The following is a 72,089-nucleotide window of genomic DNA, read 5'->3' on the forward strand; positions in this document are numbered from 1 at the left end:
CAGTTTACTACGTCTCATACATCTTGGCCACACATTAATTGCAGTATTAGTTGATCAATGGGGGCACTAGACGCACACCTTTTATTTACGTGTTGGTCAGATGACACCCAAACTTCAAAATGTGGCCTTATTGACCAGTCTTTTGATGGATGGAACCCCTGTGATAGGCTATGGAGGGTCTATTAATAGAGATACTTTATGTCATCGTCTATTAGGACAAGTGCCTTCATTTAGTGCTTACAAGGCATAATTGTATCAAGTTGGCATGGTTGGACATTAATTTTAAGACTCTTCTAACATATGTAATAACAAACCAATTGATTATGTATGTTTGGGCATACATATGAAATAACAAACCAATTTTATGGCTTGTCTTGTTAGATGGTGTGGGGCTAGACATTTCACAGTAAATACCACTTATGTCCATGATTTTTATTCGGATGAGTTGGATACACAACTGCCACATCAAGTATGTATTACAAATATGTTTTAAAAATTTGTTATTTAAACTTTAGTTATTTAGTTTCAATTTATTATCTGAAATAAGTATTTTATATGTTTTTATAGGTTATATGGATGTTATATACAAAGGACTTGACACTTTTAGCTTCACTTATATGTCGTGAGGGATCTGGCATTTTGTTAACATATGTCTCATTACACTGCTTTAACATTGTTAAGATGCATTGTTTAGATCGGGTAATACGATAGTTTGAACTATCTCAGCATATACTAAATTATGTTGATACCAGAGATTAGTTCTACAATATTGATCGTCATGGTAAGCACATGGAGAATTGGTTGGTAATTTGTACATCTTACCTAGATCTCTGGGATGCTAGGAGATATCATGTTTTTTGAGGATTGACATTTGACGATGATATAAATATGTACATGAGATGGTATATGTGTATTACACAACATTTCATTACACCTACATAGTCACGTTTCCTAAGACATCCACATAATTTGATGCATTATGCCCCTCGATATCTAAGATATAATCGATTGGTATGCAATATTGTTTTACATTCAATATTTATTAAATATCAGATTAATTTTAATGTATGTATATAGATTAATTACTTGGTACGGGAAACTCAGAAAGCAACAACGACTATTTGTGAGTTCAAGTTCTCCCAATTCAAACTTGTATCCAAAAGGGAAGCCAGGAGGTGTCGATGAGATGAGATGTATTGTGGCCAACACTATACTTAATTTATATTGTGGTGAACTTCAATAAGCTGGGGAGGTTAAGCGTCTTGAAGTTGCATTAACGCCAAATGAGATGTGTATCATGGAAGTGTTAGGGATGTTGGTCCATCCACAAGTGTTACAGGCCCGTCCACGAGCGATTCAAGTCCATTCATGAGTTGAGATGATATTCATTCTCCTCACATCTATATAGATATTATAGATTCGTTCTTGAGTTGGATGAGTTAGGATGATGTTTTAAACCCATACACAAGTGCTCCAAGTCCGTCCTCGAGTGCTCCAAGCACTTCTACGAGCTGGAGCGATTATTAGATATAGTTACATGTTATTATTTGTTATGAAAATTATAAATAGATGTATAGTTAGTTTAATTTTAATAAAATATTATGTTACGTTAAAGGAGTCGCAAATCGTATCTACAACATATGAGTTGCAATTGACATCTGTGATATGCATGTTGTAGATCCCAATTACAAGTCTCTCAACTATGCTAGATTCTTAAATAATTTTTCACTTATGTCATTTTATTAAAAAAAAAACTTTTTTTAACCATGTTAAGTTACAAAACACTCTAATAAATATCTTTTTGAGAGCTAATTTGCTTGCTTGAAAAGACAAAGAAAATTTTCATCCTTTTTAAGTTTAGTAACCATGTGAGTTATCTTACCTGCTAAAAAAAACAAGGAAACATACACACTCAATAACAAACCCTAAAAGATAGTTTTGATAGTGAGATTTGCTTTCTTCATTAATTTTCTAATCTCAAATCTTGAAATCGGTATTCAAGAAAAGTTCTTAATCTATATTGATACCCAACTTTATAATACATAATTTTTTATGAAATTCTTTTTTTTTAATTGGTTGAAATTTTGGCCCAAAACTCCAACCCATAAGCATTGTTGACCCGACCTGTCCAATCTTGTCTGCTACGTTCTTTTATGTATTTTTCAAGTTTTCAAGAGCAGCACACATAAATTTTTCAAGCATAATTTTTTTGTTCACACAACTTTTTTTATATGCAACATGTATCATTTTCTATGCTAATAGCGCACATTACACAACAACTATAACATGACACATCGACCAACAAGCAATTATAACTAGCCAATGGTGTTTTTCTATACAAAAAACATAGATGACACTTCCAAAGCACCTAATTTCTCTTCTAATAATATGATATCCTTCTTCATTAAGAAATATAAGGCATATGTGTATAAATAAATTCAGCCACTAGGTTTATAAGCCAAATTGATTCTAGCCATACAAGGCATTCATGGTTATAAAAAGCTACCCTCAACACATTGGAATCTAGACCAAACTAGGCTAGGTTATATGATTCCTAGGACAACACACGCAAATACACGTTTTCTAATCTTTATTTTTTTTTCTCTTCCAATACATATTTTTTCTTTTTCATACTTTTATTTACTTAAGCATCAAAGAATTTCATGTTCCTAAAAGGATTTAATTTTTTTAAATGAATCGTACATCCATTAGTAAAGTCTATCAACTAGTAATCAACTCAGTCACACCATCAATCAACCTAATCATATAAAGTCCAATTTTTGTATGAAGTTTTTCACGACTTCATCAAAACTTAATTCAAGGATGCTTCCAGACTTTGAGCATATAAAACACAATAAACAATAGCATAGTTATTAACTTGACATAACCTGGTTTAAACTTAGCGAGTTGATATGGTAAACCAACGATCTAGAACATAACTCAAATTGAGTTTCAATTTGAATAAAAAAAAGACATTGACCCAACGTAATCTAGTTGACCTAACTGGTTGATTTATGACCCGATTAACTTAACCAAACCTAATCTAAAGCTAGCCAAATAAACAACAAATAACTTCTTTTAAAATAAAAATAACTTGATAACAAATGATTGACTGGGGTTGACTGAAAGATCCAATGATCGGGCCGAGATCAACAACTATATACCAAGAAGATGTTCTATATTAAAAAAAAAGATTTGGTGAGAAAAATGGAAATATTTGAAAAAGGTAGATTATTTCACATTTCTTTAACAGAATATTACATCCTCCTCACACCACTTATATATATATTTAGAAGGCTACCACTGCATTTGTATTAAGAATAAAACTTATGAGCTTTTTGAAGATAATTATAATCATATGTGAGGAGATACATATAATACCAATTATAGGCCACTACATTTGTATTAAGAATGAAATTTATGAGCTTTTTGAAGATAATTATAATCATATACCTACATATAATATTAATTACAGGTTATGATAGATAGTTAAGATTTAAACTTATAATCTAACTGAGTGTTATATGACAAGTTATTTTTTGTTAACTATAAATGGTTTATATTATATATAGTTAAGGGTAAAATATGGCCAATAGTGTTAAGAATATCATGAAAAAAGGATTGAGACAATATGTAACACCCCATCTCTTTATAATTTAAATTCTTCTTTTAAGATAATCATATACATGATAAATGAGATCATTTCCTTTTATATATATACAAATAAAATCTCCCCTATACAAAGGATGTCCCAATTGTCATATCAAACATACGTTTTACTCTACGCAAAAACATAAGGCATGCTAAAAGTTTTCTATTTAAATTACGGATTTATATATTTTAATAAAATTTTGGTAAAATCTCTCCTATATAGAGCTCTATCTAAAATCTTGTCTCGCAATTTATACCTATATAAAAACATAATTGCAATCAATTTGTATTTAGTCACCCAACCAATGCATGTAGGTAGCCTTAGACTTGCCACCAACATAACAACTCATCAATTACAATCATTCACCACTTTGATACACTAATAGAGTTTATTTTATTTTATGAAATAAATACAACTTATAAACATATGCATGTGAAATGAAACCAAAAGGACTAATAGCCCATCATGTTACTTGTTTATAATTTTAAAATAAAGGATTTACATACACATTAGTTTAGATACATATTATAAGATAATAAGTTACATGCATAACTATAATAATTAACTTCATATGAATTACTTTTCTTTTACTTCTTTTCACTACACTATCAATTTGACCAATTCCACATTACATAGTTATTTTCCTACCATCACAACTGGCTTAATTCCTACAACCATTAGTTTCCACTATTACGGCCAAACTTAGAAACATATATTCATACTAGATATTCATCTATGTGATCGACTTTTATATATTATAATATGATTAGTCTTTGTCCAAATAGCCAAATTTTATATATCTATAGTTATTGTCCATCCAAATGGTTGACTTTAATATATAAAATTTAATCTTTGTCCAAACAACTGACTTTAACCTTTAATAAATAGTCTCCATCCAAACAACTGACTTTAACATCCTATAAATAGTTTTATCAAATTCTTTTTTTTTTTTTGTAATCCTATCCAAAAACATTTCACAAGTATATATATAATCCTAACAAAGGTATATTGTTTTTAATTAAATAGATGAGGTGTTATACATCTACTTGACATTTCAGTTGCGCATATTATGTCAACTATGAGTCCAACCTCGAATGCCCCTCCTGATTTCAAGGAAAACATCCCAAGTAGTACCCCGAACTATTTTAAGTCATTGTTCAAACCTAATCAAATGTACCATTATTTTTTTCTCAAATCATTTATTGTATCTCAATTACAAAACCACCTTGTTCCATATTTGAACTTTTTTTTTAAGCATAACCCAATATTCTAAACCATATGTTTTCATATGAATCACATCCATGTAGACACCATTATATCATCTCACCAATTAATTTTAAGCATAAGAATATCATTTAAAACATGACATTTACTCAATTCTTTTACTACTTTTATATTTTCATTTTTCTCCATTCAATTTGTACAACAAAAAAATCAACCAAATTATTTCACATTGTACCATTCCAATACATCTTAAACATTTACAATATCATTAAACATTAACAATAAACACAATTCAATACAATTTCCCTAATTGTTTTTTATTTCCATACATAACAACAACAATCACTCATTAGTAATTCACATTACAGTGTTCACAAGTCTCAAACCTTCCCAAATATCAATAAAATATCATCAATTAACCAATTTAATTCAAATTCCCAAAAGAAAATTCTCAATCATAGCCGGCTGTAAAGTCTCATTTTTCCTTAATATGGTTTTTTATTTCTTTAATTAATTCCTTAATGTCATTTAACCTAACATAACTAAAAATTGACACAATTTCACAATCACATTCCCATAATGCATAAACCTAATTTTCATAATTTGATGAAGAAAAACCTCTTACCACAACTAGCTAATCCAACTAGAAAGCCTTTCGAAATCAATTCCAAAGATTCCTCCATTTTCTTTTGAATTTGATCAACTTCTCTCTTTAATCACTCAACTCCCAAATCTCCCTCTTTCACTCTCTGATTCTTTACTTGTTTGAGTTTTCTTACAAGATTTCATGTAACTGCAAATTATGAAGGTGATGTAATGGATTAAGCCGAGTTAACCTATCAAATTTGTTATCTGAATTATGAGACCTTGATAACCCTATAGAATCAAATTGAAATAAATTATGAAGGTATTTTCCTAATCAATGCTAAAGGATGAAATTGAACAAAAATATTAAATTTTTTTAAAAAAAGACAAAAACAACTAACTGAATAAAATCAGGGTAGTCTACCAAACTCGCAACTTAGGTTATAAGATCATGAAAACCTAATAGAAAGAAAATAAAAAAAATTATAAAGTTCAATTTCCAGCCAACTCAATATTGAAAGATGAAATAGAAAAAAAAACAAAACAAAAAAACAACTTAGGTCAACTCATGTTAATCTGTTAAACTCGTGGCCTGAGTCATAAGACCATGATGATTTTATAAAAAGCAAATAAAAAAATTACAAGGCTTCATTTCCAACATATCTGATGTTGAAAGTTGAAATAGAAAAATGAAAAAATAAATAAATCCATGAGATTGGAATAACTTCATATAAAGCAAATTGAAAAAGTTTTGGACCTTAACTACTAAACAATCTAATATTGAAGGATGAAATTGAAATTGAAAAACTAAATAAAAAAAACAAGAAAATTGAGTTGTTGAAGAGTGAATTTAAAGATAAACTTTTCAAGTAAAAAAGAACTAAAAAAATTAATCAAGTCAACTCAGGTGAACCTACCAAACCTTCATCTTGGGTCATAAAAATTGGGATAACCCCATAAAAAACAAATCCTGAAAAATCACAAAGCACAATAAAAAAATATTCAATAAAAAAAGGACAAAAAAATAAACAGAGTTAACATGAGTCAAACTATTAAACATGCAACCCAGGTTATAAGATAAAAAAATAACATTATAGAAATCAAATCAAAAGAATTTATGAATAAATACTATTGGAGTATAGCTACAATGATGTAGCCATACCATTTATTGCTTTGTTACTTAATCTGTAAATGTTTTCAATTTTAAAAAAAATCAAATTAAATCATCAGAGGGGAATAGATTGGCTAAAATATTAAATGACTAAAATATTATGTTTTTATTAATTTCTTAGAATCCCAATTAAGTAACCTCTAACCCATGCTATGGCCCCCCCAGCTGCATACAAGTACAAGTACTCCTCATACTTAATTTCCACGAATACCTAACCCCAACCTAAATCACACGCCCACGCATGCATCTATATATATATATATATATATATATATATATATATATATATATATATATATATATAAAAAAAAAAGGATTTCTTTAATTTTTTTCTAATGATGAACCGCTTTGAAAATTCAAACCTAATAGAACGATTGATGTAATGGACAACACGAAAAGAAGTGATGAATTGAAGAAAGCTTGTTAGGAAACATTTAGACAGGTGGGGAAAAGATGAAATGACAACTTTAAATTCACACCACGCAAATATTACTTTTTATATATATATATATAATAAAATAAAAAACTCCCAGTGATACTTTATCCTTATTTGTTTGAATTAAGATCTTCAGGTTGGAAATTCCACCTTTGATAGTGTAGCTTTAGAATGAGTTTCGGAGAAGTTGTTTTTTTTAAAAAAAAAGACATTTATGATTTTAAAAATATATATTTGATTAAAATTACTGTAAGATAAAGTATTATATATAAAATAAATAAAAATATATCTCTAAGAAAAGACTATTTAATTAAAAATTAAAAATTATTACAATCAATCCCGAACAGTCTATTAAACCCAGTTGTTTTTAGAGAGATAGATACCATCTATATTTCAAGTAACAATTGGAAGTTATCTTAAGTGGAAAAAAACACTTGAATCTTAACCTTACACAATTCATAGCAATCTTATGCTAACTACTTTTATTAGAAAAAGAATATATTAAATTTAAACATGCTTACTTTAATACCATACTAAGAAGGCACTCAATCCAAAAGTTTAATTTATTAAATAAATATTAAAAAAGTTCTTGAATATTAATTACTAAAAATGTCTGTTGGTCCATTTTGTACAAGTGATCGAGACTAGCAGTGATCTTCTATTTTGAGGCATATTGTGCGCGACTTGTTTTGCAGGAAGGACTTCCTAGACACATATACATGATAGTTAGTTGCATATACAGAGGGCCCGGACTAGACAAATTTGATGTCAAATGCTAAAGTCATATTAATTAATTAGGTTGATGGGTAAAACATTGAATATTTTACATGTAAAACATTTTAACAGAAAATATTTTACAAGTTACATTGTAAATCCCTGATGGAAAAATTTTTCCGGTGCTTGTAAAACTTGATGAAAAATCTCATCGTGTTAGTTGAATGATAAAAAAATAAAATAAAAATAGGAATAAATAGTCGGGATGAGATTTTTAATTTTTAATTATTTACTTTTGACATTAAAAACAAAAAAGATAAAGATAAAGCTTTCGGGTCATAAGGCCTTGATTAAAAGTTTATGATTTTAGTGAAATATTAAAAAATTTACCCAGTAATGAAGTCTGTTATTTTGAAAATAAAATTTTATGAATTTAAACTATCGTGTATAATAACTATAATGGAAGAGGTAATGAGACCTCGAAGAGTAATAGATAATTAGTATGAAAAGAAATGAATAAATAATGAAAATAGTAATAATAAATGTGATGGGTAAGGGATAGAATGATCTTCAAAAATAAATTTAAAGATATTGTTGAAATTGAAATGAGAATTATAAATTTTAGATTAAAATTCATAATGTCGGCGAAACTAGTGATGAGGGTCAATTGATAAAAGAAGAAGAAAAAAAATAAGAAGATAATCCCAAGGAATTAATTGGTAATAAGTAATAATCTATAAGAAAATCAGATAAAAAGTAAATCAAAGAAAACCACAAAGCTCGTTTAAAAAAACAAATATCAAATGATGAAGTCGAAAAAAAAAATAAGTAAAAAAAAAAAAGATGTCACGATTTAACTTTTCAAACATGTGACCCGTGTCATTAGACTGTAAGCACTATAGAAGAAGAAAAAAGTGAAGCCTAATCTCTAATCAATCAAATATTGATAGATAAAATCAGAAAAAAAATCAATTACACAAAAGGATTAAAAAATAGCAATTAAAAAAATAAAAATCAAAATTGAAATAAAAAAGAAATTACAAGGAAAATATCAATTTCAAGGAGATAAGAGAGAGAAAAAAAAAACAAATAAAGTCCCATTAGTGACAACTCGTCCTACTAACATCGCCACATGCCTCTCCAACAAGAAAAAGATGCCACAATGATTCCAATAACACAGTGGAAGAGCATTTTTTGCCATCAAAAGATATTGCATGCACTGCTAGAAGGTTGCAAATGCCTCCCATATAATGGAGCATGCATTGCACGTTCGAACATATTTTCCATTTTAATAGTATTTTATATTTATTAAAAAAACCAAATTACCATCAAGCAACTTAACAATAACAAAAAAAAGTAGGAGAAATCCTAACCAAATCAATGTTAAAGGAAATTGAAAAGGAAGTTTAATTTAAAAAAATGACTCGAGTCAACTCTTGTCAACCTTCCAAAACTTCAACCCATGTCATGAGACCGAGATGACTCTATAGAAAGCTAATTAAAAAAAAATATTATGAAGCTCAATTCCTAAACAACCTAACATTGAAAGATGAAATTAAAAAATAAATTTTAAAAAAATGACAAATAAAGACCCGAATTAACTTAGGTTAACCCACCAAACCCGTGGTTTAGGTTATAAGATTGGGATAACCCAATAGAAAACAAATCAAAAAAGCTTTCAAAGCCCAATTCTAAAAAAACTCAATGTTGAAGGATGAAATTGATATAAAAAATTCAGTTTAAGAAAAAATGCCCAAAAAAAGCTACATGTATCAATATGGGTTAACCTGTCATACACAAACCCAATATGGAAGGACAAAATTGAAAAGAAAATCAATTAACAAAATGGGCAAAAAAAATGACTGGAGAAAACTTCAGCAAACTAGTTAGACCCGTGACCTAAATCATAAGACCGAGATAGCCCTATGGAAAGCAAATCGAAACAAAGTATAGAGTCTAATTCTCAATCAACCTAATAATAAAGGATAAAATTGAAAAAACAAATGTTGCTAAAAATAGCGATAAAGAAAATGCATCACTGGAGCCGAACTAGAGAGCCTTGATCAACATATGCCGCTGGTAAAGAAAGGTGGTCACTCTTGAAATCACCAAAATTAATTCTAACTTTTCTCTTTTTATAAGGAACTGATTTTTGTAGCACGACAGTGAAAGCCAAGTCAAACCCAAGGGAAGTTATTCTAATTCTTCTTACAAGAAACTGAAATAAAGATTAGGGGATAACAAGAAAAGTAAAGAAAATTAAATTTCTAAAAAGAAAACGTAAAAGATAATTCAACGTTTATATGTTTAGTTCAAAGATATCATCTGAGGCAACAGTAGCAACTGCAATGAAGGTAGCTAAAAGGCTAGAAAATGTTGGAAACTCATTGTTATATGTTCTATTGCGTGCTGCAATTGGTATTCAAGCTCATGATTGATTTTACAATATACATATTAACACATTCTTAGCTTTTCTTCCTTAAGTATAACCGGTCAAGTCAGGTGCACACCAACAACTTAAAACAGTAGTTGAGTGCTTATTTTGTGTCCAACTCAATTAATTATATCATTTTTTTTGCTTGCCATGCAGGTTGTATTACCTAGTTTCAGAGAACGTTATTTGTCTACCAAGCTTTTTTATTCCATTAGGCAAGAGGTTGAAAACATGACTTTTATTGAAATGTGTCCAATTTCTGAAACTGAAACTTCAACATTTCTTGTATTTTAGTGTGTATGACCTTGAAATAGAGCTAATAATAGTTTGTATGACCAATTAATAGCTGATGACACCTGAGAGTTGTTATAGTCATCAAGCATTCAGAAGGGCTGGCAATGGTTTCAACTCAAGGGGCTTATCCTTCCACTATGTAATCATTTAATAAAGTGATGTTTGGTTTTTCAAATTTTGAATGCCTGCTCTCGTCTCCTACTGGAAAGTTTATGTGTTAGTGGCCAAGGATTTTATAATATCCTCTAGAAACATACTTACACTTGATGATTTTTAAGGAGAAAATGTTGATTTGTTGTGGATATAAGGCTAAAAAGGTTGCTTGTTTGAGGGCTAGATATGTTTTAGGTTTGGGTGGTCTTTCCACCCAAGGTTGTACTAATTGGAAAATGGGTCATATCTCCTTTGTTGGCTATTAAATCCACTCATAGCATTAACTTGAGGCATGTCATCATCTTACAATTGAGGGCATCTATTAGTAGGATGGTCTATGAAAGAATAGATGTCGCAGATTTTGGTTTGTCTAACCTGTCTCAAAACAACTTGTATAACAATAGATGCTAGTTATGAAAGTTTTCTCAATATTAGAATGTATTACCTCATCAAAATGGAATTCCTTGAAGTGTTTATATAGATCCTCACCTACAAGACCATGAAAAATAGGTAATAAGTGAATCAAACATGACTTTAATTCAAAAGCTATATTAATATTTGGAAATTCAATGCATAAAGGTTGTTAGTTCATGTTGGGAATTGCTAACTCTCTAATGTCCTTTGTTTGGCCATGTCCTCAGTTTTTAGCACTATCACTTCTGGGTTTTTTTATTTTTGGAATATACATTTATATTTAATGAGCTTAGTGAGTTATCTTCTTGTCTTTTAGTTTTTCTATTTGCCTTAATTGTTCTTGCAATCTTAAGATCGAATACTAGTGCACCTGTACAGGAAGATCTTGGCATATATTAGTTAGTTTGTATAAAAAATTAGGAAGAAATATATTTCCCTGGCAACGATGCCAAAATATGGTTGTTGTCGAAACCACCAAAATTAATTTTGACTTTTCTTTCTTTCAAGGAATTGATTTTTGTAGCATGGTACTGAAAGCCAGGTCAAACCCAAGAGAAATTATTATTATTCTTCTTATAAGAAACTAAAATAAACATTGGGGATTAATAAGAAAACTAAAGAAAATTAAAATTATGAAAATAAAATGTAAAGGATAATTTAGTATTTATATGCTTGATTCAAAGAGATTGTCCATTCAACAAATTAGATTGATCATTAAAGTAAAATAAATATTCTTTTAATTCAAACAAATACTAAAATTCCTTTAAGCAAGGAAGATAAAAAAAATATTAAATTAATTAGAAAAATCTCCCAATTAATTCGTTAACATCAATTGAATTAAATATTGCAAAGCAATTTTTATATTTGGTGACGAAAGCTTTCAGAGCGAAACGATCAAGTATTCCAAGCTAACCTTATGAAGCTTAACGATTTTTACTTGTCTTATTCTTTTAACCTGAAATTTAAATCAACCAAATTCATTTATTTTGCTTCCTTCTTGATCCAAATCAACAATTATGGATTGAAAAAATCATAAAAAGAAAAGCATGTTTACTACAGAAACCATTCAAAAAGCTTGGATGAAAACAGTAATTTACGTACCACATTTACGTAAGTACTTGAATGTCCAGAAATAGTGTTAGAAATATCTCTTCCTATAATTTAAAATAGTAATGGAACAAAATCCTTTGAACCGAAAGCCAAATTTTAGTTCATAGTTACTTGAAAAAAAATTTAAAAAAAGAGGAAAAGAACGCTGCTCTCTTTGAACCCTCGTGTCTCTATCATAAATTGCTTCCTTTATTCTCTCTCTTTGAACCCTCGTGTCCTTAATTTCACTTAGTTCTTTTACTTTTTATCTGATCATTAAGATTGGCTAGATCCCTCAGAATTTGTGTTGAAAACTAACTCTATTGCTGTCACAACTCTATTGCAACTTAGACTTTGTTTCTGACTTAGTTTCTTGCATTACCTGACTATCCAAACTTTATTATTTAATTTATAACATGTTAGAAACTTGATCTACATTTTTTTTAATCTTAAAGCCCATTATTTCAATGTCAGACTCTCAGCTTTAGTGGAATGCTCGACATCTATCATAAAAAGAAAAAACATTTGCGTCAATAGCAAATATTTTTAAAGTCTTTAATCTTTTTTTATTCTTCTAAAATAATCCTAAATGCTTAAAACATAGTAGAAAATACATATCATAACAGGAATTAAAATGTCTTGATTTCAACAACACCAAGGAAGGGCACCTTTAGAGGTTTAAAGCCACTTTATACGCAACTATAGTGTTGTGGCTCCCTCACACACACTGGCAAGCATTTGACACGCACCAAGAGCTCATCACTCTTTTTGTTCAAATAAGTCCATGAATTGGTAAGTTTTGAATTTGTGCCGAAAGTTTTTATTATTTCAAATCAATGAAACTAATTTTGTTTTTGCTAAACTGAGCATTAACGAAGCACCGTATGTTTTTTTTACATTTAGAGAATCACATGTAAAGCCAACCAAAGTTAATCAGCAGGTTTGATCTCAAATCAACTCAAAATAAAAGGGATGAAAGTGAAGAAAAAAATTAAGTCACCAAAAAAACACCATAGGTTCATGATAATACAAAAAAAAAGGTTGGGTGAGGTCCAATCGAGTCCTACAACACTTGGTTGGGTCATGACCCAACCGAGTCCAGCACACGTAGCAGGGATGTGGCCCAACCGAGCTCCAGTCTCTCTCTTGAATAGGAGAGAGAAAAGGTGATGAGACTATTCATTTATCTCTCTCTTTCCTCTTTGTTCCCTCACTTTTTTTTCTCTCTCTCTCTTACCTTAACTATTCATGAAAAGTGTTTACTATGTAAAGTTCATTCATACTTTGCAAAGCTCACCTTTTTCAAAATGAGTCTCTAGTATTATTCATCAGTAATATTTTTCAACCCAACTGAGCTTTAAGGCTCAGTTAGAACGGGTTATAAAATAGTGTTCTTTTTCTCTCTCTCTCCTCCCTTACCTTAACTCGGCCTAACTAAGGCTTATTTACTATTTATGAATAATATTTACCATACAAAGTTTATTCATACCCTGCATAGCTCACCTCGTTCAAAACGAGTCTCCAATACTATTCACTTTTCAACCTAACTAAGCTTTGAGACTCAATTAAGACGAGCTACTAGGTAGCTCCCTCTCCTCTCTCTCTCTCTCTCCCCCCTTCCTTTTCTCTCTCCTCTCTCACCTCGATCCAACCAAGCTCATCTCACCTTAGTTTAATATTCATAAATAGTAATATTGATTACTATTCATGAATAGTATTTTTCCTATATTTCTCTAGATGTTTTCAAGATATTTCTCAAACTATATATTCTTTGGTTTTAAGAGAGAGAGAGAGAGAGGATGATATATCCAGAAATCCTACACTTACCATTTCTTCACTACACAAAGAACACACTAAACAAGATAGACAACACATATCTCTTTTCTATATGTAAAAAATAAATATCTCATTGTCTTTCATTCTTACCTACTTGTCACTTGATAAAATAAAATTAAATATTGACTTAAGCATTAGAGTGTTCCTTGTTCCATGAAAAACATGTTTTACAGGTACATCTCAGTTCTAGATCTCATCAACCAGGGGAAGTCAATATTTTTCTATGAAGTTTTTCCACGACTTCATCAATGACACTGTCTATAGAAACCTAAACAAAAAGTCAATTCATTTCGTTTCACTTTTTTTTCAAAAACTTTTCATGGCCGACAAGACTCATTAATAAGAAAGAGTGATTGATCTCCCCATAGGGACTTCAGCTCCCCCAGGACTCCAACAGTTTTGCAATCAAATTCATTTACTCAATGATGTTGTTATAGTGATATAACTACATCTTCACACTCTTTTTCCTACACAAAAACAAGCCTCTATACATGCACCAAATATGCATATACAACTATAGTTTCCTTAAGGAACATGGCAGAATGACATGTAGATAAATAACATTCACACTCCTGCACTCAAAAGGAGCTACACACCTTATTCTTACACGAGACACTCCAAACAATCCAGACACCATCAATCTTCATCACCTCACTCCACTAGAAAAAAAAACTAGGAGTGAGACAATCTCTATGACTCTACAAGTTTGTGAGCCACAACAGAGTGCTCACTAAAAGTCTTTATTTTGTTACGAAGTGTTCTACACTTAACTCTTTAAAGACTGTCTCTATAAAAACCAATTTAAATAACTATGAAAGACTCATATACCCTCGGGAGCACATACAAAATATAAGAAACCTTTTAGAACTTATCACACAAGACATTGATGTTATGTGCAAAGTTTTTCTAATAACACTTTATGAATCTGTATATGTTTGGTATCATAGTCTAGAACCTAGCTTTATTCTTTAGTTTAATGATCTCAGCTCCAATTTAATCTCTCACTTCAACACAAGTATTCCTGTAAAAAACAAAAAACCACCACAAAACTCTTCACAGTCACACAGTGAAAAGATAAAAGTACTAAAGCCTATCTTCAACATTTCAACGAATAGATGCTTAATGCGCAAAGACTCTTTGAACTCGTAGTTATAGAAACTCTAATTAATGGAGTGTACAATACTCCCTTTGGGAAAAGTTATACACCATCCTTGATAAAATCTTTTCAGTGTGAAACACACAATAGAAAACTGATCAGGGTGGAAGAAGCTAGCATGATCAGACAAGGTCACCCACGTTTCCATGTATCCTCAGCATGCTATTAGTCTCTAATAAGAGCATCTAAAAGAAACACCAAGAAGCACATCCATGATCATCTAACATTTCTCGAGCTCACGAGCACGCCTCTAACCATCACATGGATAGAGGTGCTAACTATTATTCAAGGAAAAGACTTCCTACAACATCCACCTCCAATGAAAGGTGGTTCAAACACACACAAGAAAACCTAACTATTTTTTTCACCATGACAACATGTATGACACTAAGGAGTGTTACACACCAAAAACATAGATATAATGATTACTCACTAGAGGTTATTTTCACTAGTTTGTGAAAAAACAAAACAGTTAAGGCTAAGAAGAAAAGTTTTCACTTTTACATAACTACTTGAGATCGAATAATCCACTATGGATTAAACTTATAGATTCAAACCTCCATCTTTTATGTTTTTCAAACAAAATGGTATTTTGTTTTAACTAAGCTAGTACTATGCATAACTCAGTTTTACTGCTCATGAATAGCATCACTATTTTATGCATAACTTGATTTTAATATTCATGAATAGTATATTACTATTCATGAATAGTATTCGTTATTTTTTAAGGCTCATTCTGACCGAGCTTTACATTCAATTTACTATTCCATGAATATTACTAATGGCTAATGGCTTGTAAATGGCAAGGAATGTAAGTGATGACAACTAGTCAATCTCCTAATCATATGTACATCCATTTTTTCCAGGTCTCTATGACCATTTGTCTTCAGGTCTCTCTGATCAATTTCTCTAGGTTTTTGTAACCATGTCTCCAGGTTCTTATGACCATATTTCTCTATTTCTCCATATCTTTATAACCATTGTTTTTAGGTCTTCGTGACCATGTCTTTAGGTCTGTGTGACCACTGTCTCTAAGTCTTTATGACCATTATCTCTAAGTCCTCATGGCCAACTATCTCTAGATCATTGAAACTAATGTATCTAGAAAGATCAATGGGTATTTATCCATAAAATATCGATAAAAATATCTCAACAAATATACATATAAAGGCATGCCTATATAAGTGACACTTTTGTACAAGCATAGCCACAAAGGTTAACTTTTACACTATAAGTATTTTATCCCCTTTCTTTAGCTATTTAAAGTCTTCCAAACATGTATGTTTACAAGACTTTAAAAGGGCAAATAATAATACAACAATAAAAAAAACTTAGGTGGGCTAGGTCAATTGAGTCCCACAACAGTCGGTTCGGTCATGACCCAACCAAGTCTAACACAGTTGGTTGGGCCATGACCTAATCGAGATTTAGTATCTCTCTTGAGTAGGAGAGAGAAAAGGTGATGATACTGTTCATCTCTCTCCCTCTCTTTTTTTTTCCTTTTTTTTCCTTTACTTCTCTCTTTTACCTTGACTTGGTCTAATCAAGGCTCGTTTGCTATTAATGAATAGTAAATACTATTCAGTAATAATATTTACTATTGGAAGTTCATTCATACTCTGCAAAGCTTACCTCGTTCAAAACAAGTCTTCGGTACTATTCATCAATAGTACTTTTCAAACTAGCCGAGCTTTGAGGTTTGGTTAGGATGAGCTACTAGGTACCTCTCTCTCTCTCTCTCTCTCTCTCTCTCTCTCTCTCTCTTTCTATTTCCTATCCTTCCTCCCTTACCTTAACTCGGTCTAACCGAGGCTCATTTACCATTCATGAATAATGTTTACTATGCAAAGTTTATTTATACCCTACAAAACTCACCTTGTTCAGAATGAGTCTCCAATACTATTCACTTTTCAACCTAGTTGAGCTTTGAGGATCGATTAGGATGGGCTAGCAGGTAGCTCTCTCTCCTTTTTCTTTCTCTTTCTCTTCCCTTACCTCGGTCTAACCGAGCTCATCTCGCTTAGTTTACTATTCATGAATAGTACTATTTGCATGGTACTATTACTATTCATCAATATTGTTTTTCCTATTTTTCTCCAGATATTTTTCCATTTTTCCAGATATTTTTATAGATATTTCTCAAGCTATTCTTTGGTTTTGAGAGAGAGGGAGAGAGAGAGAGAGGAGGAGAAGGAGGAGGATAAATCTAGAGATCCTACACGTATCATCTCTTCACTACACAAAAAACACATTAAATAAGAGATGAGAGAGACAACACATATCTCTTCTTTATATAAAAAAAATATATTTTATTTTCTTTTATTTTTACCTGTTTATCACTTGATAAAACAAAATTAAATATTAATTTAAGTATCAGAATGTTCCTTATTTCACGAGAAACTTGTTTTACATATATAATTTAGGTCCAAATCTCATCAACCAAGAAAAATCAATATTTTTGTGAAATTTTTCCGTGATTTCATCATATCACTATTAAATGTTTTGTGTCTATGGAACAATGATTTGTGATTTTTGCTACAATACATTTTTCGTTAGATGTTTTAGTTTCTTTTAATTAATTAATTTAATGTTTAGATAGTACCATTATTTACCACCTAATCATCGGAAAATGGAGATCAACCAATTGATTATTAACTAATCAATTACAGGGATGCCAAACTAACTTTTTGAAGATTTCTTTTTTATGAAGGGGCTCCACACTTGATCATTATAATATTATCTTCTTAAAAAAAAATATTGAAAATTAAATCAAGTTTCGAATTACAAATGCTTTTAAAACAAACACAATACAAAATACAGAAAAATACAAAACTAACTTTATTTTTTATTGGATTATTTTCATGATAAAATGGTTGCGGTCTTAATATTTATTTAGAAATGTGGTAAAAATTAATTTTCAAAATATTTTTTTAAATACATCAAAATAATAATCTTTTATTTTTTAAAATTTATTTTTGATATTATATTAGCATATCAAAATTATTTAAAAACATAAAAAATAATTTAAAACTAAAAAAAATAAAAACAAAAAACAAAAAACAATGTTGTACCAAATACCAAACATGACATTATTTTATGTATGGAATGGTTACGTCTTCAGAATATCTTGTTGTTTGAGCACAAGATCATGTAATGTTCTAATCACAGAATTGGAATATTGGGTGCGAGCCTTCCAAGTTTCATATTATAGGTGAAAAATACACATTTGTTTTTCTTACAAGAGAATGTTTATTTTGTAAAAAGTTTCTAGATATTCAATTTTTAATATTTTATAGAAGTTATTTTATTGAAGTTTTTAAAATTATTTTAATAAAGAATATCCCATAACATTAGTTGAGGAATGCTTAGAGGATATTTAAGAGCGTAGCAGTGGTTACTTTTCAAAATATTTTTTACTTGTAAAAAATATTAAAAATTTAAATAAAAAAAATTAAATTTTAACCAAAAAAAAAAGGGGGTTAAAACTCATATTAAAATGGTGACTTAATCTTGTATTAATGCTTTGCCTACTAGATAGTAAAATGCTTTTTGTTTAATGTATTGTTAATTATTCATTTAATGCGGTAAGTTTCAAATGTTTTTCAATTTAAGAATTGCCACTTAATTATTCTTCTCTGGAATGACTATTTTAGGAAAAAGGAATAATTATTATAATAATTAGCCATATATTAATTTTTAAAATAAAATAAAATATTATTTTAATATATTTTTAAATAAAAATTATTTTAAAAAACATCAACTATCTCACTGCCTATCATTTCATCGCATTAATGTAATGATCGAAATAAATGGGAGAGGGAGACCTCATTGTAGGACCCAGCCCACGTTTTCCGAATTGATGAATTGTTGTTGGAATTTTATTTTAAGGTACAATACAATCCTCATATCAAATCCTTGTATTTATGTGACCAGCAAGCCATAAACGTGCTGTGCTGTACTGTACTGTACATGCATTTTGGCAATAATTGTGCGTTCAAGTGTCTTTGTATTTGTATTTAAAAAGTATTTTTTAAAATTTTTTATTTTAAATAATTTTTTATGATTTTGTATTATTTTAATGAACTAATATTAAAAATAATTTTTTTAAAAAAATATTATTTTAATATATTTCCAAACAAAAAACACTTTAAAAAGCAGCCAACTAGTATTATGATGTAAAATGTTTTTTTTAAAGGTGATTTTTTACTTAAAAATATATTAAAATATATTTTTTTAAAATATATTTTTTTTATTTTTAACACTTACATGTCAGAATGATAAAAAAACACTAAAAAATGGTATCAATTTAATACTTAAATTATTTTTTAAGGTAAGTATATTTTTAAAAAACTCTTAAAAGCAAAAGCCGTCATCCTCTTGAACAATATTTAAGTTTAGAACACAAGCTTATTATTTGTCTTCCTCAATCTTGATTTTTAAGGATCTTGTCCATCTAACCACAAATTAAAAAATTTTATTATGATAGTTTTTATGATTGAAGTTTAAAAAAATAGATTTAGAAAAAATAATAAATTGTAGTATTTTTTTAATTAAAATTTCTATAAAATTATGATATGTATTATTGAAGAAACCGTTTAGGAACACGGTGTAAATCGCATTCTTAAAAAATTCAATTTTTTTTACCTAAAAGTTAATATGATTTGTATGTTTTGGATCGTTTTGATATGCTGATGTTAAAAATAATTTTTAAAAAATAAAAAAAAATCATTGACATGCATTTCGACACGAAAAGTTATTTGAAAAGCAACCGCTACCACACTACCAAACACCTTAGATTTAAAATGCCTCAGGATATACAACAACTCGACATATACATATGAATTAGATTTTAGCATGTATATAATCTAATACACACATATATTATATTATATGATGCATTTGTTCTCGAATTAGCTTATATGATAATTAGATTTAAATTAATATTTTTTTTTTTCATAAATCCTTTGACCAGCTAATCTTCTAAAAAAAACATGTAGCCAAGGGAAGCTTCCTCCTAAATTTATGGCTCATTACATGGGTCCATTTGTCAAGCAGTAGCATTATCTAACTCAAAGACCTTAGTATGATTTTCAGCAGAGGAGAGAGAAAAAGAAAAGAGGGAAGAAAAAGAAAAGGAAAGGAGGAGGAGGGAGAGATGGGTGTTTCTTTCTTCGTGGACTAAACCCCTGTTCGTCTCTCTAGTCCTTTTGTTTCCTTTTCTCTCCCCTCGTTAATTGAAACAACAGATTTTCTCTCTCTAAAACAAGCTTTCTTTTGTTTCTCTTGGCCTTTAGCACTTTCTTCCCCTTTGTTTCTTGATCTGCAACTATTTAGCTTCAGGTTTGCTCATGCACCTGCTCAAATGGGTCATTGCTATTTTTGCTAAAGACGGGCCTGCCTCCTGATTTCAGGTTGCCCTCTTCTCTTTTGGGTTCTTTATTTTCTTGTTTCTTGGTTGATGGCTTTTGTCTTGCTGTAACGTTCTTGCAAATCATTGACTTTTCTTTTTCTTTTTCGTTTCTTGTGGAGTTTTAAGGTTCTTGCTATTTTAAAGATTTTTTTTGTTGTTTTAGCCGGACAAACCATTCAATTTTCAGGATCTTTTGTAAATTTTGTAGCTTTAAATGAATGTAGATTTGTTCCCATGTGCGTCCTTCTGTTTGTTTAAATATTTATTCATTTCCTTATGAGGTTTCAAGTTTGCATAATCCGGGGATGAAAGATTTGAAAAATCCAATTTTGAATACGAATGCCTTTTATGGGATGTGGTGTTCTTGAATTCCAATGAATGAAGTATGATTCTTTCTTTTATTTGTGCTGAGTTACAACAATGATGTGATGTACTGTTGCAAGTTGACAAATGCATCCTGTATTTTGTTTGTTAAATTAGGCCTTAGAAGAAAGAATTGCCTATAAGCAGGACCAGTTGGTTTCTGCATTTAAAGCAAGATTTGGGGGTTGTTCTTTTCTAGGTATATTGAATCAGCTGCAAAAGTGCTTTCGAGATCAAATTTTGAGAGATGACACGGGGAAGGATAAGAGCAAGGCTCCGGCGGAGCCATCTCCACCCGTTCTCTTGCTTAAGGCCAAATGCCAACAACAGTGAGGGGCCGCATCCTTTACTAGGGCCTGGGTTCTCCAGAATTGTTCATTGCAACCAACCTCATAAGCACCAGAAAAAACCCTTGAAATACTGCTCAAATTATATATCTACCACCAAGTACAATATAGTTACATTCTTGCCCAAGGCACTGTATGAACAGTTCCATCGGCTTGCTAATCTCTATTTCCTAGTTGCTGCAGTTCTTTCACTTACAGCTGTTGCCCCATTCTCGCCTCTGAGCATGATTTTACCGTTGGCTTTTGTTGTTGGCCTTAGCATGGCAAAAGAAGCTCTAGAAGATTGGCGCAGGTTTACGCAGGATATGAAGGTTAATAGTCGGAAAGCTAGTGTTCATAAAGGCGGGGGTGTTTTTGGTTATAAGCCATGGCAGAAGATTCAGGTTGGTGATGTGGTGAAAGTGGAAAAAGACCAGTTTTTCCCTGCTGATTTGCTCCTGTTGTCAACTAGTTACGATGATGGGATTTGCTATGTGGAGACTATGAACTTAGATGGTGAGACTAACTTGAAGGTTAAGAGATCATTGGAGGTAACCTTGCCTTTGGAGGATGATGAGTCTTTCAAGAACTTTACAGGAATAATAAAGTGCGAAGATCCAAACCCCAATCTTTACACCTTTGTTGGTAATTTTGAGTACGAACGTCAGGATTATCCTCTTGACCCTACTCAGATTCTTCTTAGAGATTCAAAGCTCAGAAATACATCTTATGTATATGGAGTTGTGATATTCACTGGTTTTGATAGCAAAGTCATGCAGAACTCAACAAAGTCTCCTTCAAAAAGGAGCAAAATAGAGAAAAAAATGGACAAAATTATATACATCCTTCTCAGCCTTCTTGTACTGATTTCATCCATTAGTTCAATTGGCTTTGCTGTGAAGATAAAGTTTCAAATGCCAGACTGGACGTACATGCAACCCCGGAATGAAAATAATTTGTACGACCCTGACAATGCTGGCAAGTCTGGGGTAGCACATTTGATCACTGCTCTCATCCTTTATGGGTATTTAATACCCATTTCTCTCTATGTCTCAATTGAGATTGTGAAGGTGTTTCAAGCAAGGTTCATTAACCAAGACATACATATGTATGATGAAGAAACTGGCAATACTGCTCAAGCACGAACATCAAACTTAAATGAGGAGTTGGGTCAGGTCGACACTATCCTCTCTGATAAAACTGGCACCTTGACCTGTAATCAGATGGATTTTCTGAAGTGCTCCATTGCTGGTACTGCATATGGTGTGTCTTCTAGTGAAATTGAGGTTGCTGCAGCAAAACAGATGGCTATGGATCTTGAGGAGCAGGATACACAAAATACTAATGTTTTGAGGTATGGAAAAAGTGCACATAAGGAGGATAGCAGAGGAGGTCCAGAAATTGAACTCGAGAGTGTCATCACTTCTAAATGTGAAAATGATCAGAAGCCAGCAATAAAGGGATTTAATTTTGAGGATAGCCGGCTCATGGATGGAAATTGGTTGAATGAACGAAATCAAGAGGTCCTTTTGCTATTTTTCAGGATACTAGCAATATGTCAGACTGCTGTTCCTGAGCTGAATGAAGAGACTGGTATGTTTACATATGAAGCAGAATCACCTGACGAAGCAGCCTTTCTTGCTGCAGCAAGAGAATTTGGTTTTGAATTTTACAAAAGAACTCAATCAAGCGTGTTTATTCTTGAAAAATATGCACACCCAGGACGATTGATTGAAAGGTGAGGTTGCAAATTGACAATTCCATGTTTATTTAGCCCTTTTGTCCATCACTCCCTTTGATTAAAGGTATCTTAACATCTTAAATGTATCATGGTAATCTTGCAGAGAATTCAAAATTCTCAATTTATTGGAATTTACAAGCAAAAGGAAGCGAATGTCTGTAATTGTGCGGGATGAGGATGGTCAAATTTTACTCCTGTGCAAAGGTGCTGATAGGTTAGGCTCACAACTGTCTCTTACATGGTCTTTTGTAATCTTTAGCAATCGATGCATAAAGCATCTAGAATCTTCTACCATGGTCTTTAATAGGAAATTTAGGGGAAAAATATAGATAACTTTATTTTTATCTTTGCAATCCATTTGAATTATGCAGTGTAATATTTGATCGACTATCAAAGAATGGAAGAATATATGAGGAAACTACTGTTAAGCATTTGAATGAATATGGAGAAGCTGGGTTGCGTACACTGGCACTTGCTTATAAAAAGCTTGATGAGTCCGAGTATTCTGCATGGAACAATGAGTTTGTCAAAGTCAAAACTTCTATTAGCACTGATAGAGAAGCAATGCTTGAGCGGGTTGCAGATATGATGGAAAAGGATCTGATTCTTGTTGGTGCTACTGCCGTGGAGGACAAATTGCAAAAAGGGGTACATGATATAATTGTCTTGGAGACATGATTAAGATATTTCTTTTTGATACATTTCTGCTTATTTCCATTTTATTCACTCACCAGGTGCCCCAGTGCATAGACAAACTTGCACAAGCTGGTCTCAAGATTTGGGTTTTGACAGGGGATAAGATGGAAACTGCAATCAACATAGGGTTTGTCTCTTAGAGTCTACCTTCAAGGTTCCTTGTAATCTATGTCAATTTTATTTCAGAAGCTATAATTCCCCATTTTGTGCATGATGCAGATTTTCATGTAGTTTACTCCGCCAGGGCATGAAGCGGATCTGTATAACTGTAATGAACTCAGATGTGGTAGCTCAAGACTCAAAGCAGGTGATATACTTGGCCAAAGGGTACAGCAGTTTCCTTTCAGGGACTTGATTTCCTTTGATGCCTGAGTTTTTTGCCTTTCATCACCACACAGGCTGTGAAAGAGAATATTTTGATGCAAATCACCAATTCCTCTCAAATGGTCAAGCTGCAAAAGGATCCACATGCTGCATTTGCGTTAATTATTGATGGAAAATCTTTATCCTATGCTCTAGAGGATGATATGAAGCATCATTTCTTAGCGTTGGCTGTTGGCTGTGCATCTGTCATATGCTGTCGTGTCTCTCCCAAGCAGAAGGCACTGGTATGAAACTTTTTCCCCTTAATTAGTGGACTTTCTTCCAGAATGTATTTTCTTGTCTTGAATCATCAAATTGACAGTGCCCTTATAGAGAGATATGCATTCTTTTGTTGGGTTTTAATTTGTTCAATTTGTTGATACAGGTAACAAGATTAGTAAAGGAAGGAACTAAAAAAACCACATTAGCGATAGGTGATGGTGCAAATGATGTTGGGATGATTCAAGAAGCTGACATTGGAGTTGGCATCAGTGGGGTGGAAGGTATGCAGGTTGGTAACATGTCTAACTAATTCTACTGGCATGCAGCCTCTTAAAAATGATATTGCCTTTTCCTCCGAGGAGAAATCTTTGTACCTTCTATGCTCACCTGCTGTTATTTCCAGCTGTTTCTAGGCAGTATCTGTCACTTAAAATTTCATGTCCTGCTGATATTTAAATTGGGTTGGACACGTAACATCATGCTTGTCTGCCATCTTTGGTCTCAAATTGGAACTAAGATCAAAATATTATGCTGAACCTTTGCTTTCTTTATCCATTCCAACTTCACCATTTTCTCATAACTTCTTGTGGTTGTTGAGTGAAGAAACAGAGCATCAAGCTTTGCTTATGTGCAAGCTTCTAATTTTCCACTGAAGCTTACGTATTTTCAAATGGATTTACAGGCTGTGATGGCGAGTGATTTTTCTATTTCCCAGTTTCGGTTTCTTGAAAGACTTTTGGTAGTCCATGGACACTGGTGCTACAAGAGAATTGCACAGATGGTAATAATCAAGAGACTATATCATGCTTCCTTTTATGCATTTGATATGTTTGCATCCACTGCACTGACGTGTACACCACATGCTTAGCTATTCTCTTTTTGTTGTTTCATTGAATGGGTTCTTTTGCTTTCAGATTTGCTATTTCTTCTACAAAAATATAGCATTCGGCCTTACGCTTTTCTACTTTGAGGCATTCACGGCCTTTTCTGGGCAGTCAGTTTACAATGACTGGTACATGCTATTGTTCAATGTCATTCTTACCTCATTGCCTGTCATTTCACTTGGAGTTTTTGAACAAGATGTGTCTTCTGAGGTCTGCTTGCAGGTTAGTCCCATTAATTACTTAGCTAATTCCAATGCAAATTTTGTACCAGTTATCTCTCTGCTACAAAAATAATGTTATTTCCCCATTATGCAGTTCCCAGCATTGTATCAGCAAGGGACCAAAAACTTGTTTTTTGATTGGTATCGAATACTTGGGTGGATGGGTAATGGTTTGTATTCCTCTCTTGTCATTTTCATCCTAAATATCGTGATCTTTTATAACCAAGCATTCCGTGCTGGAGGCCAAACTGCTGATATGGCTGCTGTGGGTGCTACAATGTTCTCCTGCATCATCTGTGCTGTGAACTGCCAGATTGCGCTCACGATGAGCCACTTTACATGGATACAACATCTCTTTGTCTGGGGAAGCGTTGCCACTTGGTACTTGTTTCTGTTACTTTACGGTCTGATGCCTCCATCTTATTCGGGGGACGTCTACAGACTTTTAGTTGAAGTTCTTGGTCCGGCACCCATTTACTGGAGTACCATCCTCTTGGTAACAGTCGCATGTATTGTGCCTTACCTGGTTCACATATCATTCCAAAGATGTTTCAATCCAATGGATCATCATATCATCCAAGAAATCAAGTACTATAAGAAGGATGTTGAGGACCAACACATGTGGAGAAGGGAACGATCCAAGGCAAGACAAGAAACGAAGATTGGGTTCACAGCAAGGGTAGATGCAAAGATCAGACAATTCAAAGGGAAGCTGCAGAAGAAGTCTTTTTCGCAAAATTGTATGCCTTCCCCATCTTAATATAAAATCAAGTCTATTTTTTTTTCCGGTTGTTCTTGGAAAGTTTTTAGTGTTTTTGGCCTTAGGCTTTTTGATTCGTTTCTTAGCAATTCTTTGTCCGGTTGTAGTGGGTTCGTGCTCCCCAGTTCATTTCACAGAAAGCAATCCAGTATTGTATGTACACTAACTTATGGTTTGAAAAGTTAACAGCTTGTGAAAATAGTTGAAATTTTGTTGTCTTTGCTTCCTTGTCTTCTCCCTGTGCCCTTCTTCCTGTATAAAAATACAATATGAGCTGATTGACATCTCTGAATCTGCTATTAACTTTCTATATTTTCTTACACTCATAAAATGTCTCCTCGCCATGACAAATAAGGGAAGGAAAAACATAAAAGGGCCATTTAGGTGTAATGCAATTATTACAATTACAAGGTATGCTTAAAAATGGTTTGGTAAATCGATGTTTCAATCCACAATATTGAATTGTTCTCATACTTTTTTTTTTCAATTGTATTTGCCATTCTTGATTTCATGATTATTTTGTCAAAATTTATGAATGAAAAAAAAATCATTAATAAAGAACAAAAGTATAAAACATGAAGAAACTCTATAGCTAATATCAAATTTGGTACAAAGAGTTCTTTTGGTATTAGACTGACCGAGTTTAGTTTAGACAAGTTTATTGGCTGTGCTTCGCAGTGGGTCAATATTAATTCTTTTTTAAATGTAAAAAAATATTAAGAATATAGAGAATGACCTAAGTTACTTGGATCTAGCAACCATGCTTCCACAAACTACCATTTCCACTATGGACCAAGCAAGGGCTGAGCTTGGCAGCCGGCATGGTGGGGAAGCCTTTATCCTGTGATGAGCAAACAAACAACTGCATAAGGCTAGAATATGCAAGAGTATGTGTGGAGATTACAGCTGCTCTCCCTCTCATTCACATGTATGATATTGTAAGCCTTCTCTCTAATGAACCCATCACAGTTGAGGGTAAAATATGAGTGGAAGCCACCAAGATGCAACCAGTGCAAAGTGTTTGGTTATTCTTGCCCTACTCTGCAGGTGCCCCCAAGGTTGTCAATTCCGTTTCGGTAGGTGTTTCGTTTTTTTAATTGGAACGGAATGTTTCAGTTTCGGAGTGTTTCGGCGTGCCGTTTCGGGGTTGTACTGTTCACACACACACACACATATATATATATATATATATATATATATATATATATATATATATATATTCAACAAACATAATTTAAATTCAAGATAAATTAATTATAAATTATGCAATACAAACACAATGCCAAACAAATATAATTTCAAAATTTAAAATATTTCTAAATAGTCAAGATTAAATAGATCTTTAACTTAAAGTAATTCAACTTAAACAAAATATCAAAATATTATGAAAGTAAAATGTTTTAACACAAATATTTTAAATATAAAGTTAGGTCAATGTCATTAAGGCTAATGAAATCTAAACCATCCCTTATTTTGCTCAAATTCCTACAAAGTATAAACATGAAAAAAACAACATAAATATAAACCATATATATTAGTGATAAATCTAATTTTAAAAAATTAATATCATTGTTAATGAAAATAGTAATAATAATTTTCAATGTTATTATTAATATCATTGTTATAGAAAATAGTAATAAAAAAGAGCTTTTTATAATTTGGTGGTTTAATTAATTAAATTGAATAAGGTTCAATTTGATTCAATGGCTTTTCAAGAGCGGAACGGAACATGTGGAATGGAACCGGAACGTTTCGGGCGGAATTTAGCCGAAAAATCCGGAACGGACCGAGATTTAAAATGAGATGAAATTTGTTCCGTTTTGTTCTGTTTTTTGAATTGGTATGGAATGTTTCGGCCATTCCGGGCGGAACGGAACGGAATTGACAACCTTGGGTGCCCCCCACCCCTCGGCGCGGACTTAGGCCAAACCAAATTAGAAACAAGTTTGCCCTATGAACAACCAAAACCATAAAAGTCCCCACCCATCCCCATCCCTAATAGCTCCCTCTACCTTGACAAAAACCACTCAACCTCCCTTAACTAGTCTAAACACAAACCATTCACCAAACACACCTCCCACCTACAGACACTTCCACCCCCCTCAGACACTAACAAGGCTAAAAGACTTGGGATCAAGTCATGAATAATGTAATGACATTCTTGCTATTGAAAAAATTCACCTACCCATTGCTGGTTTTGAGGATTTTATAGTAAGCAGAATGGACATCTTTAGAACTTAAAAAGAGGCCTCAACTTTAACCAAAGATCTAACCACACACACCTTGGAACAATTAAGCCATCACAAAGAATAGCAAGATGAGTTTCCCCCTCCTCCCTCAGTCACAAAGAAAAAAGGAGGTAAGAAACATAAAGAGGCTAAGGGCCTCTAACTTTTGTTACACTCAACCCCCCAACCAATAAATGTTCAGTATATAAAATTGGAACATTAAGGGCCTTAATGGCCTAAAAAAATAGAAAGGCCTTAATGGCCTAAAAAATAGAAAATGGTTTAAGAGTGGATCAACAAAAACATGATATCATAGGTTTATTGAAAACCAAAATAGCCTCCAACTACATGGATACAGTAGAAGTCGGATTAGGATTACATAATTGGAAATTCATATCCAATGTTAGTCCTACTAACCATTGTCGCATATTAGTTGGTTGGAACCCTCAAAAACTCCATTTAGAATGCACACATAAAACTTAACAATGGATTACTTATGACACAACCTTTTCAAACAACAACAACTTCCTTAGAATAAGCTTCATATATGGACATAATACCCTAGCTGAAAGAGAAGTCATGTGGAATCATATCAGCCTTTAAAGCCCCTAGAATTCCATTTTTCCCTGGATCTTAATGGGGGATTTTAATGCTACCATGAGACCACGTGATCGAGTAAAGGAGAGTACTGGATGACACAACCACCACAATGATTTCATCAATTGTACTCAACAGGCCAAACTCACGCAAGTTCCCTACTCGGGCATGAGATACACTTGGCATAATGGCTAAACAGGGGACAATATCATATAGAAGATGCTTGATTGGATATTTAGGAATCCCTCATTTCATAGCCAATAACCAGCTGCTCATTCTCACTTTATGCTAAAGGACCTATTAGATAACAGTGTCATGATACTCAAGCTTGATCCTCTAAACCATAGATTGTGCTCCCCATTCAAATTCCTGAATCTATGGGCTGATCATGAAGACTTTCTTCCTGCAGTTAACTCTGTCTGGCATACACCAATTCAAGGAAATCTAATGTATCAACTCACTTCCAAGCTTTGACTACTGAAGAACCATCTAAAAACTTTTCATAAACACCACTCTAGCCACATCTCTAGTAGAGTGGCCAAAGCCAAAGAAGAATGAGATATAACTCAACTACAGTTGGATCAGAATCCAACAGGAAATGAGCCGAGGATAAATGAAAGGAGACTGGCTAGGAAATACAAACAACTTTGTAATGATGAGAAAGCCTATTTCAAGCAAAAATCTAGAGTCCAATGGCTTCATCTTAGGGATAAAAATACCAATTTCTTCCAAAAATCCCTGATTTATTGGCAAAGCCGAAACAAGATCCACCTCATTAATGATCAGTAGAGGATGGGCAAAATGGCAATTGATTACTATAAGGATCTCTTTTCAGCACCTATCCCACCATCAGGACATAATACATCCCAGTACTTCCCTCCACCCTAAAATGGAGTAGAACTAGATAAGCAAATTACTAATAAGGAGATCAAAGAAGCTCTGAACTCTATCTTAGATGATAAGGCTCCAGGGTCGAATGGCTACACTGCATTGTTCTTCAAATGCAACTAGGCCATAACAGGAGAAGATTTCAAAGTAGCTATTAGGTACTTCTTCAATCATCCCTTTATATCCTGGTGTGTTAATGCCACAAGCATAGTGCTAATTCTAAAAACTAAGACTCTCTCCTACATGAATGATTATCGACCAATAGCATGCTACAATGTCATATATAAATGCATCTCTAAAATCATAGTGACTAGATTGAAGACAACCCTATTAGACATCATAGGTCCCTTTAGTCAGCTTTCATTCCAGGAAGATAAATTTTAGATGCTTTACTACTGTCATAAGAGCTGCTTCATAACTACCATATGCCAAAAGGCTTTGCTAGATGTGCATTAAAGGTAGATATTAATAAGGCATTTGATACAGTAAGCTGACAATTCATCATAGAAGGGCTGAAGGCTATTGGCATCCCATCAACTATGGTAAACTGGATTGAAGTATGCATTACCATGCATCACTTCTCCATTAACCTAAATAGGGAATTACATGGATTCTTCAAATCAAATAGAGGAATTCAACAAGGAGGACCCTTTGTTACCCTATCTTTTTATTCTAGCAATGGAAGGGTTGGGTGACATATTGAGGAAAGACACATAACATCCCGACTTATCCATCACTAGATATGTAAGGAGAATACTATCATACACCTCAACTTCATGGATGACTTGATGATGTTCTATCATGCTGATCAAAACTCAGTATGAATCCTTAAACACTGACTTGAAAAAATTTGCTATGCTTTCAGGACTTTCAATTAATCATACCAAAAGTTCCCTATACTTGTCAAAGGTGGATGGGCAGCTTCAGGAATCAATCCAGCAACAACTGGGATTCCAGCAGAAAGCACTTCCTATGAAATATCTAGGAGTCCCTTTCATCACAACCCTCTTAACATAAAGAAATTACCTGTCATTGATGGAGAGAATCACTTCTAGAATCAAGTCATGGACCTCCTCAGTGCTCAACTATGCAAGAAGGCTCCAACTCATTAAATTAGTCTTTTTCTTAATTCAGGTATACTGTACTACAATTTTCATTCTTCCTCGAGCTACAATCAAAAAGTGGGAAAGCAGCCACATTAAAACATATATCCTTTGGAAAGACACCTCCTTCAATGCATTAGGAGCTAAGGTAGCATGGACATCAATATGCTTCTCTAAAAAAGAAAGAGGTATGAGAATAAAACGACTGCACACATGGAATAAAGCAGCCACATTAAAACATATATGGCATCTCCTGACAGATCAGCAGTTAATATGATCTACCTGGATTCAAACCAATCTTCTTAGAATATGCTTCTTTTGGACCATCAAAATGCCTTTTAACCCTTCATGGTCTTGGAGAAAGATCTTGCAAAGTAAAGAATGGTGCAGAGGGTAGATGATCGCATGCATTGGAAATGGGGAAGCAACATTCTTGTGGTATGACTATTGGCTACCAGAAGGAAGAAGAATCTGTGACTTCCTTCCTTATAGGATATTCTCCTCCATAAGACTACCATGGAATGCCAAGGTGGTTAATATCATCAACAAGGAAAGATAAAAATTTTGAAGAAGCCATCAAGACCTTTAGTCTATCTAGAATGCTATAACAATCAATCTAGCTTCAAATAAAAATGATCACTTAGTTTGGAAAGAGAATAATAAAGGAAAATTCATCATAGACTCGGCTTGGGACATGATTAGGGAATCTAGACCCCCTAACACCATCCACCATCTCCTATGGTACCTTGGACATATTCCATGACAAGCTTTTATCTTATAGCTAGCCCTCCAGAATAGGTTGTAGACCATGAACAACCTTTAAGGATAACAAATAACCAAATATGCATGTTATGTTGTAGACAAAATGAAACGCATGATCACTTGTTCTTTCAATGCCACTACACCAGATCAATTTAGGAAGCCATCTCAAGATAGCCTAGAATCTAGTGGCCTAATATGCAGTGGAACAACCTTCTACAATGGACAACTACAAACTTCATGAAGAGGAAGAATATAACACACATCATAGCTCAGCTAATCCTCTCTACCACAGTATATTACATTTGGTTTGAAAGGAATAACAGGATTTTTAGCAGCAATCTCCACTCTCCTGAAAATATCAGCACTGAGATCCTCCAACTTATTAGGATTCATTTGGCAAACATAGGCACCAAATGGCTAATCTCAGACGTCATCTGAGAGACAGGGAACATGCAGAACCCATAATGCATTCCATCAGACTCTAAGATCAAACTACATGTGTCCATTTCCTTTTTGTGTAATGTTAGGCCTGTGAGGTGGAAATGACATATAGGCTTTTTAGGGCAAATATGCCTTTATTTTCCCTGTTGTATGTATTTCCTCCGTTACATGTATTTTTTTCTTAGACATAGAAGATTTCAGTAGTGGCAAGGTTTTTTTTTCTCCTGTTTTATTAGTCTGAGGCATGCTCCTTGGATTTTGTAAATATGTTTTATTCAATACATCTTAACTTTCCAAAACCCAAGTCTACTTGAACAACAACAACCATGTCAGGCTCAAATGTCTTGGGTCTAACAAACATGCTAGACCCACGTTGCTTGGGTCTGGCAAACATGCATGACCTTAATAATAATAATAATAGTTAATAGTAATTGTGATTATGATATAAATAACAACAACCATGCCAAGCCTAAGTGTTTTGGGCCTGACAAACCATGCCACAACCAAGGTGCTTAGGTCTGACAACCATGCCTAATCCAAGTTTAGTTGGGTCTGGCAACATGTCAGGCTCATGTTTACTTGAATAATCATAACAACAATAACAACAATAATTAATAGTAATTTGTGATTGTGATAATAACAACAACAACTATGCTAGACCCAAGCGCCTTGGGTCTGGAAAACCATGCCATACCCAAGGTGCTTGGTTCTGACAACCATACCTAATTCAAGTTTAGTTGGGTCTGGCAACATGCCAGACTTACGCTACTTGGGTCTGACAAACATGTCTGACCAAAGTTTACTTGTGTTTGATAACATAACATACTCATAATATTTGGGTTTGGAAAACATGTCAAACCCATATTACTTATGTCTGACAACCTTGTCAGATCTAAGTGTTTTAGTTCTAACATTAAACATAGTTACCAGACCCAAGTAAACAACAAAGAGAGGATAATTGTGCACTTTAGTTGTCAAGAGAGAGAAAAAAGAAAAAAACGCAAACAATCAATCCCTTACGGCAATCCTACCATGCGCCACTCCATGTTGAAGAAGGCACAACTGCACATTTAGTTATATGATACATGGGCAGATTTGGCCATTGGGAAGCATCTCAAGCGCCTCCTTAATGGCGGGGACTTCGCCCACTCGTTGGGCGTGTGAAACACGTGCCAGCAGCTTTTTGATTAAAAAATAAAAAATATATTGTGAAAAATACTAAAACACCCCCATGGTCCTCTTAATTAACCAAAATACCCCTGAAGGCAAAGCTTCATTTTTGTCTTTTCTAAGGCTAAAAACGTTATTTGCTTGTACTTGAAAATTAGAAAAACCTAGATACTCTTGTGGAAGAAAGTCAAAGAAACGTTTATCCATTCACAAAAAGATGAGAAATTAAAAGTGAAACTGCTATTATAATCCACATTGAAATGTTTTTTGATTTATAGTGATTTCCCCAAACCATTTAGCTTTTGTTATAATATATTTATTTTTATTTGGTTGGTTTTTGTTTTTTTAAGTTATTTTGGAGTGTTTAGGGTTGATAAGTTGTTTATGAAGGTTTTTATAATGTGTGTTTAGGTGAAAATGACTTGAAAAATAGGTTTTTAGGTCAACTCCCTCTGATTTTCTAGCCATTGTCGCCAGTAGAGAACAACTTGCCTACTTAAAAACAAAAACCCAGAAGTGGATGACACCTGTTATTAAGGAAAAAAAATGTTTTTTTTTAAAAACCTAAGTGCATGACACACCTTGGGTTTTTTTAGGCCAGACACTTATCTTTTTTTTTTCCTTTTTTATTGATTTTTTCTCAATGTCTTCCTTAAAAAATGGGTTTTAGTTTATTTTTTATTGACTCTTTTTTTTCAATTTTATCCTCTAACATTTTGTTATTTTGAATTGGGTTTTATAATTTATTTTGATTTGCTTTTTGTAGATCATCATAGTCTTAAATAAACGTTCTAAAATCCCATTGAAAGTAAAAAAAAAATGGCATCAAATGGCATTTTTATACTTTCACAATGATTTTTTTGTTATTAGAATGTCAGCTAAGGAAAAATTTGGTATTTGACCAAATACAGAAAATAATAAATAATTAAAAAGCATATTGAAATGACCAAAATGCCCTTAAAAGAAAAAAAAATGGAGTCATGGGGCTTTTTTGTCCTTTCATGATAATTTTTTTGTTATTATCAAGTCAGCTTATGGGCAATTTGGTATTTGAATAAATATAAAAAAATTATAGCTTAACCCTATTTATTGTTGATATTTCAACTCTAGTCTTTATTCTATTGATTTTTAATTTTTATTCTTGACTCTTTTGTAAAAGTTTTATTGGTTTTTAATTTCATCATTCAATCCAAATGATGATATTATGTTTTATAATTTGGTCCTCATTATTTTGATTTCTAATTTGTTTTAATCTTTATGTAAATGTTATTATTCTTTTCAATTTCACCATTCAATCAAAAAATTATTTTTATTTTTATTTTTTTATGTCAATTTTCATCCTCATTCTTTTGATTGTTTTTGGTCATTTTGATAAATTGATGTTTTCAATCTCACTATTCAATCAAATATAAAATTTATTTGTATTTTAATTTTCATCCTCATTTTTTTATTTGCTATTTTAAAAAATTCTTTTGTATAATTAATTTTTTTTATCCTTAAATATTTGATTGATTGAAAATAGATATGGTGTTTCGAGTCTAATGACTCAGGTCACAAGTTTGGAAAGTTAAAATGTGTTTTTACTGTTTTTTAAAAAGGGCTTTATAATTGTCATTATTTTTTATTGGCTTATTCCAATCAAAAAGGGTTTCGGGGGATATCACATGTTGTCATTTCCTCTTTTTTTTCTATTTAATTGAAATAAAACCAGCCTGAGTCGCACATTTTCTTTTCTTTTTTAAAACATGCTTGTGACATCTAAATATAACTTTTTATGGAAAAAAGACACAAAAGCTAGTCTATATCAAATTTCTATTAATAAAGCTACTCTAAGTCTCCGATTAAATTTGCATATGCTTTTGTTAGAGTAACAAGTTTTGGAGTGAAAATCACTTTCTTTTTGTTATTTTATTTTTCTACAAAGAAATAACACCACCCCCACTCCACTTAATGACCAAGCTCATAAATAGTGTTTGGTTATTATCTTGTAACAAAAAAAATAAAATAAAGATAATGAAGATAAAATAGATAAGTATGAAATAAAGACAAAACAAAATTGTGGTGTATAAAACAGAGTGACTGTTACTGATCATGCTTGCTTATAATGGATAAGACAATATAAAATATTTTTTTTATTTTACCTTTAATATGTAGTAGTTTCAAACTTAGATATTTAAAAAATATTTAGATATTATTTTTTTACTTTAATATAATTTTATATCGAGAGTTGAAATTAATAATATTATTATAATCCTAGTTATAAGACCTAGACTAGCTTGATGGGTTGACCCAAAACCTAACTAACTCAAGGCTTGGATCGGTCCACTTTAAAAAAAAAATAGAGGAAGAATTGACATCACCTAACCCGATCAAAAACTCAGAATAAAACACTAATAAAAAAACCCGTTGATTTTTCTTGAATTGTTTTTGGCAAAACAAGGTTGTTTTGATTTTTAAAAAAAAACTTTTTTGGATCAACCCTCTCGTCTTGTGACCCGGTCAACCCCTAAGTTGATTTTAAAACTACAATAACAACCATTTTTATTCTTAGATTGACCCGAGTTGACCCTATTTACCTATGACCCAGGTCTTGCCCCGAGTTGACTCTTGAATTGAGTTTTAAAATTATAATAATAACCACTTTTATCATTATGTTAACTCGAGTCAACAATCAACCCGACCCATGATCTGGGGTTTGCTTCAAGTCAGCTCTCAAGTCAGCTTTCAAAACTATAATAACAAACCACTTTTAATATTATATTGATTCAGGTCAATATAACTCGTAACCTGAGCCTCGCTCCATGACTTAGATCTTACTTGGATCGATCCTCGAATTTTGTTTTAAAAATATAATAATAACTACTTTTATCATTTCTTAACCTGGATCAACCCAACATGAGACTCAGACCTTGACCCAGGTTTACCCCCCGAGTTGACTTTTAAAACTATAATAATAATTATTTTTATCTTTACATATCTTAATTTGACAATTTTGAAATTGAAAGTTTTTTACAATGATATTTTAGGAATAAAAAATAAAAAATATTGTCTTTCGAGATATGTCCTCTTTGTATCTCATATTTTGAAAATATAGAAATTCATTCCAAAATTATCTTAGAGACATATTTATTTTTATATCTTTATCTTTTCAACTAAATATATTTTTATTTTTATCATTTTTGTATTTTTTATTCCGAGACAATAACAAAATACTATGCTAAAGACTCTTTGAAATTATTAGAATAAAAGAGAAGACACAATTAATTGGTTTAAATGTAGTAACACCTTTTATCTTTTTAAGACTTGAAATTATACTTCGAAATAACAAGGCTCTTAAATAAATAAAAGTTTTGTTTCTTAAACATTCCGAATAACTGCCAACGTTATTTAACTTAAATGTATTTAATTAATTAATTTCTGCAAAGAAATTTTAAAACAAAACTAGTAGGAAATAATTGTATTAGCAACTTTTAGCTTTAATTATAAAGTGTAAATCTTTAATATTTAATAAATAAAACCCATAAGAGAATATCCACCAAAATGGTAAAAGAGAAAATGGTGACAGGAGGATGAAGATGAGGAAGCAAGTATACAAAGGGATCTTTTGAAATAGGAAACGTTGGAATATCTTGAAAACATCCAACAAAAAAAAACATCTTGCTCTGAGATTTATGTCAGCGTTACCTACACAGTACACCTTGTCCCCTGTATCAAAGTTTAGGTAGCCCATTAGTAATAGTTTGGATTAAAAAAATTATTTTTTTTATAATTTTAGGTTCGAGTCGTATAATTACTTATATAATAATTACTGGAGGTTTACATGGTTGTTAACTTCAGGGTTTATGGGATTAGTCGAGCTGTGCGCAAGCTGGCTCGGACAATCAAGTTAAACTAAAAAAAAAGCTTAGAAATTTAGTAACAATTTGAATAAAATATTATAACTTCCTTTTATTAATTGATGTTCGGGTTAGTTTACGCGTATCTCGACTAATCTTACAGGTTTTAAAGTTAACGATCATGTAAGCCTTCAATAGCCCCGAGACTTGTAGGACTCGAACTGGTGATCTCTAAAAAAATAAATTCAGGACCTGATCAGTTGAAATACACCCCTTAAAATCAATATTATAATTTTAATATATATAGAGAGAGAGGATTAGATGCATTTTTAATTCAAATTAAATAAGATAATACACATCTAATTTAATCGAATTTAAATTGAATCAATAGTTATCAATTTTAATCTTCCACACAAATGATTTTGAATTGAAAGCATTGAAAAAATCATGCAAAAACTAACAAATTTAGCTTAGATTATTAAACTCCTATGATCATAACTTCTCAATTAAAAAAAGAAAAAAACTCCTTGATAATAACCAACAACGTATGGTGTATGATCTTGTTATTGTCGTATATGTTTTTAGCTATCGTCACCAATTCTGTCAAACATGTCATTATATATATTAAAAGGAAATGTTTTTTTACTATAAAAAATAGTACAATTAATTTTTTCTCTAAATTTTTTATTGTAATGGTGGCAAATCTGTAATTTTTTAATTTTAAAAATAATTTATCTTATATTTTTTTTTATACTGATATTTTTATCTTTTTATACTTGGTCTATTTATCACCGTTTTTTTCTTATCTTTATTTTTTTTAATATTTTTTTAGTTTTTTCATTTTTGTTTTTTAATTTTTTTCTTGAAAAAATATTATTTTTTATTCTTTACATTTTGAATAGTTATCACTTTATATTTGACCTATTTATACCATTCTTTTGTTATTATCTTTATTTTTTTTGTAATTTTTTTATTTATATTTTTTTAAATTATTATACAAAGAATAAGTAAATGTTATTTCAATATAGCAATTGTAACATTGTTCTATTTTTCTACTATGTTAAAAATAAGTATGAGATCTTACATGTTTTCATTAATGCATATGATCTTTATTATATATCAGTATCAATTTTTTTATTTACAGTTATATTTTTTACTCATTGTCAAAAAACACATTAATAACACCTACATATTAATTCATTTAAGTTAGAAAAGAAATTATTTGTCCTACAGCTAGGTAAGTCGAATGGACATATAACACTTTTTTTTGTATTTATTGGCACAAATAGTTCTTGATTGATTTAATTAAATGCATGTATATAATTTTTTTATTTATAATTAAGATTTTTATTGCAAAATAAAACACATTTAAAAAACTTATATTTTTTTTATCAAAAAATTATCTAAGCTGCAATAAAATACAAGTCAAATAACTAGTTTTAGCTAAGTTGCTAGCTAGCTCCTTGTAGACCAAAATTGCAACTATTTATTTATTTAGATCATATTTTTAAGGTCTCAAAGAAAAAAAAAAGTCTTTTAAATTAATGCACAACGAAAGTAATAAAAATAGACAAATTATAGAATTAGTCCTTGATGTATTCACCCAATTCCCAATTAAGACCCAAACAATTATTTTATCAATTAGGTCCCTTGATTAGATCCTTTAGTCCCCGTCTCTGAACTCCCCCCATCGCCTGAATGATGCCCTTTTAATGCGTGCATCAAACAAATTGGGTGAAAAATTGAAGTAAATTATTATTTAATTTGACACTGTTATCAATATTTTTAATCTTAAAAACCATTATCTTGATTAAAGCTAGCCGTCAATACTTTCTCAAACTATCCAAAATATCTTACTAAAATACCATTTCGTTGTGTACATTATTAGTGAGCAAAATTGAAAAAATTGTCTATAAATGAAGAATATATATATATATATATATATATATATATATTCAATAAAACTAATAATGTCCTATAAATGAAGAATATATTGCACTAAAAACACAAAATAACTAAACATATATAAGCAAAACATTGATTTTTGTTTTTTAAAAAACTATCCTAGTAAATTAAAAATATTAATGGAATAGTATAATTAAAAAAAATTAGTAAAACAACACAGCTTAAACTTGTCACAATTCAAAAATATAATATTTACCGACCCTCCCACTCTCTCTCTCTCTCTAAAAAACTGCCAGCCCCTCCCTCTTTAAAATATCTATAAAATAACTGGTTTTCACCATAAAATACCTATAAATCACATCTCCTTCATCTCCAAGCCTCAAAGCATATTTTTCTCATCGAAATCCTAAAACAATACTAGTTTTTGCTATAATTTTTTTTTTTTCAAACACATTATTTTAATATATTTCAGCACGAAAAATATTTTAAAAAGCAATCACAACTATACTCCCAAACATATCATAGTTATACTTCAGTTTTCATTAGCATGCTTGTTAATAAATTATTTAAAATAATTATATGAAATTATAGTCTAAATATAACTTAAAAAAATGCTAATAAGCTTATGATTTGTAATATTAGATGATGCGTTTATAATTTTTAATAAAAATTTTAAATATATATTATTATTTTATTAGAATGAGCTCGATAAACAACAACCTTTTCAAGTATTTGTTGAACAGTTTATTTTGGAGTTTAACCTAACATTTACGTATTATTGTCGTATAATATTGTTAAGACGTGGATTATAGATAAATGGGGCTATGTACTAGATGATAAAGTAGCAGTGGTGAATGGGTATGGATATATTTTTCTAAAACTTTTTGAGGTCACCATAACTTTTAATTTTAATTTTTTTTGCGTTAATAGCCAAAAACACTAACAAATTATTTGGTCTAGGAACTCAATTTAAGAATAGCTGTATAATTAACGAACTGAATCGATATTACTCCTAAAATTAAAAAGCAGCGCCCACTCCCCCTCTTTCTCTTTCTCTCTCTCTCTGAATTTGTCTAAATTTAACTTTGATGAAAATCAAACCGTCGGAGGAGGAGGAGGTTTAGGTTTAGGGTTTCGGTAATTATTATTATTATTATTATTATTAGTGATAGAATTTGAGCATGGAGCCGCGTGTCGGCAACAAGTTTCGTCTTGGTCGCAAGATCGGTAGCGGATCCTTTGGAGAGATCTATCTAGGTTTGCTTTAAAATTACTGTTTCTGTTTATCATTTTCCTTGATAATCGGTTATTATTTTTTTAATTTTCTTTTATTTTATAGGTACAAATATTCAAACCAACGAGGAGGTTGCCATTAAGCTTGTGAGTTTAGTGTTTTTTTTTTTCAAAAAATAAATTCTTTTAATTGATTAAATCCTGGAAAATCGGAGATTATCATTGATGTATTTTGATGCCTAGGAAAATGTGAAGACAAGGCATCCTCAATTGCTGTATGAATCCAAGCTGTACAAGATGCTGCAGGGAGGGAGTAAGTAGTAGTGACCTATATGGCCTATTCTTCTATTCTTCTTATGCTTGGGATTAAGTAGAGGCTTTGTTGATGTTTTTGTGGTATTTGTTTGTTAAAGTATTTGATTAGTTATTGTGAAATTGGCAGCGGGGATTCCGAATGTTAAATGGTTTGGTGTTGAAGGGGACTATAATGTACTTGTGATGGATTTACTGGGACCTAGTCTTGAGGATTTGTTCAACTTTTGCAATAGGAAGCTGTCTTTGAAGACTGTGCTCATGCTTGCTGATCACATGGTAGTAGGAGTTTATTAATAAATTGGTATCCTGTGTTTTGTTTGGTTCGTTTATGATGTTGTTGTGTTTGTAATTTTACTGTCAGATTAATCGAGTTGAGTTTGTTCATTCCAAATCCTTTCTTCACCGAGACATCAAGCCAGACAACTTCCTCATGGGATTAGGGAGGCGTGCAAATCAGGTCTTGGGTTTGCACTTTTTCTTATTTGGATTTATTTATTTATTTGATTGTTGTATGTTTTTTGGTCCATCCTGTTGCTTAATGTTTAATTCTGTTCAGGTCTATGCCATTGACTTTGGGCTGGCAAAGAAGTATAGAGACACTTCAACACATCAACACATTCCTTACAGGTTAATCACTTGCAACTTCAAATAGGTCATTTCATTACATATCGCAAATTTATAGGATACTGCCAAAGGTATAGGTTATTGTTCTTCAGCTGTTTGACCTTGCCTCTATGGTTTTATATACTAGATGGTTTAGAGGGCAGTTTTTGATGTACAGTAGTGGAAATCAATTTTTACATGAATGGGAGTTAATTTATATTTGTCGTTTATGTCAATTGCAGAGAGAATAAAAATTTGACTGGAACTGCAAGATATGCTAGCATGAACACTCACCTTGGCATTGGTAAAGATTATGGCTACTTCTTTTCAGCCCCCCCTCGTTCCTCCCTTTTTGTTTAGAATATTAACTTGATTGCTGCCAGCTGTAAAACTAATGTTTCTTGATTTCTTTACTTCTGTATTTTGTAGAGCAAAGCCGTAGGGATGATTTAGAATCACTTGGTTATGTTCTTATGTATTTCTTGAGGGGAAGGTGAACACGCCTGTCCTCCAATATTATCTCATTTCACCCTTGTTTCTTAGTTAATTTTGTTGTGACGACATGTGGTTTTAGTCTTCCATGGCAGGGACTGAAAGCTGGTACAAAGAAGCAAAAATATGAAAAAATTAGTGAAAAGAAGGTGTCAACTTCTATTGAGGTATGCAGGGGTGTTAGGATAATTTGTTGATTTGAATTGTAAACATTCATCTTATGTAACTGAATTGGAAAATCCTCATCAGGTGTTATGTCGGGGTTATCCTACAGAATTTGCATCCTACTTCCATTACTGTCGGTCGCTCCGTTTTGATGATAAACCAGATTATGCATACCTGAAACGACTCTTCCGTGATCTCTTTATTCGTGAAGGTTCGAGCTTTGCTTTTCAATTTTTACTATATGATATTATATAGGACCAAGAGCAATGATGGTAATATTTTAATCTTTTGAATCCATCTTATGATTTTCCCAATTGTTTGACTCTTTTTTTCTTGCTTTAGGTTTCCAGTTTGACTATGTTTTTGATTGGACAATTTTGAAATATCAGCAATCACAGAGTGCTAATCCTCCAACCCGTGCACTTGTAAGTACCAGTATCATTGTTACTCTCTCTGGGCTGCTAGCCTTTGACTGATCATCTTTATAATCCTACTATTATGTTTGACTTGGTGTATTTATACTTTCTACAGGGTCCTGGTGCTGGACCAAGCTCTGGCATTCCTCCTGGTGCTAATAATGTTGATAGGCAGTCAGGTAGACATGTTGCTGCTTGATGGCAAACTGAAGATTTTGGATTTATCACCTAAATATTTCATGGGGGATTGTTTGAATTTTTTTTTATTTTTCACCGGGGATTTTAGGAATTTAATGCTTTTTCCACTTGGTTGTTTTAAAAAGTCTTGATTAGGAACATGTTTTATTCCTACTCAGTATAGTTGATTTTGGTTTCTACGTAGAGAATATTTATCTTGCTTTTTACAGGAGTAGAGTGTTGATGTTGGATATTTAATTCCATTTCTTTCCCTCTTTTTTATTTTATTTTATTTTATTTTATCCTTGGTTTCCCTGTTTTCTATTTTCTCTCCCCCATCTTATCCCCTCTCTATTTTTTATATCCCATGCTTTTCTATTCAAAGCTTTTCCATATGATTCTAGTTTTGTGCATCCCAATGCGTAAGAAAATGTCATTTTGGGTTTTCACTTAAACACAGGTGGGGAAGAAGGTAGACCTGGTTGGTCTTCAAGTGATCATGCTCGAAGAAGAAACACTGGACCTATAGTGAATTCTGGAAATCTATCAAAACAAAAAAGCCCTGTTACAAATGATCTATCCTTATCAAAAGATGCCACTGTAAGTTCTACACTGCATCTGCTCATGATTACAAGTATTAAACAATTGTAAATGCCTCACTTTCATAGATGGATGAATAATGGCAAAGGTAAATGCCAGTATTGCCCTTAGGTTTTTTTTCCTTATCATTCCTGGCTCAAGATCATTCTTTGGGTGCCTATGGACATAAATGCCAGGCAGACCTTACTTTGGAAAGAGTTTATTAGAACCTTTTTCCTTTTCAATTAAGTGCATTTCATATCATGGTGTGTGATTAGTATCTCAATTCTGTCAATGCATGTTGCCATGTGTGTGGGTTTAAGATGTGCCATGCTTGTAGAATCATTTCCTCCATGAACAAACAATCTCGTTGCATCTATATTTGATGCTCAATATTGTTACTTGATAGTTGATTTGTTAAACTTGCGTGGGCCTGTGCAGTTGTCCAGCTCAAGATTTTTGCGATCTAGCGTGTCATCAAGGCAACCTGTTATCTCAAGTAGTCGTGGTGCAGCCCTTGTGAATGATTCTGATCCTTCGCATCCCCGCGCAACCGATTCAAACTTTGCAATGCTTCAGAATGGGCAAAGAATTTCACCTGCTTTATTATCTTCAGAGCAGAAGCCCTCGTTCTCTGGTAGAAATACCAACATAAAGACTTTGGAGTCGACTCGGAGGGGCATTGAGAGCTTGCATGTCAAATACTGATGGAAGGTTACGTTATTAGCTGATGTCAATCACAAATGCTCGCTGCTGTAAATTTATAATCAGATACTGTAATTGCATATTGAGTGATGTGTTGTCTTGCTAACCTGTGCAATGCAGTGCGTGGGGACTGTTCTATTTTTATTTTTGAAGGAAAAAAAAAAAACAATATCCAATGTGGAAGATAGCAGGAGTTTGTGGATGTAAAATATATTATCCCTAATCGTTTGTAATTGATGTGGTCATAAAATTAGATTACTTCCAAATAATCTGTTGGTGTTTCTTCCTCTTCAAAATTCATGGAAAGTTGAGGGAATATGGTATCCATGACTTTGCTTGATAGTTAATTGAGCAGAACACATTCAACAAGAAGCCACATCTTTTTGTATTGGTCACTGATGGCTCGAAACTATTTCCTATCACAGTCGATTTGAGACTGAGAACTGCACTCAGCCACACTTGATATGTCGTCACTTGTGGCCTTTATTGCTAGAATCTAAGTTGTTAAGCATAATATTTAATTTTTTATATTAAATAGAAATAAAATATACAAATAACTAGGAGTACAAATAACTTTTCCTAGAATAATCCTTCAAATTCATCATTGAGTCTTGGTTCATCTATATTATTGTTATTGTTAACCATTAAAAACGATGCTGATCTATATTATTGTTATTGTTAACCATTAAAAATGATGTCAGCATCTTTGCACTTCACTTAGCATCTTTGCACTCCACTTGTAAAAGCCCGGCCTAACTTGCTATATATTGTCCGTTTTGAGCCTTATTACCCTCACGGTTTTGTTCCTGATGACGCGAGTCTCCTTTTGAGCCTGACGTCCCAAAACGCGTATGACAAGTTAGCAACCAACACTACTAATAAGGCTAGCTACCAACTCCTTACCCTCTGATGTGAGATATTACAATCCACCCCTCTTAAGGAACCTGACAACCTCGTTGGCACAACCATATAACCAGTGAGGCCGGCTCTGATACCAAATGTAACAGCCTGACCCAACTTGTCATATATTGTCCGCTTTTAGCCTTACCGTCCTCACAGTTTTGTTCCTAGTGACGCAAGCCTCCTTCTAAGCCTAACGTCCCAAAACACGTATGACAAGTTAGCACCAACACTCTTAATAAGACCAGCTACCACTCTCTCACCCGTCGATGTGAGATATTACACCACTTATCTCTGGTGACCTAACACTATATTATTAGCCGACTCAAATAAAATAAGACAAGAATCAATTTCCAAAATACTTTGAATCTTTATAAAATCATAACTAGTTGTTAATGGCTTGTTCAACATTATAACATTTCTCACACCATTATAATTCTTCAGAATTTTATTCTTCTCTTCCTTCTCCCTAAATTGAGATGAACCACCATATTTTTACCTTTGCTCTCAACAACTACCATCTCTCTCCTACAATCCTATAATATTATCGTGGTCTATCTAACAATAGATAACAAGTATTTATATACTATATCACACTAAACACTATCAAAATATATATTACTTATAGAAAATGAAATAAGATAGCATTCATCCATGATTACCTTGCTATCTTACTTTAACCACTTCAATTTTTAGGGCTTGGAGTGTTTTTCTGTCTTAAGCCGCAACTTCTCTATTGACTCACTGGACACCATATTCTCACAAATATCACTATCAATGATCAAATTACATACATTGTCCATAATGGTACAAGTTGAACATAAAAGACTAGTTTGTAGTCAATCTTAGCCTAAATCACCCTTAGGAGAAAGCAAGCTTTTTTGGATGACTAAGGTAGCATTATCATCACCTTGCAAAACCTCATCATTATCATCACAAATAGAATCACTTGTATTCTCATTATACTCTTCTACTAATAGATTTTTACTTGGGCAACTCTATTTTGTGACACTCGGAAGTTTGATGCCCCAACTCATCATATCTGAAACACCAAAATTTAAAACTATATCTAAAACTCAAACCCTGACCTCACATGTGGTTTGTTTAGCTGTTGATTCAAGATGAACAAGTGACTTTTAATTGTTGATGTACACCTCTTTATTATTTTTGTTAAATTGGAAGCCACACATGTTATTGACCATAATAACTTTTTTATTTCTTCATAGTCAAAACTCTCTGATAAGATTTTGAAACTATCCACAAAGATTGCAAAACAATACGTCTTATATGAACAATTATAATCCACTAAAGTGCCTAACAATCAATTGCTCTTTTGTTTCTCACATATCATTCCTAGTCATGAGTTGGTAGAAATCATTGTAATCATCAATAGTTATCTAGCCTTACCTCAATGTATGAATTTGTTGGTACAAAGTCTAAATGTACTCGAATGGAAGAAAGAGCTCCTTCATCTTCTTCCACTCATTAATATTCAGTTTGTTTTACTCTTTAGAGACCTCTTCAATTGCTTCCACCAAGTAAAAGCTCACCCTTTTAATATAATAACAATGAGTTTCACCCTCATTTGCTTTGGAACTTTCATGTACTCGAAAATCCTCAATTTATAAAGTTCTAGTAAAATCAAGAAGTTTAATTTGAAATTCAGAGTCTCTTTGATGTTCTACCTGGTCGAAAGGCTGCCTCATTTAGAATAGGTTATTGGTATTGGCTAGGAACTCATGATCACTCTCCTCTTGTTCTCGTTGGGTGTTTTCTGTCAATTGTCAAGTAAGCTATGTGATGAGCCTTTTGATATCATCAATTACTAGCTCTTGAATGTTTGTCTCATAAGGAGAAACCTCCTAATCTTCATGAACATGTTCTGTTTTGATGTAGATGAAAGCGAAGAATAACAAGATTTATTACAAGTTAAAACCCTTAAAAATCAAGAATACCATAATTATCAAGGAGACACCTAAAATACTCTATTTTTATTTATTTATATCTCACTTGCCAAAAAGCTATTACAATATTTTGTATAAAAAAACTATAAAAAAACCTAGTAATATTAAATAGGAAAAATAAAATAGAAAAAACCAAATCTCTTCAAATAGAAAAAAAACCTAAAAAAGCATAATAATATAGAATAAATTTTTTTCTTATTTTTCTAAAAAGCTTTTGCATCAATCTTACCGGATTGAAAATGACTTATCCTCAAGTTCATATTCCAGTCAAAAACCGTCATTCACTGTGAACATCCCTTTGCATATGAGTCACCCCATCTTATCTTCCTATATCAAATTCGAGTTACTATACACTGCATAAATTTCATTGACGATCCAAATTAAATATCTCTCCTTCATGAGGCAACAAATTGCAGGAGAAAGAGATTCTGATTCTCTTCATTGTTTCTTTTTAGCCATGGACGAAGATGTGATACGTTTTTGTCCATTGCTTGAAAAACTGTATATAAAAAAACAGACATGACATTACCAAACATGAAAGGAAAGAAGAGAACACGAGAGCATCTTGTTGTTCCTGAGATACCTATGAAAGATTAGTTGTGCTTTTAACCTTTTGTTTTCTGGGCAAACAAAAAGGTTAAAAGATAATTCCTGCCGCTAGCAACCAGATAATCCATATCAATTCATGCAACTCAAAATTGTTTTTGAATTTTTTTGTCAATAACAAGGATTGGCTTCTTGTTTGAACTACGAGACAGGCAATCTAAACTAGCAAAAACATAGGATAATCATCCACAATCTCATCAACAGAAGCATCTTTTGGTCTTGGAATCAAGGTGAAATATAGCATGAACCAGAATAGTGATGATCATAAGGTAAAGATTCCATGTTCGGAACAGTCCACTCTGTTTAGATCTTGCTCACAAGTGAGAGTGAAATATCAAGCAGAGGCGGTGTATACATAAAACTCAATTCCCATAGATTTGGCTTCCATGGAGCACAAAGAAGAAAGCTTACTACTTGCTGTAAATATATAATGGCATTTAAAATTCCCAGAAGAGAAAATACATCTCACGGCATCATCTCTCTTCCAAAACAACGCTGAAGCAGTGTAGTCTTTAGGAAGGCATGCGAGAGGGAGGAAGAAGTGGCCATGGATCACCTCCATCCATGAACCACTTGGGTGCAAGTGTCCTTGATCCACCTAATGCTCTTCCTTAAGGTCCCCTTCATCTTGCCCTCCATTGCATAGACCTTGTAGTTAGCAACCCTTCTTTTCCTTTTCAGCTCAGGATCATTGAAACTCCATCTTTTTGAAAATGACCCAAGATTGCTTTTCCCTTTCTTGATCTTCACTTCGTTGCCCAATTGATTTGGCTGTGCAGAAACCGCGTTGCTGACACTGTAAGACCTCAAATCTTTCATGTTTGCAGGTGCCGCCTTGTCTCCATGGTATCCCTCCATCTGTATCCTCCCTTCCCTGCATGACCTAGATCTGAAACGCTCCATCGGAAAGAGAAAAAACAGAAATTATCATGCACAAAAATTGAAAGATTCAACAATCAAGATGGGGCAATTGGAGAGGCGAGAAAGGACAAGAAAATATTTTTAATTTGCTCGTGATCCCAGCTTTCTTTAGCAAATATATTCCAGTTTTAACGGCTTCATTTTTCTGTAATAAAAATAAGTCCGTAATTTATTGTGTAATTTAACCTCTCAATATATAAAAATAAAACAAAAAAAGATTTGTTTTTTTATTTTATTTGAATTATAATACCCAATTTAATTCATCAAATTAATCTTTTAATTAGCCAGTTCAAGATTTTAACGGCTCCATATTTGAATTTTTTAAAATTTTTTCTTTGTAGTTAAAAGTTGGATTGAGTTAGCAAACCAGATTTTTTCTAATTAAGGTATTATAATGTTTTTTTTTTAAATAAAATACAATTTATGTAAAAATTCATTCCTAAAAGTGTTCGAAAAAAAGCATAAATTAACAAATATGCCGGTCAAAAATACCACTAACTATGAAGGAAAGATAATCTATCACCAAGTTGGTCCTTGGTACATATAAATTATCTTCGCCCTTGATTATAACTTTCGCTAATTGTCTTATTGTATGATGGAGAAGGCGGAGACGATGGAGGGTCCAATTATCATTTTCCTGTTTCAAAAGGTCGTCCATTTGCATGAGGCCCATTTGAATGGTCTTCGTTGGGCACCATGAGCCAGTTAGAATTATGGGACTTGAATGGTCAACTAAGACAAAAGATAAGTGCTTATAAAGAATGGCTCACCACGGGTCACGGGTTGCATCAATTTTTTTAATATAAAAAATATCTAGTCTTTACCAATATATTTTCTAATAAAAAAAAGTTTTAAATTATGTTAGGGTTAATTTGATATGATCCAATTGATCTGATATATCAAAAAATAACTCAAATAACTAGTAAAATATAGTTTGACTAAAAGAAAATCAGGTGACATTTTTTTTTTAATATTTAAACGATAGCATATTGAATCAACTTAGATAACCCAAGTTAATTCTCAATCTACGACTCAGGTCTTGAAAACGTGATAACCCTACAAAAAGTAAGTCAAAACAAATCATAAAGCTTAACTTGTCAAACCTGTGATTCATGTCATAAGACTGAGACAACCCAATAGAAATCACATCAAAATAAATTATGAAACTCAATTCTCAATTAATTCAATTTTAAAGATAAAATTAAAAAATCAATTAAAAATAACAAAAAAAATGACTCAAGTCAACCTATGACCCACTAGGATGAATTTATAGAAAACAAATTATAAAACCTAATTTTTTATCAATATGATGTTAAAAGATAAAATTAAAAAAAATCCAATTAAAAAAAGAACCCAAAAATAAAACCGGATAAATTAGATTAACCCTTTAAACTCGCAATCTTTGTCATGGGACTAAGATAATCTCATAAAAAATAAATTGAAACAAATATTAAATCCAATCTCCACTAAACCTAATATTAAAGGACAAAATTAAAAAAATTAAAAAAACAAAACTTGTAGTAAACAATGAATTCACCTCCTCTTCAATTTTTGTTAATAACAATTCAAATTTTTAGTATAAATTATTGGTTCTAAAATAGATCATTATAGTCGAAAGGATTTTTGTTACACATGTAGTAAGCCTATCACCCTATTTTTAGCACAAAATAATAGTTGGATTTTTTTTTTTCATTGACTTGGGCATGTATGGATTTTTTTTATTTTAATAGGAAGTGGATGATTTCAAATATATTCAACATGAAAGCATATGATTAAGTAATATAGGACTTTTTAATAGGGATATAATATATATATATTTTTAACAAAACTACGATGATTTTGCAAAGACATATTAACCTATATTTTCAACACCATACAAGTAGTAGGATAAAAAAAATTAAACATTAAAAATACAAAGATATTTTCAACATGTTTTCTAGTACCAAGAAATTTTAACCGTGAACTAGAAATCTGATCTGTACATTTAATAATAATAAAATTTCTTACACATCAATAAATATTTTTTAAAAAATTGTTAATGCTAACTAAAAAGTAATTTGAGAAGTTCAAAAATAAATGCAAATCAAAATATATAATCTCGTGTCATGAGAAACCTTAAATTTTTTTTATTTAATCATGTGGCAATCATTATTTTTGTAAGAATAATTGTTGCATTTGTGTGACATCATGGTGATCATTCTCCTGGATCAGGAACGTTGGGAATGATGTGGGTGAAAATGATAGGGAATTCTTTTCCTTTATTAATAGAAAAAAAAAAAGAAACGAGAGTTGTCATCTAGTATTTTGTCACTAGGAATCCTAATTGGTCTCAGAATTTCCATAAAAGGACTAATTGTGTAAAAGAAACGTATTAGCACCCCTAATACACCTTACCTGAGCTAAGCTATATTTTTTATTTGTCGAATATAAACTAAAGAAAAAGTTGTGTTTTCTAACCGTTGGCCTGTCTAAAGTTTAAGAAAATTCTACCTTAATAAGGAAATCCTTATTTTATTATATTAAAAACCTAATCGTTCTAATACCAATAAAAAAAAATCTTTTTATTTAATATCATGAATATATTTTACGTATAAGTTCATAATCCTGCATATTAAAAGAAACAAAATAAAATTTTTTGGTATTTTTGAAATGTAGGCCAAAATCCTTTAGAATTTTACAAACTTGTTGTAAAATCCATGCAATATTTTTTTCAAAACAAAAAACATGTCAAAGTATTTTAGATATTTTATTTTTAAAAAATGATTAAATAACTTTAGGATTTTCAGTCATATGTAAGAAAAAAATAAAATATTTTTGTCTCGACTCGACCGGGTTGACCTGAAATTTTTTGTTCGACCATAAACCGAACAAAAAATTTTGGTTTGACTTGAAAAAAACCCAAAACAAAAATAAAGTAAAAAAAAACAGATTAAACACCCAAAGAACACAAAAACTCAAAAATTCTTGAACAAAACAGATCAAACACATAAAAAATAAAGAACACTAAGAATACTTGAAATGAATCCTTCAATATGGAGCCCAAACCAGACCAGAATGGTCAAAATAAAGGCACATACATGTTGAAAATAATGCAAGTGTCAATAATTTATCCATTCACTTCGATTATCTTTTAAATATCACGGTTTTGTCAAAATAGGTGTTCATCCTAAACTGAAACCCTATTATTAAAAACCATTATAAATATGTTATTAATGCAAATAAATACTAGATTTTTATTTAATCATGCATAAGGAAGGGTTCTATGCAAATAAATGAACCAAAATTGGTCAAAATCAAGGGTTTACTATCATATACAAACATGTTTGAATGTAAAATTAACAAAAAAAAATAATCAAAACATCAAAATTAAGCATGAGATACCAAATTCAAAAACTAATAACCTAAAACAGCTTGTATGTTCATGCAACATTAATTTAAAATTGGTTTTCTGAACCCATTTTATGAACGAATAGGCTTTACACCATTGCTTTAACATGCATAGCTTAAGCTAAAACAACATTTATACATCAAAAAGAAAACTTAAACAACTTTAATACATCAAAAAAATAAAAATAAAAAACTCTAAAATAACTTCATTAAATAAAAATTATAGCAACAAAGAGGTAAAAACAACATTACCTGTTGAGCATTCCAACCTCTTTTTTTATGCTTGTAAACATAAATGTAAAACAAAATAAATGCAAAAACAACAAAAGCAGACCATAAATGACCTTTTTTTTTTTTTTTATCAATAAGGTATACTTAGAACAACTACTTTCTCTTTACTTTTTTTTGGAAGGTTTTACCACTCACAAGCTTACTCCCCTATTCCAAAACTTAAGAAAACTTTTCTTAGGTTTCTAGAACTTTTACACTTATGTTCTAGGTTAATATTTCTCTTCTTTTCTTTTTTTCCTCCTCTTATTTTTTTTCCAGCCCTTTTCTCTTAATCTTAAGGGGGGGTATTTATAGGGTTTTGTTAGGGTTTTGGGAGGTCTTTAATATATTTTTGACCTCTTGATCTTGAGGGGAGTGTTGTGAACCTTTAATAAGAATCCATTAAGAAGCCTTTGTATGTGAACACATAAAAACCGAATTGTTTTTTGCATGATAGTTGCACTATCAAGGCTGACTAAGTTGTCCACTTTCGAGGCCTTGTCAGAGCAATTTTAACATCATCATTGCTTGAGACCACCTGAAATTGATAGAAGGGGGCACACCTTTTATTTGGATCCAACCTTAATTTGGAGGTCTGTAACTTCGCATTCAAGCGTTTAAAGTTGCCAACTTGATCAGTCAAAACTATCAAAACAAATTAAGGTGCAAGTTAATGAACGACGTGTCATTTACCATTTCTTTATTAGTCTGAAAGTTGTTTGAGTAGATTGATCATTCGAGTGACTTCATTCTTCATAGACTCTAACTCATTTTGATAATGTGATTATAGATGAGTTCTCTCTTCGTTCTCCATTTTTTTTCTTAATCAGGTGTTATGGATCTTAAGCAGGGACTTATGTCTCACAACCTGTACATAAATATGATGATTTATGAACAAATATATGATAAAATACAATAATCATGATGCATATGTCAATGGATATGGATTAACCTTTCTGAATTAATTCATGACTTTCGTAATTCCTTGGGTAAGATTTCAGATTCCAACTGGTTATTGTAAATGAGCATTTGTTAAGTTCTTATCATAGTTGAATTTCAAAACACATTAGAAAGAAAGATGAGTTGTAACCCTCTTATAAATAAAAGGGTATCATAAATTTTAAAATTTAAAAGCCCTATACATCACCACTCATAAAAAGCATTTCCTCTACTAATGTTTCTAATGAAGGAAGTGATGGCACTCATATGTTCTCGGGGTACTTCATAACATCATTTATAATCTGGGTGGCCTGTTGTTGCAACCTTTCATCATAACATGTATTTGCTTAATCTACTTTGTTATTTGTCTTATGTTGTTATAGAAAAAGGTATTATCTGTGATTAATACTTTAATGCTGGTTGCTAACGCCTCATTGCTTCTTTCCAGTACTCGTATCATAGTCTCCAATTGTGGTATGTTATCCATTGCCCTTTGTAGCTCCTCCCTCTCAATGTCAAGCTCAGTTATTTTAAAGTTAATTTGAACATCTTTTTATTTTTATTTTTTTCTGATTTTTTGTTTATATAGAGGTTTAAAAAAGAGGAACAACAACAATAATAAGTTAAATTCCACTTAAACAAAATTATTTGTTGGTATGATTCATCCTTTTCATGTTAATTCTTTTTTACCTAAAAATATTTTTTCAATGTTATTTATTTAATAAAAAATCAATATGAATAAATATAAAAAACAATTTGATGATTTGAAATAAAAAATATCTTATTGATATTTTTTTACCATAATATTTTTTTCAGACAATAACTTATCATAATTATAAAAACAAGTTTTAATTAAGAAACTAATATTATGGTAAACTTAACACAAATTTATAAAAAAACATATATAAGAACTATACACACAAGCATGTTGTCATAATGAACTTTTTCGAAGCGTTGCCAAATTTGACTTTGCTAAGTGGGTCAACGGAAATAACCTGGCTTGGGCTTTAAATTAAACCGGGTGATAGTTGATCCACTGTAACCTAATTGACCTAGCTGGTCAAAACACCAGAACCCAATTTTCTTACAATGTTGTTTCACCCCTTATATATATATATATATATATATATATATATATATATATATATATATATATATATATATATATATATATATAGACAACAATATTTTGGATTGACTCGAGCCAACTAGTTTCACCCACGAATAGGGTTATAAACCCGATTGAGCTTAATTACTTTATTTTTAATTTTTTTTATTTAATCATACAATAATAAAAATCAACATGTGCATGCAACAACCATAAAAAATTTATTTTTCTAAAAAAATAGATTTACGAAGGGGGGCTGTATAAAAATAATGCTTACTAATGTTATAAAAAGAATGTTGTGATTTTACTTGAAAATAAAATAAAAATTGAATGGTATTTAATAAAATAATATCCCAAATAAATTTTTAATTAATTAATTTAAATAAATTATAAAATATAATTAAAAAGAAAAAAAAAGGGCCAAGCACATGGACTTGGGTGGGCTAGCACACATGGCTTTTTTTTCCATAAAAAAAAACAAAGAGCAAATGGAGCACCATCTATTGTGGAACACGACACATCTTTTGGTTGCTTAGATTCTGACAATCATATTAGTGGCTAAAAAATTGAATAAGGGTTTTTTGGATTAAAAAAATTATCTTTCAATCTATTTTCACCTAAACACTCCTAAAAACAACTTTAAAACCCCTATAAACTAATTCTTCAACTCATAACACCCCTAAATTAGTTTGCAAATACAAAATTAAATTGAAAGACTCCAACCCTGATCTATATTCTTATGCAAAATAAAAGTTCAAGTACACGCCAATAGTACTCATCTCATTAAGAGGAACAGATTGACGCTAAATTTGGCCTTTTTGTTAAAGAAATCTAGTCAACCATTCATTTTATCTTTCCTTGTCATTTTCTAGCGACCCTCTTTCATTAACTCAAGGACCGAGATGTGAACAAAATAAAATTTTGTAATAAAATGTAAAAAATTCAAACTAAATGGAGCAAAAAGCAAAGCAAAAAAAATCCTATTGGCCAATTTTTTTGAAAAGGTGCTTATTGAGCAATTTAGCCTGTATATTTGCCTCATTGTTAATTTTGATCCCTTTAGTTTTAATTTTTTTACAAGCAACAAAAACAAATATGTGTGTGTGTATTGCAAAATCAAGTATCAACCTAATGTGGGGTTTTTTTTTGACACCATGATAACCATATAAAAAACAAATTAAAATAAATTATCAAGTCTTATTCTCAGTTAATGTGACGTTAAAGAATAAAATTAAAAAAAAATGTAAAATGATGATATTAAAAAACAATGACGATTGAAGTAAAAAAAAAATATAAAGGACTAAAATACTCAACTACATATGCATAGTGTTTCTCCCTTCATATGCTACATGGCATTTTATTAACAACACCACACCCTTTAGGTTATTGTTTTTTAAAATTTAACTAGACAATTTAAAACTTTTGATCTCTGGAAGCACAGACACCATATATGGAAGTGAAATCGTAGCATTAGCATATACATTTATTCTTGTGAACGGAGCAGGTTAACATAGAGATTGTGTCCTCTGGTTAGAGATATAATGCATCATGACTTTCTTTATTTAATGGATACTCATTCCATACGCTAAAAGTTTATTTAAATAAGCTAAAAAACCAACCTATACTAACTATAAAACATGAAAATAAAAAGAAAAGCAATAAAAATCCTAATCGAACTAAGAAAAATAAAATTATCAATCTTAATATTTTATTTTCTAAACTAAATAGAAAAAAAGTGAAAACATCATAAAAAAAATATTTTTATAAACTAAATAGGAAATAATAATAACTATAAAAAATAATATCTCCATAAAAATCTTCTTGCATCAATCTTGCTCTTATCCCAATCTCGTGACTATCCAATCAAAAAATTCTAACCCATTACGTGTTTAGCTTTTCCATTAGAAACACCATATCTGTCAATAATATGCTCAACTTCCCTAACAATGAAATCAATTTTAGATTTCCAAGAAGATTTAAAAATATGTTTCATAACGTTTATTTGAAGTACAATAGCATCAACTTTAACTCCATCAATTTCAAAATTATCCTCAAGCATATGCGAGGTATATCCTTTATAATGTCTTCATCAAAAATCACTTTTAGATTTACATCTAATTTGGTTCTCTTCTCGTAAACATCACAAACCAAGAATTTCACATCCAAATCTTCTCTTTTAACATCATCTTCATAATCCTCGTTGAATTTTGATGGTTGATTTCAATCCATAAAGGAATCAGAATCATCAAAATTTTTAGTTTCAACATCATATTTATATTGATCAAGAAGCTACTTTCTTTGCTCATGCTTTTGAAATGGGCTCCCAAAATTTACTTTTGATCCGTGATAACTCTTCTCATGATCCTTTGGGCTCTTCACCTTTACCAACTAATGGATGAATTTTTTAATTTATCTTTACATGTCTTCTATCACTAGTTCTCAACTTGTGTTTTTAATTTCACAATCTTTCTCTACATGTCTTCTCTCAATAGTTCTTGAACTTTTATTTCTCGAGGGGTAAGCTTCTCATCCTCTCTTACACAAGCATGAATTTTTCTACTACCTTTTCCAGCCATGTCTTTCAGCATATAGTAAGCAAATAACCACTGGGATCATTGAACTCTAATACCAACTAACATAGATGGAAACAACACACTATAAGACAACAAGCTAGAAAAATAAAATTAAAGCCAAATAGGTTCTCACACTTAACTTTGATTCATATTTTTATTATTGATTAAATAACTTTGATATAGTCTACCTCTTTAAAAAGTTTACAACTCCTTAAATAAGCCCAAAAATCAACCTAAACTAACTACGAAACTTGAAAATAAAAGAAAAGCAATAAAAGTTCTAAACAAACTAAGAAAAATAAATTTATTAGTCTCAATATTTGATTTATTGAATTAAATAGGAGAAAAACTAAAAAATTATAAATGAAAATATTTTTCTAAACTAAATAGAAAATAGTAATAACTAAAAAAATAATCTATCCCTAAAAATCTCTCCACATCAACATACTAGTAAATTGCATTGTTCCTAACAACACAACTCATTTTTTTTTAATATATTGGTTGTGCTATTAGGAACAATGCAACCTATAGGTTGCATTGTTCCTAACGATTCAATCCATGGGAGTTACATTGTATAGAACAACACAACTTATAAAATTAAAAAGCCCCTTAAGTCTTTTCCTCTATTTCACATTTACCATTTCTACTTTATCTCTTCCTCACCCTTACCCACATGAGCTTTGCATCATTTTGTACATATTTCCCCTTCCAAACTAAGCTTCATCTCATCATCTCTTCCTTCCTTTACCTTTTTTGCTTCTTTTTCTTCATGCAAAATTGCCACCCCCTTTCTCTTCCTCTCCCTTCATCGCTGTCAGTATGAAACAACTTTCCCTTCAACAAATCAAGGTAAGCACTATATCTCTCTTAATTTTATAAGTTTGGTTGTTATTTTGTGATTATGTTAGGGTTTAAGTTGTCGCACGTGTGTGGCGTCGCGACGATCGTCCATCCTCTCAGGTAAATGTAATGGTCTACCTGGCAAATATAGAGAGACAAGGAATTCGTGTCTCTTATCAGTTAAATATGGACTAGGAGTCGCCACCTAGTATTCTGGTCATTAGGAACCCTAACTAGTCTCAGAGATCGGGTATAGAGACTGGTTACGTAAAAGGAAAGTATTAGCACCCCAACTACGCCTTACCTAAGGTAAGCTGCATTGTTTTATTTGTCTGATCAAAATCTAAGGTTTTGTTGTGTTTTCTAGTCGTTGGTCATGTCTGTCTAAAATTCAAGAAAATCATTCCTCAATAAGAAGGTTCTTATCTTAATAGGGTAAAACCTAACTATTCTAGCGTAAAAAAAAAGAATTTAATATTCAGAATACGTATTACGTGTAATGTCATACCCTGGATACTAAAAGACAAACAAAATAAAATTTTTGTTATTTTTGAAATTTTGGCCAATGTTCTCTTGACTTTAATAAACTAGTTATTAAAACCAAAATGCATGCTAATGTTCTGCCCATAACTAAATAAGCTGGTTACTGTGCATGAGCACAGTAACCAGCCAACTATGCATTTGCTGCAGAATGTGATTTATTCATGTTCTACATGCAAATGCAAGTGAGGCTATCCAACAGGGAAGAGGGAGGCACAGTTACCTAGAGCAGCGACGACGCTGGCGGCAGCGGAGGCGGCAGGGGTGGTGGTTCTTCTTCTTCTTCTCCTTTGTTTTCTGTTCTTTCTCTCCCCCGCCTTCTTTCAATTTTCCTTCTCTTCTCTTCTTTTTTTTTTCGATCTTTCCCCTCTCTTCTCGTTCGGTCTTTCCTCCTCTCCTCTTGTTCGGTATTTCCTCCTCTCCTCTTCTTTATGCTCTCCCTTCCCCTGTTTTTATAGGAAAAAATCAGGGGAGAAAGAGGACGAGGCGACCACTATGTTGCCACCCCTCCAATACGTGGAAAGTTGTAGGCTGTGTCAGCGTCTTTTCAAAGGGGAGTCAGTGTCTTTTTGAAAGGGAAGTCAGTGGAAAACGCAGGGGAACAAAAGCTCGTTTCCCCTATTTTCTGCACGTCCAAGGGAAGAAGAAGACGTACGGTGTCATTCAAAACGACATCGTTTTGGGTCTTTCATTTTTTTTTTTTGAATGATAGTGTATGAAACGGTGCCGTTTTGGACAAAACGAGTCGTTTCATTTAAAAGAAAAAGGCGGCAAAAACATGTCAGAGTTCACATTGGTCCTCAATTTGTAATTTATTCAATCAAGTTCTAAATTGCAATTTTGATTTAACAATCAATGCAATTGCATCCCTACCAAAAATCAAGCAGCGGCCCTGAAGTTGGCCGTCTTTTTCACTTTGGTCTTTGGTCTCTGATCTCGAATTAGTGCAATTTGACCCTCAATTAAGCAATAAACTTCTAATTTCTTCAATTTAACCCCTGATCCGGTTTTAATTACAGCCCCTCTATTTACGCGTCTTTTCCAGTTTGGTCATTGGTTTTAGATTTCTTCAATTAAGTCCCTAATTGACCATCAAACTTTAATATTTATGCAATTATGCCCCTGATTTGACTAAATTAACTCTCAAAAATTATAATTTGACCCCAGAACTTTAATATTTTCCAATTAAAGCCTAAATTGACTTCAAAATCATTTTTTCTTGTAATCAAACCTTCCATAAATTCAATTAAACCTTCAATAAAATTTAATTGAGTCCATAAACATCTAATTTTGGACTTTTCTTCTTCAAATTGAATTTTCTTTATCAACAGGGCTCTCATCAGTCAATAAAATACTGCTAAATTTTAATCTTTGTATTTTTGAACCTCCTCAACCAATTTCTAACCATTGTTTTGAGCATTCTGGCATCCTATTTTCACTGTTATTTTTTGATAATATGTTTTGATTTTTTTGTATTTTTTTAAGAGAGAAAAAAAATGTGAATTGGGGAATAACCCAAAAAGGGGTTATGACATAAGTGATTATTGTTTGGATTAATTTTGTTGTGTTAAGGATTAGTTGAGTTTAGATTAATTAGATAATTGATGCAATTGATGCTATAAATTACATCAATTATGTATAAATAAGATCTATTACGTTATATGTTGAATTTTTGGCGTAATTTGGATAGCTGAGAATTTTATCAAATTGAAGACATTAGATATGAATTGATGCAATTGATACTATAAATAACATCAATTAAGGTTTTATGTTGAATTTAGAGATTAATTGTTATAATTAAAAAAAAATTCAATTGAAGTAGTTATGTATGACTTGATGTAATTAGGCATGCATTGATGCTATAAACTTAATCAAATAGGTATAAATTAGATTAATTAGGGTTTTACATTGAATCTTGGGACTAATTGAGTGGTTGGCAATTTTGTTTGATTGAAGCAATTAGGTATGAATTCATGTTATTAGATATCAATTGATACTATAAATTTAATCAATTAGGAATAAATCACATTAATTAGGGTTTTACATTGAATTTTAGGACTAAATGAGTAATTGGGAATTTTTTTCAATTAAAGAAATTAGGTATAAGTTGATGTATTTGATGCTATAAATTATATCAATTAGGTATAAATGTTGAATCTCAAGAGTAATTGAGACAATTAGAAATTTTATCCAATTGAAATAATTAGGTATGAACTGAAGTGATTTATGCTATAAATCTTAATTGAACCAATAAGAACTTGTAACAATTGATAGAAATAGGTTTTATTATTTTACATAATATCTTCTAATATGGCATTTTTGTGTCATTATGGTGGTATTATTATTAATGATATAAAAAATAGTATCACTTACAATGAAGGAAGCAATGTGATTCTGAGTGCTAGTTTAGAAATGTCATTAGTCAAACTTATACAAGTAATATTTGAAGGAATTGAGTGAATTCATAATGATATTGAACTTGATTTTACTTAAAGGATGCTTACCAAGGAATGTCCAGTTCATTATGTTGTCATATCGATTTCTTATTATCTGAATTTGAAGTATATGCTTGGGTTGTTTGTCCAATATAGATCGAGATACATTGAGCTATACTTAAATAGTCAACCTAAATAAGAACACTCCTCTTCCACTATGGAGTATACTCGAGTCCTAAAATATACTAAAATGAGTAAACAAGCATCACAGTTTGTTGGTCCATCTAGGATATTTAATAATGTAATTAACTTAACACTGATACCTAAAATTATGGAAAGAAATTATCCAGGTATGTATGATCATTCATACATTTTGAACCTAGTGATGAAGAAGATGAGGTTAATATTAATTTGGGTTTGATTAAGACACAATATAAAGATGGGTTAATGAGACCTCTTATTGTTGAATTTGAGGATGATAGTGGAGTTGATGAAATGGTATGTAATAACCGGGATCTTAGTCAAAGGATTTCAGGCGTAAGTATAGATTTGAAGCTTAGGCAAACTTTTAGAGCAATGTTTAATTTAATTGATGTAATTAAATGGTAACACATTACAAATTTATTAGAATATAAAGTTTTGCATTCAACCATAACTTATATAGAATTATAATATGTGAATGCACCAAAATGTAAATGGTATTTATATGGAGGGTACCATAAAAATTCCAATATATTCGAGATCTCAAAGTTGACTTACCTCAGATATATGCTGATATATCTATTAGCAAGACAACCATCAAAATTTATTGCGAGTAATTTTCATATTTATAACACCTAAGTGTAAACATTGCTAGCATTAAATTTTCAATAAGTACACAATATGGGTTTACAATCTCATATTATAAGGCTTGTTTGTGCGAAGGGTCCTTTGAAATTCCTCCTAGATTATTCACTCTCTAAGATTCAAATCCTTGTATAGTTGTGCAATGAGATCATCCTATATATTTTGATGATGTTGCAACATTATTTGGAAGAGTTTTCTAGGTATTTAGAGATGCGATTGAAGGTTGGAGGTATTGTAGGCCATTGATAAGTGTTGACAACATCCATCTATACAAGAATTTTCTTAGAAAGTTATTGATTGTGGTTGGTTTTAATGTGAATAATAAGATATTACCTTTGGCTTTTGCTTTAGTTGACGAAGAAACTAATTATAACAAGAGATGGTTCTTAGATTGCATTAGTGACCCTTTATTGATATATGTATAATATAATATAGACATATAAGAATTAAGAATGTCATGGAAGAGAAATGGCCCAAACTAGTTGGATTTTATCAGTATTTTTTGCATCACTTCGCTAACAACTTCAACACTAGTTTCAAAGATTCGATTTTGAAAAACATTTTGGAAATGACGTGTTGTGAAACATCAAAGCAAAATTTTATTTCATAATATGATCAAAATCATTTAAAAGAGCCTTTAAATCAAAGAATGGCTAGAGCATGAACTAGAAAAAACTAAGCATTTTTATATGATAAGGGTCACCGTTATGGTAATATGACAACTAATATGTCAAAAAATTTTAATAATGTCTTAAAAGATGGATGTGTGTTTATTGTTTTTGCTCTAGTCCAGTTGATATTTTGTAGATCAAATAAATATTTTATTTATTGAAATGCCCAAACATAATATTTCATTTCATGTTGTATATTGTTGTCCTAATATGTACTTTGTGAAATCATAAAAGATTTGAAAAAATTGAGATACCATACAATAATTATTTTCAATATTAAAATGAAATATTTTAAAGTCAACATCTCTTTACACCTGGCGTTCTGAGAGAGATTCAATAAATGGCTAACATACGAGAAACAATTGTACATATGATAAATGATTAGTTTTTCATTGACTATGTTAATACCTCCTTACATGTGTATAGGACATCGAGTTGACAATGCCTAATTTGTTGACCTATTTTACAATATTTAGATGTACCAAAATGTATATACTCTTGTATTCCATCATATGCCCGATGAATCACTATAAAATGAATAAATTGGTCCTTGAATAAAACCATAACCCTTGAATGGAGAACTAATTAGGGTCAAAAGAGATCCACATGGTTACATACCAATTTGGATTCAAAAGAGAGTCATACCCTATATAGATGTAGCATATACAATGAGAGAGGGAACAACATAAAATTTACCAAATTGGACAACATAAATGAACATTGTTATTGGTGTACATTAATATTTTTATTATTATTATTTGACGTTAATGTTATTTCTTATTGTATTATATTTTATTGTTTGAATATTAACAAATGATTAGGACAAATTCACATCTTATAGACCACTTCAAAATGATGCCACATATTAGAGATGATGCTTTGAGTTCACAAGGAGTCCACATATTTGGTGGATTCCATGGTTGACATGCTGAGTAAAGCAGTTTTATAACTAGACCTAAGATAGGTTGGTTTTACGATTACTAGATGATCATATATCGAAGGACATATAGGTGGAACATGTAAGTATACATTTTATTATATTTGATCCTGTTAATATTCAATTGCGTTCCATATATCATAATCATACTAATATTTATGTTATTTGATTAATTTTTAGGTCGACGATAGGATCTATTATCGACACTATAGATTGATGAATCTTAATCCATGTATGGCATTATATGTCGTGCGGATAGGTTTCTATTACATTACTTTCCTTTAATATATTAAGCTAGATCATGGCTTGATTAGTGTATTTATCTAGAGATGATGGCATGAGATGACATATACACTCTAAGATATTGTTGTTCTTCTTAGCCTACCCATTAATGGATGACATGTAACTGGCAGGGGGTTAATAGACAAGGAAGAGCTATGCTTGTGATTATTGGAAAATGTACCATTGTCGATATAGTAAAGGGGTATGCCATCAAGCTGAAATGACTTGAGAATGCTTTTTTTGACCTACCGCCTAAAAACATGAGTAAGATGTTGCATCGATATGCTAGAGCATAAATCATGCACAAGTTTTGTAGCATCCTATTCATAGGTTGTCTGGAAATTAGTGCTAATGAAGTATATACCACTACAGAAAGAGTTTGATGATATTCTATAGTATAGTTTGTGATACGCAGTTCTTACCAATCTATATCGCCAGCTATGTTATTGATGCATTATAGGCTTCAAACAAGTTTGTGGTTATTTAATGCTTTTACAATTATAATAATTATAACAAAGTGTTTTGATTTATCATATTTGATTTATATGACAACAAGAAATTTGAGCGGTTTACTAATAGTTTACATGTAATAGATATGGTCCTATGAGCATCTGTATATTTGGCATCCTTATGTGATGAGCACGCAGATGATAGATGAAATTTTTAGGCTACCACTCTTATTAAAAGTGAGATAATAGATATTTTTAAATAGTTTTTTATTAGCACATAAATTATATTTGTTGGAAACTTGTATTAACTTTGTGGGTTGTAATGTCAGGTGGTGTGGGACTATGATCTTTAAAGATAATCCAACAAATGTCTTGTTGTTTTACTGCAATGAGTTAGATAGATAATAACCTTATCATGTATAAGTTAAAACTATTTCAAATTCTTTTTTTTTGTTATATTATCTTTTACTTCAAATTGTTTATAACAAAGTGCCTTGTTTTGATGTTTTAATAAGTTGGTCCTTAAATTTACAAAATGGGTAGGGATATATGGCCCCTCTTGTTTTTTTAAGGTGGTAGAGTTGCATTGCTAAAATCATATCATGCAACAATTTAGGTTACAAGAACATATTCTCTGCTCAGTCCCACGTTGGGCCCGAACGTGTCCACACCCCAACCCACGTTGGACCTAGACGTGTCCACGCCCAACTCCACAGTGGACCTGGATACATTTGTGCCCTGTTTTCTCCTAGGCTTCGGGCATGGATTGAGCCCAACATCCCTCAGATTAGGTGCATAACTGACGGGTCACTCTACATTAAGCCCCCCATACTCTGGGTCTAGGTTAGTAATTTGATACCCATCACATCCTATTAAATACGAACAAGCAACCCATGCTTATATTAATTAGATGTGATGGCACGAGCAGTAGAATAATATTATTTTATTGTTACAAGATTACATATCTACCCTTCTTACATTGTATGAAACAAGTCAAGTAAGGTAATATAAAAGGAAGCATGAATATACAAAAAGGGAGGAGAGACAGGTGCTCGAGGATAAAAAAACACATTATCTGCTTCTTCTTCCTGAATTCTCCACCTTCTTCCTTCTCCTCTTCTCTATCTTCATACAAGCTCATTAATACTTCCATTAATGCCTTTGGTTACACATAAAATATTCTTGGTACTAACTTGATCTTTGGAGGGTCCCCCATCAACACCCCTAGGGGACTTTGTGCAGGTAGATATTCAAGAAGAGCTGACATTCCCCTGGAGAAAGATTTGCCCAAGGAAAAGCATGTGTGGTCTTGAAGTGAAAGTCGTAGAACATACTATGAATGATGTACAAGGATCTCTATGAAATAAGAATACTTCTGGTGATTTTTATACCCTCATTAGTTGGCGTTGTCTATAGGAAAACGTGACAAAAAGCTAATTACCTCTCCAGCAAGAAATTAAGCTTCGACGTGCAGTTCTACCTATTGCACCACCATGGTTGATCCATACACACTAGGGCATATCACGGATGCACGCATGGCTGCTGGTACGTTCGTTCAACTCCAAATTGAGAAGATGGCTGAGTATATACATCTGCCCTTAGAGGAGGTCATCAGATTCAGAAGACAGCTCACGGTTCATCCTCAACCTCCTCACGATGTCCCAGCACGCAGTCTACCACCTCAGCCATAAAGGACTCCTATAGCCTAGAGACGCCTCAGCTACGCCAAAGGATATGGGCAGAATAAAGGGGAACCACTCAGACGTCGTTCTCATAGTCCAACTCAAGAACATTCACACTATCCCATGGTACCAATGAGAAGTGAACATTCTCGTAGAGTTCGAATTAGCCATCGTGGGAGGGAAAGAGTTCATCACTCCCCCCATTTCATGCTAGATTCCTCTTGTTCACGGCATCACCAACTTGTCCACCAGTGCCAAGTGGAAAGTTCCTCATTGTCCAAGAGAGTTCTGGAATCTAAGGTGCCCAAGGAGTATTCATCCACGAAGATGAACCTGGATAAATACAGGGACTTGCAGACCCTCAAGAACATATCCAAAATGTGATAGGGAGTCTTGAGCTAGTCATACATGATAATGATGTCATGTACAGAATATTGCCCATAACCTTTAGAGGAAACGTGAGGACGTGGTACAATAACCTGAAGCCAGGGTCTGTTCTAAGCTTCCAGGACTTGTGTGCTCAACTAGTGGTACGTTTTAGCACTAGCATTCCAATGAAGAAAAGCTCCATGGAGCTATTTGGAGTTATCCAAGGTGAGAAGGAGTCCACCCGAACACATCTGAAGAGATTTAATGAAGAAAAGTTTTAGGTGGAAGACCTGTTGGAGCTCATAGCCCGTTAGGCCTTGATCAAGGGGATCAGAAGTGAAGAGTTAAGAAAATAGCTCCACTCATTAGAGGACAGATCTCTCCTAAGAGTGAAGCAGATGATTGAGAGCCACATAAGAGTGGAGGTAGCCCTGACTGCTCATAGAAAGAGCCCACCCGAGTATATTTGAGATCTATATGGCTCTGAAGGGTCAGAATCTACTTCAGTATCCTCCTTCCTCAAAGCCTAATCCTAGTTTCAAGTTCTCATCGGTCCTTATCATACTAGGGGGCTCATCTACCAACGTAGGCGTCACTAGTAATAAGAGAACAAGGTTAAGAGATCAAATTCTAATTACAATGGATCAAGAAAGTTCTTAGCATAAACCCATCACCTTCACACCTGCTGATGGGCAAGTGACTAAACACCCACATGAGGATACCTTGATGATTTTCACGGTCATGGAAGGTCAAATGGTCCACAGGATCCTAGTGGATGAAGGCAACTCAGTGAACGTCCAATTAGCAGAGGCCATGACAAAGATAGGCATAAACACCTTCAAAATAGCTCCAGTACTAACACCCCTCATCGGGATAGAAAGATCAGCAATGCCTGAGAAGAGGGCAGAAGAGTTGATTGTTACTGTAGGGACTGCACCTCATTGTGTGACTATCCAACAGAACTGTATGGTCATTAACACTCATCTCCCATGCAACGCCATCATTGGGAGGCCATTGCTCCATCAAATTAGTGTAATGGTCAGCACCAAGTATTTGACCATGAAGTTCTCAATAGTTAAATGGGTAGCGGTGGTAAAGGGGAACCAGAAAGCCTTAAGAAAATATGCAAACACCTTTCTGAAAGGCAAAAAAAACCCTACTGTAATACTTCCTACCGATCCAACCAGGGTCATACACCCCTGTGGCATCCGGGGACCACTTTTCCATAACTATAGCGAAGTCCTAAGCAAGCATCAACCTCCTACTATCACCAATCAGGGTTACACACCCCTGTGGCGTCTAAGACCCACTTCTCTAAAGCAGTATTAGGGGATCAATGCTTCACTCTTCTGGGCGACTGTCAGTGTCTCTTGCCTTCCTTCTATCTAGTCTTTCTAGTTGGAATCAAGAGCGCTGGGGTGGCTTTATCAGGCTCACACCATCTATCTAACTCGGGTTACACCCCTCTCTTGGTAGCACGGGTACCAGTATCTACAACATCAAGAGCACTGAGGAGGCCTTATCAGGCTCACGCCATCTATCTAAATCGGGTTACACCCCTCTCTTAGATAGCACGGGTACCAGTTTCTACAACATCAAGAGCGCTGGGGCGGCCTTATGAGGCTTACACCGTCTATCCAACTCGAGTTACACCCCTCTCCTAGATAGCACGGGTACCAGTGTGTACAACATCAAGAGCGCTAGGGCGGTTTTATCAGACTCACACCGTCTATCCAACTCGAGTTGCACCCTTCTCCTGGATAGCACGGGTACCCGTCGTTACAACATCAAGAGCATTGGGGTGACCTTATTAGGCTCACACTGTCTATCCAACTCGAGTTACACCCCTCTCCTGGATAGCACAGGTACCAGTCCCTACAACATCAAGAGTGTTGGGGCGGCCTTATCAGGCTCACACCGTCTATCTAACTCGGGTTGCACCCCTCTCCTGGATAGCACGGGTACCAATCTCTACAACATCAAGAGCGCTGGGGCAGCCTTATAAGGCTCACACCGTCTATCTAACTCGGGTTGCACCCCTCTTTTGGATAGCACAGGTACCAGTCTCTACAACATCAAGAGCGTTGGGGCGGCCTTATCAAGCTCACATTGTCTATCCAACTCGGGTTACACCCCTCTCCTCAATAGCACAGATACCAGTCTCTACAACATTAAGAGCTTTGGGGTGGCCTTATCAAGCTCACATCGTCTATCCAATTCAGGTTATACCCATCTCCTGGATAGCACGAGTACCAGTCTCTACAACATCAAAAAGTGTTGAAACCAGCCCTCCTATAATAACACCCCCTACTGGTCCAAACGGGGCTACACACCCTTGTGGCGTCTAGGACCCACTCCGCCAGGACAGTAGTGAGTGTCCACTGTTCCTAAGAGGAAGAACCGGGAACACATCCTGAAGATTCAAATAATGATCTCTTTAGGAACACCATCGCTGCAAGTGAGGCCCTGATAAGGGGAGTATAAAAGATTCCCTGACCAGGGTCACGACTTAATTGAGGTCAGTACAAAGTCTCTTTAGCCTTAAGTCTCCCCATTTCTCCAAAAAATGAGCAGACTTGGGGGGCTACTGATGGATCATGGTTTCTCAAATCAACCTCATTTAAGAGATAATGCACAAAAGTCATAACCTAAAATGGGGCTGTATCTTTTCGGGTGTCAGCCCCAAGTTGGGTTGGGGTACACCCACACCCAACTCTACGTTGGGCGCGGACGCGTCTACGCCCAGTCCCACAATGTGCTTGGATGTGACCACGCCTAACTCTTTATTGGGCGCGAATGTGTCCTCATCCAATCCCTCATTGAGCCCGAACATGACCACGCCCAACTCTACATTGGACACAGACACGTCCATGCCCAGTCCCACATTGGGCCCATATGTGATAACGCTCAACTCTATGTTGGGTGCAGACGTGTCCTCATCCAGTCCTCCGATTGGGCATGGACGCGACCACGCCCAACTCTACATTGGGTGTGGATGCGTCCACTCTTAGTCCCATGTTGGGCCCAGACGCGACTGCGTCCAACTCCACGTTGGGCCCGAACGTAACCACACTCAACTCCATGTTGGGCGCAAACTCGTCCATGCCCAGTCCCACGTTGGGTCTGGACGCGACCGCGTCCAACTCCATGTTGGACCTGGACGCATCCCCGCCCAGTCCCACGTTAGGCCCGGACGCGTCTACGCCCTGCCCTAAGTTGGACTTGGACGTGTCCACGCCCGGCTCCACAGTGGACCTAGATACGTTTGCGCCCAGTTTTCTCCTGGGCTTCGAGCATGGATTGAGCCCAACATCCCTCAGATTGGGTGCATAACTGACGGGTCACTCTACACTAAGCCCCCTATACTCTGGATCTGGGTTAGTAATTATGATACCCATCACATCCTATTAAATACGAATAAGTAGCCTATGCTTATATTAATTAGATGTGATGGCATGAGCAGTAGAATAATATTATTTTACTGTTACAAGATTACATCTCTACCCCTTCTACGTTGTATGAAGCAAGTCAAGTAAGGTAATATAAAAGAAAGCATAAATATACAAAAAGAGAGGAGAGACAGGTACTTGGGGACAAAAAAACGTGTTCTCTATTTCTTCTTCTTGAATTCTCCACCTTCTTCCTTCTCTATCTTCATAAAAGCTCATTAATACTTCCATTAATGCATTTGGTTACCCAAAAAATATTCCTGGTACTGACTTGATCTTCGGAGGGTCCCCCGTCAACACCCCCCGGGGACTTTGTGCTAGTTATTCTAGAAGAGCTGACATTCCCCTGGAGAAAGATTTGCCCAAGGAAAAGCATGTGTGGTTTTGAAGTGGAGGTCATTGAATTCACCATAAAGTAAGGGGGATTTCAAGGAGTAAGTCACCCTAGAACATTCCCTGTGATTTTTGTTACCTTATTAGTATGTATTTGTTAGTTTTTTCTTTAACTTATGATAAATCATGAGTTTTATATATTATGAATTGATATATGTCATTGTTAATGTATTAGGTGAAGATTCTGTTATGGAAGGGTTAACAAGATGTTGTTGCGGTTTATGAGACCACTAATGATGCACGACACATCTTTACCACCAATTAGTTCAGCATTTGCCACTTTAAACTTGATGTAATTGGAGAGGCTTCATATCTAAATAATATCATGGCCAAGGACAAGGTACCTTGGTATAAACAATTTGAAGTAAAAAATAATATAACAAATAAGGAATCTGAAAAGTGAAATCCAATAAGTAAAACATAGACAACCATATTGAATCATTTGTGAGATCTTTTACCATTGCACAAAAGACAACAATTCTTATAGCTTACACTAGCTATTTAATTCGTGCTCCATCACGGGTTGTATATTTGTTTTCTCAAAAATAATATACAGACTTTTTCGATGTATTTTCTAACATAAAAAATTCTAAGAGTAAGTTGAAAGACTTTAATTAAATAAATCGATAACTATCTATATAAAAAAATAAACAAAAAAATAATTAATGATAAATAATAACGAAACTAAAAAAATCGGGAGACAAATATAGATCAAGATATTTGATATCACAACATGGAAAATTTATCTAGTTCTGTTTATTGAACTTTTTTATTAAATCAAACGATAATAAAAATAGATAGTTACATCAAATTAATTGAATAAAATAAAATGAAAAAGAATTATGCAAGGCTATATATGTTATAAATATTATCTAAAAATAATTTTTTTCTATTTTTAAAATAAATTATATCTATATAAAACATAAAAAAAAAATTATAGATTAATCAGAACAATATCTTCAAAAATTAAGCAAAATACTTTTGAAAAAATGTATTAGAAAAAAGAAAAATAAAAAAATCATAAAGGTGGGATATTAATTGAAACATAAATCAAACAATTATTAAAAAAAACTTATTAAAAAAAGGTATCAATTAAAATAAAAACTAAAATTAGAATAAAAAATAAGAAAAGGCAACGATAGTCCAAGTGCCCAAGCATGTTTCAAGAAATAAGAAGAAAAAAAATGACTCGGGCTATAACTTCAATCATGTTTAATAAGTTGGTTTTATCTTAATTAGACGATAAAAAATAGGCAATAAAAGTAAACATAATTTAAAAAAAAATCAAAAGAAGGAGAACTAAATTAGAAAAAGCTAATACACGATAAACTTGAATTGAATGATGAAATTGAAAAACAATAAAACTTTTAGAAAACTGTCAAGGAAAAAAATTAGACATTAAAAAAGAATGAGGATCCAATTGGAAAAGATAATATTTCAAAAATTGGAATTGAAAGAAAAAATTAAAAATAAATACAACTTTTATAAAAAGATCAAGAACAGAAATTAAAAATCAAAAGAATAAGAAATGAAATTAAAATATCAAAGACAAATAGGGTTAAACTGTAATTTTTTGGAAGAGAAAAAAAGGCTCCTCAATGACTAACTGCCTCATCGCTATCAACATACGTCGTACCAAGAGATAAAGAACATGGAGACGCTTTCAATGATACGGTGGAAATGCAGTTTTGATCATTTGAAGGTGCTGCATGTGCTGACCATATAATGTAGGCACCTCTAACGTCTAACGCATTGGGACTTGGACAACACACACCAATAATTGTTTTTTTATTTAATAATAATTACTCATCCTAAGAAGACCAAATTACCATAAATGGTTTTGGAATTAACAAAAAAACATGTATAGAAAAGACCAAAAGGCCCTCGGATTATGACTTATTGTTTTTCTTGATTCCAAGAGTAAATATATTTTTTTATTGTATTTAAAAAAACATAAAGACAAAAACACTCTCAATCAACAACTTTTATTTATTTCTACTTCGAAGGTATTTTAGTTATTTTACTATTTTGAAAATTTTCTAAAGATACATATAACCCCGGATAATGTTTTAATGACTATTGGACCATGAAAAAAGACCGAATTACCCCTAACTCCAAGACATCTCGTTTTTTATGTATGAGTGTGCAATGTTTTTGCTACGCTTTTTAGAGTTTTTGTAATAAAAAAATGGAAAAGATGGTGTCCCTTTATGGATAATATGGATAACAAATACAAGTTCGTACAAGATTGCTATATCATCCAAAAAATATGAATAATAATGAATATTTAAGGATTAAATTTTTACTATATCTATGTCTTACATATTATTTAATGATATAAAAATTTAAATATTCTTATTTTATTTATCAATTCCAGATATTTATTTAGGTATTCATCACTTGAGTAATATTTATTAAAAGAAATTACTTTGACTTTCCTAAGATAGGTACATAATTTCATTTATTTTTATAGTTTCAGAAACTACACTTTACATGTAACTGACTCAAGCTATAAAAAAAAAATTAATAAAAAATCTTTAAAAATTATGTGAACTAAGTTTTGTAATTGAATTGCCATTAAATTGAATTTGAGGACTAAAACACCCTTATAAATTAAAATGTTTTCAACAATACCATCAAACTAATAAATAGTGACATGGAATTACACCAAGAACTAAATCTTTCACCATTATCTCGAGAATAAGTACTAATCTTCTTTTTCCTTCACATTATTATCTATGCATCGTAGAACATATCCTGGACAAAATG

The 72,089-nt window shown here is 32.4% G+C and overlaps 3 protein-coding genes across 5 annotated transcripts; 2 read left to right on the forward strand and 1 right to left on the reverse strand.

Moving 5' to 3' along the window:
- Positions 1 to 20,203: 20,203 nt before the first annotated feature.
- On the forward strand, positions 20,204 to 26,365 carry LOC133702246 (probable phospholipid-transporting ATPase 4). 3 transcript variants are annotated; one of them, XM_062126542.1, is made up of 11 exons: positions 20,204 to 20,569; positions 21,049 to 22,995; positions 23,102 to 23,212; positions 23,370 to 23,646; positions 23,733 to 23,821; positions 23,914 to 24,001; positions 24,093 to 24,302; positions 24,443 to 24,568; positions 24,962 to 25,060; positions 25,194 to 25,385; positions 25,479 to 26,365. In XM_062126542.1, exons 2-11 carry the CDS (start codon positions 21,179 to 21,181, stop codon positions 26,142 to 26,144), a joined length of 3,675 nt encoding a protein of 1,224 aa, XP_061982526.1. In that variant the 5' UTR covers positions 20,204 to 20,569; positions 21,049 to 21,178; the 3' UTR covers positions 26,145 to 26,365. The 3 variants fall into 3 exon arrangements, with proteins under 3 accessions (XP_061982526.1, XP_061982528.1, XP_061982529.1); XM_062126544.1 differs by having other exon boundaries at positions 21,131 to 22,995; XM_062126545.1 differs by lacking the exon at positions 20,204 to 20,569 and having other exon boundaries at positions 20,599 to 22,995.
- Positions 26,366 to 39,946: 13,581 nt separating this feature from the next.
- LOC133702168 (casein kinase 1-like protein 2) lies at positions 39,947 to 44,028 on the forward strand. The gene is made up of 14 exons (XM_062126421.1): positions 39,947 to 40,331; positions 40,414 to 40,454; positions 40,551 to 40,620; positions 40,750 to 40,898; positions 40,984 to 41,079; positions 41,179 to 41,249; positions 41,468 to 41,529; positions 41,655 to 41,718; positions 41,800 to 41,884; positions 41,967 to 42,093; positions 42,225 to 42,307; positions 42,414 to 42,477; positions 42,936 to 43,075; positions 43,496 to 44,028. The coding sequence occupies exons 1-14, from the start codon at positions 40,256 to 40,258 to the stop codon at positions 43,760 to 43,762; spliced, it is 1,395 nt and encodes a 464-aa protein (XP_061982405.1). The 5' UTR covers positions 39,947 to 40,255; the 3' UTR covers positions 43,763 to 44,028.
- A 3,439-nt stretch (positions 44,029 to 47,467) lies between these two features.
- On the reverse strand, positions 47,468 to 48,303 carry LOC133701247 (uncharacterized). The gene has a single exon (XM_062125093.1). The coding sequence runs from the start codon at positions 48,130 to 48,132 to the stop codon at positions 47,782 to 47,784; it is 351 nt and encodes a 116-aa protein (XP_061981077.1). The 5' UTR covers positions 48,133 to 48,303; the 3' UTR covers positions 47,468 to 47,781.
- Between the last annotated feature and the right edge of the window lie 23,786 nt (positions 48,304 to 72,089).

The sequence above is a fragment of the Populus nigra genome, chromosome 8, assembly GCF_951802175.1.
Source record: "Populus nigra chromosome 8, ddPopNigr1.1, whole genome shotgun sequence".
Lineage (NCBI taxonomy): Eukaryota > Viridiplantae > Streptophyta > Magnoliopsida > Malpighiales > Salicaceae > Populus > Populus nigra.

Bases quoted from the DNA above. Each gene is read 5' to 3' on its own strand.
- LOC133702246 (XM_062126542.1), top strand. From the start codon at position 21,179: ATGACACGGGGAAGGATAAGAGCAAGGCTCCGGCGGAGCCATCTCCAC. The intron at 22,996-23,101 runs GTGAGGTTGCAA...GTAATCTTGCAG, and splicing joins CCAGGACGATTGATTGAAAG to AGAATTCAAAATTCTCAATT. The intron at 24,569-24,961 runs GTTGGTAACATG...ATGGATTTACAG, and splicing joins GTGGGGTGGAAGGTATGCAG to GCTGTGATGGCGAGTGATTT.
- LOC133702168 (XM_062126421.1), top strand. From the start codon at position 40,256: ATGGAGCCGCGTGTCGGCAACAAGTTTCGTCTTGGTCGCAAGATCGGT. The intron at 41,080-41,178 runs GTCTTGGGTTTG...AATTCTGTTCAG, and splicing joins TAGGGAGGCGTGCAAATCAG to GTCTATGCCATTGACTTTGG. The intron at 42,478-42,935 runs GTAGACATGTTG...ACTTAAACACAG, and splicing joins TAATGTTGATAGGCAGTCAG to GTGGGGAAGAAGGTAGACCT.
- LOC133701247 (XM_062125093.1), bottom strand. From the start codon at position 48,132: ATGGAGCGTTTCAGATCTAGGTCATGCAGGGAAGGGAGGATACAGATG.